This window comes from Eleutherodactylus coqui, chromosome 6 (genome assembly GCF_035609145.1).
Source record: "Eleutherodactylus coqui strain aEleCoq1 chromosome 6, aEleCoq1.hap1, whole genome shotgun sequence".
NCBI classification, from domain to species: Eukaryota; Metazoa; Chordata; class Amphibia; order Anura; family Eleutherodactylidae; genus Eleutherodactylus; species Eleutherodactylus coqui.
Genome location: NC_089842.1, coordinates 89,715,012 through 89,787,100, shown reverse-complemented (window position 1 = coordinate 89,787,100; position 72,089 = coordinate 89,715,012). Strand labels below are relative to the sequence as shown.

The 72,089-nt window shown below is 44.1% G+C and overlaps 1 protein-coding gene across 1 annotated transcript; it reads left to right on the top strand.

Annotated features, from left to right (window-relative positions):
* Positions 1 to 12,249: 12,249 nt before the first annotated feature.
* On the top strand, positions 12,250 to 42,447 carry LOC136633641 (carcinoembryonic antigen-related cell adhesion molecule 5-like). The gene is made up of 9 exons (XM_066609399.1): positions 12,250 to 12,301; positions 12,393 to 12,716; positions 18,614 to 18,886; positions 20,256 to 20,534; positions 24,437 to 24,730; positions 26,340 to 26,585; positions 28,129 to 28,434; positions 29,009 to 29,119; positions 42,275 to 42,447. The coding sequence occupies exons 1-9, from the start codon at positions 12,250 to 12,252 to the stop codon at positions 42,445 to 42,447; spliced, it is 2,058 nt and encodes a 685-aa protein (XP_066465496.1).
* The last annotated feature ends 29,642 nt before the right edge of the window (positions 42,448 to 72,089 follow it).

Here is a 72,089-nt window from a genome sequence, read left to right as displayed (position 1 = left end):
TTCTATAATAACAGAAGAACATTTTGAAATACCCCAAAATATGTCTAAATTAACATATAATGCATTTGGGTAGCTGATATGGGGACTATGGCAACAGTAAGGGTGATATATAGATATATATAAAAATGTATTAAGTTTTACACACATTTATATATATATATATATATATATATATATATATATATATATATATATATATATATACATATATAGATAGATAAATATAGATATAGATAGATAGATATAGGTATATATATAGATATTCATATGTAATGTCTAAATTAAACTTCATACATTATATATATATATATATATATATATATATATATATATATATATATATATATATATATATATATATTTAACCCTTACTGTTGCCATAGTCCCCAATATTAGCTACATAATTGCATTATATGTTATTTTAGACATCTAGTAAACCACAGAACCCCTTTTGGGGTATTCCACAATGCTCTGCTGTTATAATATAAACCAACAAAGCAATTATCTCCTGAATTTACAACATATAATTAAAAAAGGCGATAGTTACTGACACAATGTTAAAACACCAGGCTGCAATGTAATATCTGTACCTGACGCCCCCAGAAGTATGATGAGTGGCAGAATGAATGGATGCTTCAGGGGTATCTCCATGATTAGTGCCTGGAAGCTGTGTGTCTGCATGAGGTCTCAGCTAAAAGATTGTCTTTTTGGATTTTGTGTAGCCTGAGGATTACGTTATAGAATTAATTTTGACATTAGATTGAGACTTCCGCGTGATCTCTGCCAAAAACACACCTAGGTAGGAATTATTTAAAGAGCATGTGTACCTAAAAGTATCCAATCCAAGTGAATATAAAACCTTCAGTCATACTCTAATGTCACGTTGCTGAAAATGATCTGCAGCCATGTCTCATATCCGTGCATGTGAGAAAGCTCAGCCACTATGACATTACAGCTCCAATAAGGGTTGCCACACAGCTTTTTCAGGCTCCTCAATGGCAACTAGGGCACTTATGCAGCACTGCAGGTGTAGAAGCATTGTCATATAACATTAGGATTTCCCACTCATGCAATGGTGTGGGGTTCACAAAAAGTCAGACAGAACTGTGTAAAAGTTTTAGGCAGGTGTGTAAAAAATGCTGCAAATTAAGAATTTTTTTGTGTCTAACTAACTCCAAATTTATTCAGTAGCAGGACAACAACCCCAAATATACAGCCAATGTATCTTACAAGTGAAAAAGAACAGGGCGTCCTGGAAAATGATGGTATGGCTCCCACAGAGCCCTAATCTCATCATCATCATCATCATCATCCAGTCTGTCTGGGATTACATGAAGAGACAGAAGGATTTGAGCAAGCCTGCATCCACAGATCTGTGCTTAGTTCTAAAAGATGTTTAAAACAACCTTCCTGCTGAGTTCCTTCAAAAACGGCGTGCAAGTGTATCTAGAAGAATTAATGCTGCTTTGAACGCAAAGGAGGAGTCGCATCAAAAATTGATTTGATTTAGATTTCTCTTTTGTTCATTCACTTGCATTTTGTTAATTGACAAAAAAAGTATTAAGGCCACTCTCACATGGGCACTTGAAAAACGCAGCATTTTTAATGCAGCGTTTACAGTTGCGTTGACATGCGTTTTTGACAGCTTTTGACTGCGTTTTCAGCACAGTTATAAACGCAGCCAAGCAAGCTGATAATACCAGAACTGAAAAACGCAGTCAAAAACGCTGCTGAAATGCGGTAACCACATTCGACCATTTATTTCAATGGCCAAAGCGTTTTAATTAGAGATGAGCGAACGCGTTCGTCCGAGCTTGATATTCGTGCGAATATTAGGGTGTTCGGGATGTTCGTTATTCGTAACGAACACCATGCGGTGTTCTGGTTACTTTCACTTCCTTCCCTGAGACGTTAGCGCGCTTTTCTGGCCAATTGAAAGACAGGGAAGGCATTACAACTTCCCCCTGTGACGTTCAAGCCCTATACCACCCCCCTGCTGTGAGTGGCTGGGAAGATCAGGTGTCACCCGAACATAAAAGTCGGCCCCTCCCGCGGTTCGCCTCAGATGCGGTGTGAGTTAGATGAGGGACAGTGCTGTTTGTACCGGAGCTGCTGTAGGGAAAGAATTGGTAGTTAGTGTAGGCTTCAAGACCCCCCAAAGGTCCTTATTAGGGCCACTGATAGGTGTGTGTTGGCTGCTGTTAGCAGTGGCATTTTTTTTTTTCTCAAAATCGGCTCTGCAGAGCGCTGCACCCGGCATTAGGGACAGAAGTGCTGCATAGGCAGGGAGAGTGTTAGGAGTGAGTGTAGCCTTCAAGAACCTCAACGGTCCTTTCTAGGGCCATATTTAACCGTGTGCAGTACTGTCCAGGCTGCTGTTAGCTGTGCTGCATTTTTTTTTGCTTCTCAAAATCGCCTCTGCAGAGCATTGCACCCTCCATTGATACTGCAGGGAAAGAATTGTATAGGCAGGGCCACAACACAGTTATTATTCATAGAATATACGCAGTGCTGCCTTTTGGTGCAAAAAAACGGAAAATAATTCTATTTGTCCTGCCTCTGTCCGTCCTAACGCCGGTGGACACGTGTCGGCTGCGTGTGCAACCTGTAAAAATCAGACGCACCCAGCTACGTTTTACTCCTGGCTTTGCCATTTGCTTTCCTTAATTGGGAAAAAAAATACCTGCTCTGCCACAGTTAATAACTCTGCTACCCTCACGTTCTGTGACACATTAGCAGGAAAACAGCACAGTTATTAAACTTCTCATGTTCATAGAATATACGCAGTGCTGCCTTTTGGTGCAAAAAAACGGAAAATAATTCTATTTGTCCTGCCTCTGTCCGTCCTAACGCCGGTGGACACGTGTCGGCTGCGTGTGCAACCTGTAAAAATCAGACGCACCCAGCTACGTTTTACTCCTGGCTTTGCCATTTGCTTTCCTTAATTGGAAAAAAAATACCTGCTCTGCCACAGTTAATAACTCTGCTACCCTCACGTTCTGTGACACATTAGCAGGAAAACAGCACAGTTATTAAACTTAGATTATACATTCACTAGAGGCAGTGGGGCCTTTCGTTTTCAAAAAAGGGAAAAAATTATATTTGGCCTGCAGTCTTGCGCCAATTTATTAGCTGCCTGTGAAATCAAATCACTGGTAATACAGCATGCTGAGGGGTAGGGGTAGGCCTAGAGGACGTGGACGCGGCCGAGGACGCGGAGGGCCAAGTCAGGGTGTGGGCACAGGCCGAGCTCCTGATCCAGGTGTGTCGCAGCCGACTGCTGCGCGATTAGGAGAGAGGCACGTTTCTGGCGTCCCCACATTCATCGCCCAATTAATGAGTCCACGCGGGAGACGGTTATTAGAAAATGAGCAGTGTGAGCAGGTCCTGTCCTGGATGGCAGAAAGTGCTTCGAGCAACCTATCGTCTATCCGCAGTTCTGCGCCGTCCACTGCTGCAAATCCGAATCCTCTGTCTGCTGCTCCTCCTTCCTCCCAGCCTCCTCACTCCACTACAATGACACCTGCTCAGGAGCGGGAACACTCCCAGGAACTGTTCTCGGGCCCCTGCTTAGATTGGGCAGCAGCGGTTCCTCTCCCACCAGAGGAGTTTATCGTCACTGATGCCCAACCATTCGAAAGTTCCCGGGGTCCGGGGGAAGAGGCTGGGGACTTCCGCCAACTGTCGCAACAACTTTCTGTGGGTGAGGAGGACGATGACGATCAGACACAGTTGTCTTGCAGTGAGGTAGTAGTAAGGGCAGTAAGTCCGAGGGAGCAGCGCACAGAGGATTCGGAGGAAGAGCAGCAGGACGATGAGGTGACTGACCCCACCTGGTGTGCAACGCTTACTCAGGAGGACAGGTCTTCAGAGGGGGAGTCAAGGGCATCAGCAGGGCAGGTTGCAAGAGGCAGTGCGGTGGCCAGGGGTAGAGGCAGGGCCAGACCGAATAATCCACCAAGTGTTTCCCAAAGCGCCCCCTCGCGCCATGCCACCCTGCAGAGGCCGAGGTGCTCTAAGGTCTGGCAGTTTTTCACAGAGATGCCTGACGACCGACGAACAGTGGTGTGCAACCTTTGTCGCGCAAAGCTCAGCCGGGGAGCCAACACCAACAGCCTCACCACCACCACCATGCGCAGACATATGATGGCCAAGCACCCCGCAAGGTGGGACGAAGGCCGTTCAGCGCCTCCGGTTTGCACCCCTGCCTCTCCCCCTGTGCCCCAACCTGCCACTGAGATGCAACCCCCCTCTCAGGACACAGGCACTACTGTCTCCTGGCCTGCACCCACACCCTCACCTCCGCTGTCCTCGGCCCCATCCAGCAGTGTAGTTCAGCGCACCGTCCAGCCGTCGCTTGCGCAACTGTTGGAGCGCAAGCGCAAGTACGCCGCCACGCACCCGCACGCTCAAACGTTAACCGTCCGCATAGCAAAATTCATCAGCCTTGAGATGCTGCCGTATAGGGTTGTGGAAACGGAGTCCTTCAAAAGTATCATGGAGGCCGCGGCCCCGCGCTACTCAGTTCCCAGTCGCCACTACTTTTCCCGATGTGCCGTCCCAGCCCTGCACGACCACGTCTCCCGCAACATTGTACGCGCCCTCACCAACGCGGTTACTGCCACGGTCCACTTAACTACGGACACGTGGACAAGCACAGGCGGGCAGGGCCACTACATCTCCCTGACGGCACATTGGGTGAATTTAGTGGAGGCTGGGACAGAGTCAGAGCCTGGGACCGCTCATGTCCTACCCACCCCCAGAATTGCGGGCCCCAGCTCGGTGGTGGTATCTGCGGAGGTGTATGCTTCCTCCACTAAAGCACCCTCCTCCTCCTCCTCCTCTGTCTCGCAATCAAGATGTGTTAGCAGCAGCATGTCGCCAGCAGTCGGTGTCGCACGGTGTGGCAGCACAGCGGTGGGCAAGCGTCAGCAGGCCGTGCTGAAACTACTCAGCTTAGGCGATAAGAGGCACACGGCCCACGAACTGCTGCAGGGTCTGACAGAGCAGACCGACCGCTGGCTTGCGCCGCTGAGCCTCCAACCGGGCATGGTCGTGTGTGACAACGGCCGTAACCTGGTGGCGGCTCTGCAGCTCGGCAGCCTCACGCACGTGCCATGCCTGGCCCACGTCTTTAATTTGGTGGTTCAGCGCTTTCTGAAAAGCTACCCACGCTTGTCAGACCTGCTCGTAAAGGCGCGCCATCTCTGCGCACATTTCCGCAAGTCCCACACGGACGCTGCCACCCTGCGCACCCTGCAACATCACTTTAAGCTGCCAGTGCACCGACTGCTGTGCGACGTGCCCACACGGTGGAACTCTACGCTCCACATGTTGGCCAGGCTCTATGAACAACGTAGAGCTATAGTCGAATACCAACTCCAACATGGGCGGCGCAGTGGGAGTCAGCCTCCTCAATTCCTTTCAGAAGAGTGGGCCTGGTTGGCAGACATCTGCCATGTCCTTGGTAATTTTGAGGAGTCTACCCAGGTGGTGAGCGGCGATGCTACAATCATTAGCGTCACCATTCCTCTGCTATGCATCTTGAGAAATTCCCTGCAAACCATAAAGGCAGCTGCTTTGCGCTCGGAAACGGGGGCGGGGGAAGACAGTATGCCGCTGGATAGTCAGGGCACCCTCCTGTCTATTTCTCAGCGCGTACAGGAGGAGAAGGAGGAGCATGAGGAGGATGAGGAGGAGGGGGAAAAGACAGCTTGGCCGCTGCTGATGGTACACCGGCTGATTGCCTGTCATCCTTTCAGCGTGTATGGCCTGAGGAGGAGGAGGAGGAGGAGGAGGATCCTGAAAGTGATCTTCCTAGTGAGGACAGCCATGTGTTGCGTACAGGTACCCTGGCACACATGGCTGACTTCATGTTAGGATGCCTTTCTCGTGACCCTCGCGTTGCATGCATTCTGGCCACGACGGATTACTGGGTGTACACACTGCTCGATCCACGGTATAAGGAGAACCTGCCCACTCTGATTCCCGAAGAGGAAAGGGGTTCGAGAGTGTTGCTATACCACAGGACCCTTGCGGACAAGCTGATGGTAAAATTCCCAGCCGACAGCGCTAGTGGCAGAAGGCGCAGTACCGAGGGCAAGGTAGCAGGGGATGTGCGTAGATCGAGCAGCATGTACATCCCAGGCAGTGCAACAGTCTTTAAGGGCCTGGCCAGCTTTATGGCTCCCCACCAAGACTGTGTCACCGCTCCCCAGTCACGGCTGAGTCGGCGGGAGCACTGTAAAAGGATGGTGAGGGAGTATGTAGCGGATCGCACGACCATCCTTGGTGACGCCTCTGCCCCCTACAACTACTGGGTGTCGAAGCTGGACACGTGGCCTGAACTAGCGCTGTATGCCCTGGAGGTGCTTGCTTGTCCTGCGGCTAGCGTCTTGTCGGAGAGGGTGTTTAGTGCGGCTGGGGGAATCATCACAGATAAGCATAGCCGCTTGTCAACCGACAGTGCCGACAGGCTAACACTCATCAAGATGAACAAAGGCTGGATTTCCCCAGACTTCTGTTCTCCACCAGCGGACAGCAGCGATACGTAAGCAATACGTAGGCTGCACCCGCGGATGGAAGCTACGTTCTTTCTCACCATCCAAAACGGGGACATTTCTGCTTCATCAATCTGTGTCTAATATTCCTCCTCCTCCTCCTGCTCCTCCTCCTGAAACCTCACGTAATCACGCTGAACGGGCAATTTTTCTTAGGGCCACAAGGCTCACTCAAATAATTTTTCTGAACAATTTTTATAAGTTTCAATGCGCTTAAAAGCGTTGGAACTTTAACTTGAACCAATTTTTCGTTACACTGGGCTGCCTCCAGGCCTAGTTACCACTTAAGCCACATTAACCAAAGCGATTAATGGGTTTCACCTGCCCTCTTGGCTGGCCATGGCCAATTTTTGGGATGTACATTAGTACTGTTGATACAGCAATTTTTGTGGGCCCTCGCCTACAGTGTAATCAAATTAATTTTTAGCCCACCTGCATTACAGCTGACGTTACCTCAGCTGTGTTGGGCAATGCAATGGGATATTTCTATGTACCGCCGGTGGCTTCCTGGCACCCACCCAGGCAGTGGGTCCACAGGGAGTTTAACCTACATGTGTCCACTTCTAAAGAACCCCAGTCTGACTGGGGCATGCAGTGTGGGCCGAAGCCCACCTGCATTATGCACGACATTACTACCTCAGCTGTGTTGGGCAATGCAATGGGATATTTTTGTGTACCGCCGGTGGGTTCCAGGGAGCCACCCATGCTGTAGGTGCACACGGAGTTTTTAATACATCTGTACACTTCTAAAGAACCCCAGTCTGACTGGGGCATGCAGTGTGGGCCGAAGCCCACCTGTATTACGCACGACATTACTACCTCAGCTGTGTTGGGCAATGCAATGGGATATTTCTATGTACCGCCGGTGGCTTCCTGGCACCCACCCAGGCAGTGGGTCCACAGGGAGTTTAACCTACATGTGTCCACTTCTAAAGAACCCCAGTCTGACTGGGGCATGCAGTGTGGGCCGATGCCCACCTGCATTATGCACGACATTACTACCTCAGCTGTGTTGGGCAATGCAATGGGATATTTTTGTGTACCGCCGGTGGGTTCCAGGGAGCCACCCATGCTGTAGGTGCACACGGAGTTTTTAATACATCTGTACACTTCTAAAGAACCCCAGTCTGACTGGGGCATGCAGTGTGGGCCGAAGCCCACCTGTATTACGCACGACATTACTACCTCAGCTGTGTTGGGCAATGCAATGGGATATTTCTATGTACCGCCGGTGGCTTCCTGGCACCCACCCAGGCAGTGGGTCCACAGTGAGTTTAACCTACATGTGTCCACTTCTAAAGAACCCCAGTCTGACTGGGGCATGCAGTGTGGGCCGAAGCCCACCTGCATTATGCACGACATTACTACCTCAGCTGTGTTGGGCAATGCAATGGGATATTTTTGTGTACCGCCGGTGGGTTCCAGGGAGCCACCCATGCTGTAGGTGCACACGGAGTTTTTAATACATCTGTACACTTCTAAAGAACCCCAGTCTGACTGGGGCATGCAGTGTGGGCCGAAGCCCACCTGTATTACGCACGACATTACTACCTCAGCTGTGTTGGGCAATGCAATGGGATATTTCTATGTACCGCCGGTGGCTTCCTGGCACCCACCCAGGCAGTGGGTCCACAGGGAGTTTAACCTACATGTGTCCACTTCTAAAGAACCCCAGTCTGACTGGGGCATGCAGTGTGGGCCGAAGCCCACCTGCATTATGCACGACATTACTACCTCAGCTGTGTTGGGCAATGCAATGGGATATTTTTGTGTACCGCCGGTGGGTTCCAGGGAGCCACCCATGCTGTAGGTGCACACGGAGTTTTTAATACATCTGTACACTTCTAAAGAACCCCAGTCTGACTGGGGCATGCAGTGTGGGCCGAAGCCCACCTGTATTACGCACGACATTACTACCTCAGCTGTGTTGGGCAATGCAATGGGATATTTCTATGTACCGCCGGTGGCTTCCTGGCACCCACCCATGCTGTCGGTCCACAGGGACTTCACAATAGGGAGTTGTACCTGCCTGTGTCTATGAATTAAAAAGCCCGGTCTAACTGGGGCATGCAGACACCTTGACAGAATGAATAGTGTGTGGCACATAGGTTCCCCATTGCTATGCCTACGTGTGCAGCTCCTGATGGCGGTGGCACAGGATTCTATTTCTCATTGCTTCTGTACAGCATTGTGGGCTATCGCCCCGCCCCTTTTAAAGAGGGTCGCTGTCTAGCCGTGCCAACCCTCTGCAGTGTGTGCCTGCGGTTCCTCCTCATGGCAGACGCACTTCTAAATAGACATGAGTGTGGCGTGGCATGAGGGCAGCTAAAGGCTGCGCAGGGACACTTTGGTGTGCGCTGTGGGGGGGAGGGGGGGCGGTTGGTCAGCATGTAACCCAAGAGAAGTGGCAGCGGAGTGTCATCCAGGCAGTGATTGTGCTTTGTTGTAGCTAGTGTGGTGCTTAGCTAAGGTATCCATTGCTAATGAGGGCTTTTCAGAAGTAAAAGTTGTTGGGAGGGGGGGGGGGCCCACTCTTGCCGGTATTGTGGCTTAATAGTGGGACCTGTGAACTTGAGATGCAGCCCAACATGTAGCCCCTCGCCTGCCCTATCCGTTTCTGTGTCATTCCCATCACTTTCTTGAATTGCCCAGATTTTCACACATGAAAACCTTAGCGAGCATCGGCGAAATACAAAAATGCTCTGGTCGCCCATTGACTTCAATGGGGTTCGTTGTTCGAAACGAACCCTTGAACATCGCGGGAAGTTCGTTCCGAATAACGAACACCCGAACATTTTGGTGTTCGCTCATCTCTAGTTTTAATGCTTTTCTGTGAAGCCCCATTGAAATCAAGGGTAGTGATTGACAGCCCTTGCGCTGTGCTGGAAACACAGGAAAAAACGTCTGTGTGAGGGGGGCCTAACACTTCTATTTTTGAAAGCATTCTTACTTTGCAGCACGTGTTCCACACCTGCCTAAAACTTTTGCACAGTACTATATATGCATGCTTGCAGACAGAAAAAAAATCACTAACTTGACGGTCACACCAATGCCAACATACCAGCTGTGGAAAAACGTCTTAAAGTAATCCTCCCGTCTTAGGACAAAATTCTTTCTGGGGGAGGAGGTATATTACCTGCAGTTGTTCTGCAGCCAGCCATCTGATTAGCTGGCTAGTGCTCCCTTTTACGGCATCCAAGAAGACTACTGTAATTTTCTAATTACCTAATGCACACTGTGTGCTGTTCTTTGATTGGCCAGTACTGATCGCATGAGCAACACTTGGCTAATCAGAGAACAGGCTTAGTGCATTAGTAGTGTAACATGCCAAATGCACTCTGGTGATTGGCAAGGGCTAAAACAGACTGGCGCATGCACAAATACCCTCGCCGCTATATGCGCATGAATCAGGCTTTTTTTTACTGTTCAAACACCGCACTATGGCGCGAGAGTATAATAAAGAAGCCAAAGTATAGGGCAGGACCTATCATTTCCCGTATGAAACATAAATGCTGAAAGATAGGGCAAGGCCTCAAGAAACACGACCGTGAGAACGAAGCCATTGAAATAAATGGTTTTGTTTCCGCCCATTTTGCAAGCGTGATTTTCAAAATCACAGTCGTCTGTTTAAGCCCTTACATAGTAACATAGTAGGTTAGGCTGAATGAAGACAATGTCCATCTAGTTCAGCTTGTTCAACCCCTTCCTTGTTAGTCCAGGGAAAGGCAATTCCTTCCTGACTCCATAATGGCAGCCAGAGTAATCCCTGGATCAACATTTAAGATCATTAACCCCGCTGGTCACCTAATGTCTATATCCTGTAATATCATAGCGCTCTAGAAAGACATCTAGTCCCCTCTTAAACTCCTCTACCGATTTTGCCATCACCACGTCCTCAGGCAGAGAGTTCCACAGTCTCACTGCTCTTACAGTAAAGAACCCCCTTCTATGTTGGTGATGAAACCTGCTTTCCCTTAGATGTAGATGATGCCCTCGCTTTACTGTCGCAGTCCTGGGTATGAACAGATCATGGGAGAGATCCTTGTATTGTCCCTTCATGTATTTATACATAGTTATTTGATTACCCCTTAGCCTTCTTTTTTCTAGGGTGAATAATCCCAATTTTGATGCCTCTCTGGGTACTCTAGTCATCCCATTCCATTTATTAATTTAGTTGCCCTTAGTCTGAAGATTGTGTTGGCCATCTTGACTTGAACCAAAAAGAACAGAAATGTCTAGAAAAGAGTAGAGAAAAGTGGGCAAATTTGTCGAACCATAAAATGTGCCAAATTGAGTATCATGATGTAGCAGATATTTGGTGCCCAAAGCTGGTCTAAAGTATACCACTCAAGAAAGAACCATCCAAATTGCACTAACAGTGGATCAACATGCCACACTGATAGATTTTACACATCTTTGGAATCACTAAATTTAGGCCTCATGCCCAAAGATGGAGCGGGATACGCCACGGGAATACCGCATTTAAAAAACGCGAGTGCCCGCAAGCAATCGCGTAATTCCGCCGCAGGAATCCCAAGGTCTCCATTAATACTATAATAATGGAGACCTACTGCAGCAAAAAAAACGCAGTGAATTAGAGCATGCTGCGATTTTTTTTCCCGCGGCAGAATCACGCATGTGAGTACTGAGCTAATAGGTTCAATAAAACGTAATAGCAGTGGAATACCGCCGCGGATTTATGCTGCGGGAACCGCGGTGAAAATCTATTCGTGGGCAGTACACTATCTAGATATTAGACTTAGTAAGTCTAACCCATTGTGCCCAGTTAGTGCCATACAATGACTAAGTACTTCAAGTGGTATTCCAGGACTTTTTTTTATATTCTTCAATTGATGAACGACAGGTCATCAATAGATGATTAGCAGGAACCTGCCGATCGGATCCCCTCTGATCAGCTGATTCCCAAGACCGCTGTCACTGCGGTAAGCGCAGGAAGCAGAAAGAGATGACTATAGTGTAGCGGTATTGCAGGCGCAGCTCCTACTGAGTTCAACGAGAGTTGCGCTGCAGTGCAAAACCATGCCTTTGCACTATGGTCAGCGTTTCTGCTTCTTTCGTTGACCGCATTGACAGCGGTCCCGGGAATCAGCTGATCCAAGCAGCAGTTTTCTGCTGATCATTTTTTGATGACTGGTCATCAATAGAAAAAGATGTAAAAAGTTGCAAAATACCCCTTTATTTGTTATTTGTATAGCGCCAACGTATTTCACAGCACTTTCAATTAATTTTAATTTATTACCCCCCACCTAGCTGGGTACTCATTTTACCAACCTCGGACGGATGGAAGCCTGAGTCAACCTACATTACCCAAAATGCCATACTGTGCTTGCTTTACTGTACAACATAAAGCTAACTATTACCTACACACTTCTATACAGGAGATAAAAAATACCCCCCAAAGTGCAATATTTCGCCAATTACAGCCTTAAGCTTCTCATATGCTACTATTTCAAGAAGAAGGAGCGTAAATGAAGCAAAGCAGGCTGTAATAACTTATTTGTTGTTGTTCGACATTTGACCAGCAGGGGCATCTGGAGCCAAGATTGAACTATGGTAATACTACAGAAGTAATAAATGAACAGTGCTCAGGTATATAGCACTCAGTGTGTGCACAACTACCTAGTGCATATAATCTCCAAGAGACACGGAGCTGAAACATTACAAACAAATGGACATCAGCCAGTTTTCTCCGTGCTGTCTGCTGTTCTTCCTCGGTCTGGGTAAGACAACGCTTTATAATGGAATGATTATTATAATGATGTTATTATAAATGATGTGACATTCTCTTTTTATTACTTTCACAACTTTCAGTGTACACCGGTTTGGCGTTACCTACCCAAATAGTGAATGGGACTTTTGGAGGATCGATAAATTTTAATGTGTCTGTCCCCTCCTCTGCATATTACCGCGTACAATGGCTCTTTGGAGAGACTGGAGATGTCCCTTTAATTGTTGAGCGCAACTATGGTCGTCTTCAGTACCCCCCGCAGTACAAGGGCAGATGTGAGCTATTTGAAAATGACACTCTGAGACTGGACAACCTGACGCATGCAGATGAAGGGCATTATAGCTTCTATGCTTATGAACATGGTGTATTCCAGAAGGATATTGTACTCTATGAGCTCAAACTCTTTCGTAAGTAATGGCTTCTTACAGTTGTGCACATTGTAATTTAGAACATGGTTCCCCAAATAGTGACCCCCTAAGAAAAAATTAGCCTTTTTAGATCTGTTCTATGTCATGGGCAGCTGTAGATATGTTGTGGTTCAATGATGATAGTAATGTGGTGAGCTGCAATACCAGATACAACCTGTGAACATGTGGGGCACTGTTTCTTGGGGATTAAAAGCAAAGCATTCTTTTTAATCTCCTATGACCCCTTTAAACTTGGCACGAGGGTTGTATGTATGTGCAACCTGGAAATTGTACAAGGACCCACTGTCACCCTAAAAACAGCCCGCAGCTTCCTACTGTCTGTTAGATTGCATGTAAGGGACTGGGATAATAAATTCTATGACTTCTATGATTACTGGTGCATTGATAGAGACATTTTTCCATCTCATAAAGTGATGACATATGGCTAGGATGCACCATCACTGCATGATCTGTTAGGCTAGTTCCAAACGGGCGATTGCGTTCTTGTTGCGAGAAAATTGCGGCAAAATCGCGTCTTTGATCCCACAATTTTTGAGCGGCAGTGATGGGTTTTTTCAGAATAATCCCGCATTGCATCACTGCCTCCCACGATAAAATCGTGGGATTTTCTATGGTGAAAGTCAATAGGACTTTCTAATAGTAAAAACGCAACGCAAGTTTCTGCATTGCAATGTAATAAAAAGGAGGATCCATAGGGAAACATGGGAGATAAACAAAATCGCACATCGCAGAACGATAGAACATGCCACGATTTTTTGTTCTCAACATCGCATCAATGAAAACATCGCTAATGGGAAGAAAACCATTGAAAATCATTGGTTTCATAAATCTGCTTTCTACTGAATCTCGCATTGCGCAAAAATTGCATAATTTTATCGCCGGTCTGAAAGTGGCCTTCCGGTGGTTTCACACGGGCGATAAAAATCGCACGATTCTCACGTGATGCGAGAGTCTGTAAAAAAGCTGATTTATGAAACCAATGATTTTCAACGGTTTCCTTACCATTAGCGATGTTTTCACTGATGCGATTTTGAGAGAACACAAAAATCGTGGCATGCTCTATTGTTCTGCAATGTGCGATTTTTTTTATCTCCCATGTCTCCTTATGGAGCCTCCTTTGAATCCCATCGCAACGCGCAAACTTGCGTTGCAATATGATTTTTAACATTAGATAGTACTATTGCCTTCCGAGATAAAAAGTCACGCAATTTTATCAGGAGAGGCAGTGATAAAATGCGAGATTATTCTAAAAAATAAAGCATCGCTGCTGCTCAAAAATCGTGGGAACAAAGATGCGATTTTCATGATCGCCCGTGTGGAACTAGCCTTAGGATCTGATCTCTAGGACCCCTGCTGATCCTGAGAATGAAGGGGTTGTAGTGCTGATCTAGCACTGCGTTCCCTTCAATGATCTCTGCCACAGTTCCTGGCAACCTGCATCCTATTGTCTGATTTTTCCATAGTTTTAAGATATAGTAGTTTGTTACATTATCATATTGGTCAATTATGATATATGATTTTGGTATAGTATAGCAGAATTATTTGGGCACTGTGAGGTGTTACCACATTATTTGAATACGCTTTGGCCCTGGTAAGTGGACTTCATACAACTTACCAGAGTCCAGCGTAGTGCAACATTTAAGTACTATATACTGCAGTAATTTTACTGGCATATTACTTGAGGACAGTATGGTTTACGACATGTACAACATGTCAAATTATTTGGGCACGGTTTTGTATCTTTTCGGTATAGTATAGAGTATAAATTGGGCATTGAATGCCATATTATTTGGTCACTGATTGGCATTTTATTTGGGTACAGTATGATATATCCCCTGGGCACCGTATACCATATTATTTGGCACTGTACTGTATATTTTTGGGTATAGGGTATTGTTCCAGCACTGTATGATGACATAATTTGTTATTAAAGGCAATGTATCACCAATATTTATATTTTTACTAATTAAACCCGGATAGGGATATTATTATATTATTTTTTTCTAATCTGTTTTTATTTTCTGAATGAAGATTTTTAAATATTGTATTTTCTACATGATTATGGGGGCTGCCATTCTGCCTAAGCTGCAGTTAATGGCATTCAGAGATGTACTTTACAGTAGCCACTATAGGACTATAGGAACCTGTAGTCTAGAGATGCTCATTATCTCCTATGGCATGCTGTGGGCATGCTTTGGGATCAGTGTAGAGTTAATTGTACAGAGAGGTAAAGGAGGTAAGCCGTGGCCATCATCTATTGTGAATGGTGGATCCTACACCATAGTTAACTATACTATTCCATCCAGTAGTGTCAGGGAAGAAAATTGTATTTGTTACATAGATTACCATATTATTAGGGATAGCACTGGAATCTGTTGACAGAGGACTTGTCATGAGAATTCGGGGGGCTGGCTGTGGGGCTCTGCAACTGCAGCAATCAACTCTGATGTAACCCATTGAGAGTGAGCAGTAGGGATTGCCAACTTGACACATTGGAGGTATACTGATAGATCACAGGCTGAACATGGGTCAACAGTGTGATACAGCAGCAAAAAAGGCAAACACAATTGTTGAATGTATTAAGAGAAACTTAGAGTCTAGATCGTGTGAGGTAATTATCCCCCTTAATTATCCTTCCTTGGTCAGACCTCATCCAGAGTAATACTGTGTCCAGTTCTGGGCACCACAATTTAAAAAAAAAACATAGGCAAACTGGAGCAAGTTCAGACAAGAGCAACCAGGATGATGAATGGTCTGCAAACCATGTCCTATGAGAAACGGTTAAAGGATCTGGGAATGTTTAGCTTGCAAAAAAGAGGGCTGAGAGGAGACTTAATAGCTGTCTGCAAATATCTGAAGGGCTGTCACAGTGCAGAGGGATCAGCCCTATTCTCATTTGCACAAGGAAAGACCAGAATCAATGGAATGAAACTGAAAGGGAGGAGACACAAATTAGATATTAGAAAACACTTTCTGACAGTGAGGGTGATCAATGAGTAGAACAGATTGCCACGGGAGGTCGTGAGTTCTCCTTCAATGGAAGTGTTCAAACAAAGGCTGGACAGACATTGTTTGAAGAACAGATCATCACTGTCTGTGATGATTTAGTAAATCCTGCACTGAGCAGGGGGTTGGATGCGATGACCCTGGAGGTCCCTTCCAACTCTACCATTCTAGGATTCTATAAGGAAATATACTAAACCCCACATTTCCTGGCCTATTAAGATTTCCCCCAATACGCACATTGCGCTAAATACATGAAGAGGTGCATGCCTTTTTATGTATTAAAGGGGTTGTCCCGCGCCGAAACAGGTTTTTTTTTTTTTCAATAGCCCCCCCGTTCGGTGCGAGACAAACCTGATGCATGTGTTGAAAAAAAAAAAACGGATAGTATTTACCCGAATCCCCGCGCTCCGGTGACTTCTTACTTACCTTGCGAAGATGGCCGCCGGGATCTTCACCCTCGGTGGACCGCAGGTCTTCTGTGCGGTCCATTGCCGATTCCAGCCTCCTGATTGGCTGGAATCGGCACATGTGACGGGGTGGAGCTACGAGGAGCAGCTCTCCAGCACGAGCAACCCCATTCAACACGGAGAAGACCGGACTGCGCAAGCGCGTCTAATCGGGCGATTAGACGCTGAAAATTAGACGGCACCATGGAGACGGGGACGCTAGCAACGGAGCAGGTAAGTGAATAACTTCTGTATGGCTCATAATTAATGTACAATGTACATTACAAAGTGCATTAATATGGCCATACAGAAGTGTATACCCCAACTTTGTTTCGCGGGACAACCCCTTTAAGTGCAGCTCCGTGTACCTTTACAGAAATATACGCCTGATCCCAACCAGGTGTACATTTCTGGCATAATTTATGCCAGTTTGTGGAGTAAATTACACATAAATTTGTCGCTCTGGGCCATCATGTCAATACCATGACGAAACTTCTCGCCTATGGGTCTCCCAAGGTAGCCCGCTATGCAGCATCTCCATAGGCCCTTATTTCTCACTCCTGCCTTCAGCCCACTGATACTCCCCTAATGAGAGATCAGCGCCGACTTTCAGCTCACTAAGAAATTCAGGTCTATCACTTTGCATTGGCCAATTATGGGTCCTTCAGGCACCTGACATGGACGATCTGCACTCTGTCCCTTGGCACCAAACCACTCCCTTTTATCAGTTCCTCTCCACTCCTTTCATCAGCATTGTGGTGCAGTGTTTCACCATCAGAACTTAAACACCCCTGTTAGCAGTAGGCTGTTCCTTGACCAAAACTGACCTTGACACCTCTTATTAGCTATCAGCCAAGGAACTAACCTCCCTGCTGCAAGCCACTGTAAGAGTGTTTTACGGCACCATAGAATACTGTGGCCCGTCAGTCTGAACAACCCAAGAGACCCAAAAGTGCACAGATGTTGAATAAGAGAAGAATTGGGCAGTTGAATTTCAACATGTTTGATCCGTTTGTTCTTAGAGGAGATAAGTCAGCATAAGTATCTGGCAGCAACTTATTCCTCTCCCCTGTCTGTATGGGGAGTTGGACAGAAAAGCTTTTTTGTTGAATCAGTGGTCGGCCAACAGCTATCTAATAACTAATGTACATGATGAGCCTAACACAGTACTATATGAAAAAGTAAAGCTAATTTGTAGTTTGCAACAAGGAGACATATACAGTTTGTAGGTCAGTGTAGAAGCTGTATTTATGTAGCAACCACTGTAGAGGGGATTCTCATGGCAACAATCTCTGTCCATATGCATTATTAGGGCACATGGATGTCAGACGGAGTTTTACGAATAAGGCCCCCTCCATGAGCCAAAAAGGAGTGCCTCCCATTTGGCAGACCCACCACATCCATATATTGCATGGACAGCCATTCATTTTACAGGCATCATGAACTGCTGCAATGTCACTGCAGAGGTTGCAGCAGGGGAAATGTATAGCCAGAAATTGCTTCAGTTAGAGAAGTTGGATCCGCCATGATCAGCTATAACAAAGTTATGCAATTCGCTAATATATGTAGCGTTTCATTCCCTCGCCACTTTCAATTTCCCTGCATGGCTTGTAAAAGGGGTATGGTGGGCCCTGCAATTTTGTTCAACAAAGGACTTTAGTCGTTATTTTGTACATGTTGCAATGAAATTTTAATTGTAGCTTTAGAAAAATGTTTTTGGATTCTGTTCATTACATAACCGTGACTTTAATAGTAACTGTTGCATTAATAAACTTCCAAGGAGAGTAGAAGTCAGTGTTAATGATACAGCAAAAGCTGGTTGGGCAGAAGGGAGAACGACATTCCCAAAAACTGTATCAAGGTAAAGTGGCCACTCAACCAACTTGTTACCGACTGAGATACATTTGAGTGCTTAGGTTCATGAAGTGCAAGTTACATAGAAAATTCTCTCTATGTGGTCTGTATCGGTAGTCTGCATTGTCCAGCCAGTTCCGGGAGAACTTGGTACCAAAAATCTGCTAACAGTACTGCTAGTGCCAAATTCCAAGTTCTACATTGAGAAAGACACTGAGACATGTGGCTCTGCTGTCCAGAGGTGCCCATATATTGTGAGATTCCAGGTCAGACCTGTGATTGCACATTTGCTCAGCATTTTCCATGGTGATTCAAAGGTGTGAGGTGAAGTTGTCAAGCCCCGTGGTCTGTCCCATGGCTAGAATATTGAAACATTGGCCAGATTACCCCTACGCCAGGGAGTCCTTTCAGGGGTCAATGAAGAGGACCATTCTAGTTTAAACCCAATGTTTGAACACTCATAAAGGCCTAATCCTTCTCACTAAAAGTCTATTATTTGTGGGCAATATTTTTCCCAAAATACTGTAACATATGTAATTGGTAATCCATCTTTCTGTTTTCTGCATTTAGCCGAGCTATATACACCATCTCTAAGTATAATCACTGATCGAATTGTTGATGGAACCAACGTGACCCTCCTGTGTGATAGCAGGAATCAGAATGTGACTACTTACACTTTCTACCGTGATCAGAAACCTATCTGCTCTGAACCCCATGTGACTTGTAGTGGATCATCCCTGGTCTTCACACCAATAACAGAGAATGACAATGGATCCTACACCTGCGCCATCCAGAACCCTGCCAGCGCCAGCACCAGCAACTCCATAACTGTAACTGTATCAGGTGAGCATGTTCTTTACCGTGTGACTGAGGTGAGCATGATCTTCAGTTAGAGGCGTAGGGTACAGGGCTTGAGTTCTGTTGAATCATAAAACTGACTAATTATGAGTACACTTTGTATTTGTAAGCCCTAAAGCCTGGTCCATGCCCACATATTATTTTCATCAGTACTATATGAACTACAGTATACCAGCTTATCTCAATGTCCCTAAGCTAGATAGCCCCTAGTCAAAAAATGACATCAAATTACCCCTAAAGCTATGGTCACACACTTGACTACAGCATACACTATTGCACGCGTAAAAAAAAAGCATAAAGATAGTTCTTGCCCTATCTTTTCTTGTACATAGAAAAAATTATGTACGAAAAAGATAGGGTGAGGCCTATTTTTTCTTGCAAGTAGTAATATCCTAGTGAAAAGGAAACCACTGGAATCGATGGCTTTGTTTCATCACATATGCGCCTGCAAAACGATCAGGAAACATGTTTGTCTGTTTAAGCAACGTATTTGCGCTATGAATGAGGTTGATTTTTGCATGTGTCTGCGCATAGTACTGTTCTTTTTACGCACACAGGGCCAGTTCACACATGTGACTCATGCCGTGGATTAAAAGGCTATTTAGCCTCATGAGATCCAGATGTGTACTTTTCCCCGCAGTGTTCCAAGCATCTTCTTGCGTATTTGCGCACCTCTCATAACTTAAATGGGCGACTTTGCTACGCAATACGCAGAAACATAGATCATGTGCTATTTTTTTCAATGCGCGAAAAATGCGCATGCAAAACACGGGAACCAATCCATTGACATCAATGGGTTGTATTCTCAGCACATTGTGTGTGTATCTTTTACGCTTACAAAACATGTGCAAATACGGTCATCTGAAGAAGCCTTTAAAGGGAACCTATCATAAACTATGTTATAGTACTTATAGCATAGGTGACGAGGAGCCTGTTTTCATATTCACCCAGTCCCTCATTCTTGCAGCGTTGCCTGGCAAAGTCAGTGCGTGCGCAGACAGCTTGACTCTTTTCGGAAGGCTGTGCCTGCATTTCTATAGGAATGAATGGGAGAGTGCTTGCAGAGCCTTTTGAGGCAAGCTGGCCATGCACACACTGACTTTCCTGGGCAACAGTGAAGGAATGGAGTATGAGACTCCACGTCACCTAACCTATAAGAACCATAACTTAGTTAATGATGCTTATAGATGGTGGCAGCTTCCCTCTAACTCTCAGTTAAAATACACAGCTTATCACTATTACACTATAAATATTGGACTGCAGATTTGGGGATTTAGTGTAAAATGTTGACAAGGAACGGGGATTAGTAGGATGACCTCTATGTTTAATGTTATCTGATGTCTTCTATTGGCAGTACCTGTATCAGAAGTAACCCTGACAAGTAACACATCTGACCTGTTACTGTGGCCGGGAAGGGATTCGGTGTCTTTACGATGCTCCTCTAAGGGTACAAATGTCAGTTACTCCTGGAGTGTGGATGGAGCACCATTGCAGACGGACCCCCAGTTCACCCTAAATAACTCCATCCTTGTTATAAGCCCTGTGCTTTCCAAGGATATTGGATATTTTATGTGTACCGCTAGAAGCTCAATAAATAGTGAAAACAGCACTAGATTGTACCTCAACCTGGCCGGTGAGTATGTGCCATGACATGGATATCTACATGAATAGTATCAATAATAGTGATAGTAATGCTACTAACGAGCCACCTAATCCCCCCAGAAAAGCAGTTTTATAGGGGAGAATACCTCCTAAAATACATGACCTACAGTAGTTGAAAGTGTCCACTTTGTAACACTACAATGGTCTGTACAAGTGATCCCTCAAGTTACAACGGCCTCAGGATACAATATTTTGAAGAGACAATGGTATTTCCTGGGCCATTGTGATGGGAAACCACATTCACTATCCAATACTGTGGACAGTCGGGATCCACCGCATGCAGTTGCCTGGAAGATCCAACCAGTCACCATGGATATTTTACTGGTATAAAAACCCCTGCATTACTTAAAGGGACTATATCACCAGAACATTCTTTTTTTTAATGAATTAAAACCAGATAGAGAAATATATTCCATTTTTCTAATCAGTTTTTATTTTCTGATTGTTGAATTTTTTTATTCTGTTGTCTGTACGTCACTATTGAGGCAGCCATCTTTCCTGAGCTATATTTAAAGGGGATGTGTCATCAGAAAATGATATATATATTAATCATATTTTTGTGTTAAAACAAATTTTTAAAGAATTTTTGGGAGATCTTTTAAAAACTTTTTGGTTATAATCCGTATTAAAGAATAATACTAAAATCCTGCATTTTTCCCACTGACCACAGAGCTTAACACTAGTCCGTCACTTCCTGATCTGTAGAGAAAACTTTGCAACAATCATCTAACTAACAGCAGAAGCAGAATACGGATCCCTTGCTTACACAGGAGCAATAGTCATTCAAGTGAATGGAGGCATAGCAGGCCAGGATCATTCTGGCCCAGTAGCCTCCATTCACAGTAAACAGGAGTTGCTTAAATAGTGAATGGCTCTTGTTTATACCGGCCCATAGTCACTTGGTTTTTAGCTTTGCTGAAAACCAAGTGACTCCAGCAGGTGAGCAATTTCTCATTCAGTGTCCTGTTGGCGGCCAAAGTCAATGGGTCCCCTTCTGTCCATTGTGTGAATGGCCGATGAGAATGCTGTAAAGCATATCTTCTAAATGCTGTTATATGTAGCCCAGGAAAGATGGCCGCCCCCATAGTCATGTAGAAACAACAGAATAAAAAAAAGCTACAATAAGAAAATAAAAAACAGATTTGAAAAATGGAAAATGTTTCTCTATCTGGTTTTAATCAATAAAAAAATGGTGATATAGTCCTTTTAACAGCATTTAAAGAGATGCCTTTACACAATGAAGAGGAGGGGACCCACTGACTTGCATGGAGACCGGTCTAGACATGTTCTGTGATCTGCGCAGAGGTTGTTTAGCAGGGAGAGAGAGTAGATAATAGTTTATACCTCTTGTGAATGGTGGATCCTGTGTTATCCACATATAGGTGTTACTTTTCAGTGTAATCCTGCCAGTAATGTTAGTGAGCTGACTGCTGAAAAGTTTTCTCTACAGAACAGCAAGTGCCGTACTAGTATTAGACTCTGTGGTCAGTGGGAAAAATGCAGGAATTTTGAACACAGATTGTGATTAAAAATTAAAATATCACCCACAATTCATTAAGAATATGTTTATCACAAAAATGAGATCTATATAGTAGGTCAGTTTCTGATAACACATTCCCTCTATGTACGTGCACTGATTGACTGTCTAGTAGTACTATACAGTACAGTACTACATGTCCTGCCCTGCTCTTTACCTCTGGCAGGATGAGCTGCTCTTTTGTTCACTAGGTGAAGGCGATTCCATTTATTTTTTATTTTTTGTACTCTGTGTGCTTCAAGACCCTTGAGAAGCTACTGTCCTCCACTAAAAAAAGTGATTCACAGCTTCTAGCAGCTATTTATGACTTTTGTATGTAATTTTGACTGTTTTTGTCTTATTTTTTGTTAGGCAGAATTTAGATGGCTGTATGCAAGTTGTGCTTGGGTGAAACTCACAACGGACAGCACGCAGCCACCCATCCATGTGCAATCCGATTTGCGGGGATAGTGGATGTTGCATATTTTAAAATACGAAAGAGAATAGAGCACACAGCGATTTTTTTGCCAACTCGTGTGTATGCTCTCATAGGCTCTAATGCAGTGATGGCGAACCTTTTAGAGACCGAGTGCCCAAACAGCAACCCAGAACCCACTTATTCATCGCAAAGTGCCTACACGGCCATTTACACAGGACGATTATCGCTTTAGACCTCCCTCACACAGGGCGTTTTATACAGCGTTTAGCACTGCCTTTTCAGCCCAGCGCAAAACGCTGTACAACACTCTCATTCATTTCAATGGGGCTGCTCACACAGGGCTGAAAACGCAGCGTCTCCCGACGCTGCGCTTTGACAGCGATGCATGTTATATTTTTGGGCGTTTTTAGCCCTGCGTCGCCCATTAAAATGAATGGGCAGCGGTTTTAGCACTGCTGAAAACGCGGCAACACTTGGTGCTGCGTTTTTAGCAGCGTTAACCGCTCGCCGATTTTCGGGGTGAGGGCTTGCAATAGAAGCCCTACCCCGAAAATCAGGTAGGCTAGGTAGGCTAGGTAGAAAAAAAGAAAGTAATACTCACCTAGCCGCTGCAGTCCGGGTCGCGGCCGCTGGTCTCTGCCGCTGATCCGGGCTTCCCCTGTATTCACAAGTCTATTGCCGGAGGCCAGGTTTGAGAACCCCACCTCCGGCAATAGAGTGCTGTGATTGGTTGTCGGCATGCTCGATGCCCAATCAAAGCCCTTCACTGACTGTCTAAGCCAATCAGCGCCGGCAAGCTCTGATTGGCTGATGCAGTCAATGAAGGGCTGTGATTGGGCATCGAGCAAGCACCGACAACCAATCACAGCACTCTATTCCCGTAGGCGGGGTTCTCAAACCTAGCCTCCGGCAATAGACTTGGGAGTGCCGAGGAAGCCCGGATCAGCGGCAGAGACCAGCGGCCGCGACCCGGACTGCAGCGGCTAGGTGAGTATTGCTTTTTTTTTTTCTTTGCAGCATTCTTGGCTGTGTTTTCAGCCGAGCTGAAAATGCAGCCAAAACGCTGGCATAAAGTATGCCAGCGCTGCTGAAATGGGGCGGAATCTGCAGTAACGCAGCGTTGAAAAACGCTGCGTTTCTGCAAACGCCATGTGTGAGGGAGGCCTTACTGTGACATCAGCACTCGTGCAGTTGTTTACACAACTGTTGTCTGTGCTGGGGTGACGGGCCACATGCCCACAGAGAAGGCTTTGAGTGCTGCCTCTGACATGCATGCCATAGGTTCATCACAATGGCCATAATAGGTCCGAATGAGGCCTAAATGTTCATTTTTTTCTGTAATTTCAATTGACAATTGGAATGTTCTGAACAAATTACTAGTTTTCCCAAGAGTTATGTGTCAAGTTACCATATTTCCAACTTACAATGGTCACCATGGTACACAATGACATTGCAATATAACCTTACTACTTTACTGTTATGCACTGAACCAAAAACAACAGTATACAGTAAGCTCCAAAGTTCACCCTAGCCATAGATGCCTACAGCAATAATATTATCAGGCAAGTTACATTTTTGTAAAGCTGCTTAAAATGTTGTACATTCATTAAAAGAGTCTTACTCACTTCACACAACATCTGCCATTCCTATTTTGCTGATACCCGGTGCCTCATTGCTTTCCACCTTCTGCTGCAGTGATGACGTCACTGACACCAAGGGAATGCGTGAGTAGAGAATGACGTTTTATATTTGTACAGCATTGTGAGTAGCTTTACAAAAAATTGCCTGGATAACTCCTTTAACCGTATGTCTATATCCTGAATTTGGGGCTCTGGGTCAGAAAAATTGAGCTCCAACCTCTATACATATTACACTTTATGATGATTTTACCAACAGCAGCTTATGTTCTGGTTTACAGCTCCAGTCTCGGCAGTGGCTCTGACCAGAAGCACATCAGGAGCACTCTGGGCAGGACGGGACTCGGTGTCTCTTTATTGCTCAGCTCAGGGTTCAGCCATCACCTTCTCTTGGAGCCTGAATGGAAAACCAATATCCCCAAAACCACCATATTACATCCGTCAGAGTGATTCTCCTCCAAACTCCAATCTCACCATCACTCCTGTCTCCAGGAAGGACACCGGACCATTCATCTGTACAGCCACCAACTTGGCAAACAGTGAGACTACCAATCCACTTAACTTGGCATTGGAATGTATGTATTACAGTATATAGTATTTTGACCATAGTTTTTGTAGAAGTTTTTTCCTAAATTTCCTTTGAAATTGACCCAAAAAAATTGAGCTCCACAAGTCTACAGCAGAATTATGATAATAACGTTTACAATCCAACCAGTGTCCTATTTTGAGAATGTAGCTGGCGGATTTACTCTAAGTCAACCCTTATGTTTGCTTTGCTATTTACACAGTATGAGCTGTATCTTATGAAGACAATGAACAGTAGTATCACTCCCTATGCACACCCTAATGTTTTGACCTTAAGGGATGAAATTGTTTCATACAAGAATAAGACAATAATCTTACGATTCATTGGAGCAGTGCAATAACAACATATTTTGTGCATCAGTTGGTAAAATTGATAGCACTAGTGGTATACTTTACCTTCATTACAATAAGCCTCTGGTTTCAGGAGAAAATTCTGTCCAGAGACAGGGGGGGGGGGGTGAGGAGGTATATTACCGGCAGTTGTTCTTCTCTCCAGTTCCTCTGATCTGCCAGTTTCGGGCCCTGTTTTCCTTCGTCCAAGATGGCTGTGGCAATTTTCTAACTGCGTAAAGCACACTGTGCACTGCTCTCTGATTGGCCAGCACTGATAACATAAGTAGCTCTAGCCAATCAGAGAGAAGATATGGTGCATTAGTATCATTTTGCACAAAGTACTAAATGCACTAATTGCTATTAGTACTTTATCAGCTTCATTTGCATACGAATTAGCTTCTGGGAGCTGTTGCAGAACTCAGCAGAAGGTCTGAGCTCTGTAATTAGCTCCATTGTTCAGCCATGGGCTTCTAAGAGAAAACAATGTAATCTCTAATTCCCTGTTGAGAATTCAGCACCATGGACAGCAGACACAGTGCTCGGTCCTGCTTATTAGCTGTTCTGCTGGGGCTGAAAGCTGAGAACAGCTATGACAAAGCAATCAGCTGTTGTCAGCTCTCCCCCGGCAGAGTACAGCATACGGTCCTACCTATCAGCTGTTCTGCCAAATGATGTTTTTCAAGCAGAACTGAAAACAGTCGTTCGGCAGAAAACTGAAAGATGGGCATGTTTAGACCCAATGATTATCGCTCAAGAGCTGGCTTTTGAGCATATTTTGACCGATAATCGTTGTGTCTAAATGAGCCTTAACTCACAGATTGCAAGCCAAGGCAGCTGCTTCCAGGAAGAGACCGAATGGAGAGATGTCCAACCTTGTTCAGCTGTTTGTCAATTCCATAGACAAGAAGAGAATAGAAAACCACTGTGCTTGCAGAACAAGGTCTTAGGATTTTGTTCTACTAATAGTCGGAGATCCCAGTGGTATGACGTACACCTGTCAGACATTTATGGTTGTTCTTGAGTATATATATATCTAAGGTCAGTACTCATGTGTGATAATCGCCCATACTAGGTAAATTGAACTGGAATATCGCATGCAATATTGTTATGGGTTTGTATACCATTGTATATGTACATGTAATGCTATATGTCTGCAATTCCACAATTATCCCAGTGCAGCTTGGGAAATCTGTGGGACTGATCTTCAATCTTCCCATTTGTCTGAATTCAGTTCAATCAATAACTTTAGCATTCTAAATTTGACAGGGGAACCAGAAGGAAATGTCGTATGCCTAGCCAAGTCTGATCGTGATGAGCACGTGATGCTGGGCTGTTCCTGGCCAGGCGGGAACCCTCCTGCTAATGTGACCATGATGTTCAATGACACATTAAAGTCAGGATGGACCAATGTGACCAAGATTGTATCCAGCGGTAGTATTATTCTTGAAGGCTCAAATCTCACCTGTCTTGGAGAGCAAATGGGAAGAAAATCTTTATGTACAGAGGTTTTTGGTGAGTTTCAACTCTATTGCTTTAAAGATCTATCACTATAAGTGTACAAAATGAAATCAAATGTTGGAACCAAAAGAGGCTTTCGGGCTCTCAATGCAGTCAGTCATCTTCTGTCCGCAGATTGCACAGTAGTATGAAAAACCCAGCAAATGGGCTACTCATAGCATTGTAGAGTTAGAAGGGACCTCCAGAGTCATACGGTCCAACTCCCTGCTCAATGATGGGATCTTAGTTGATTTAGTTGCACCCATATCCAAAGCAGGTGTTGCAAAAGTTCAGAATGTTAGAAAAACGTGACTGCTTTCTTCCAGAAACAGCATCATGCTTGTCCACAGGCTATGGCTTGAAAAATGAAGTGAATGGGACTGAACTGCAATACTAGACTCAATCTCTGTACTAGGGTTGTGTTTTTCCTGGAAGAAAACATCTATTTCTTTCAATTTTCATGCAAACTATTTAATTCTGTCATTTAGTCTTAATGGGACTTGGCCATGTATGAGGTCATATGTATGTAGATAGCATGAATAACTTGACATGTGAATTATTGAGTTTAAACCATCATAATTTTAAATGTCCCCACTGTGTAAAAAAGAATTCATGACATAGTAAACAAGTAACGAACTTTATTCCACTCCATGCATAAAGGAAACTGAAATGATAGGCCCAATGTCCACTTGTGCGCACAGATTCTACGTGCTTAATTCCACAGCGGAATCCAGCCGTGGATTAAAAAAAAGACGTTTTATCTGTCCAGGTCCAGCACAGGTCTCCTCTGTCACGGCCAAATCTTCTTTTTTCTGCACGGCGGATGCGTCCGGGCACGCTGGCCGACGCGCCCGCTGCGCATGCGCAGTGCGATTTTTTTCAAAATGGCCTGCTTTCCCGCGGATCTATGGCACATCCACAATGACAGCTGTGGTTGTGCCGCACATCGGATGACTTCCATTGACTTCAAGGGAAGCCGTCCGTGTGGAATCAGCAGAAAATGGAGCATGCTACGATTTTCTCCCACGCGTGCGGTTCGCACGCCAGGGGAAAAAGAAATCCCATCTGCATGCTTTAAATTGTTTTGCAGATGCAAAACAAATCCACCCATGGACATTGGGCCTTAGTGAGATCTATCCAATCAATAAATCAGGGTATTGTGGTTTTTACTTATTTCCGGTATACAGATACACAAAGCTACAAATGAATTTTCCTGAAGTTTTGTGCCTAAAGGGGTATTCCAGTGAATTACCTTTTTTTCTGGTTTCTACCTATCCAGTGCATGGGTGAAAACTCATGCATTGGTGGGGGCCTGACTGCTGGGACCTCCACTGATGACGAGAACAGGGAGTACCATTTGGGCCACTTCCGCTCACCTCTGTAGCACCGCTCCAACAGGGATCCTATCAGTTGCCAGCTGGCCGCTCCATTCATTTCAATGGGCTGATGGAAATAGCCGAAAGTTATGCTTGGCTATTTTTGTTATGAATTGCATACGCCTGTATGCGTGAGCCACCATATTATGGTAACAGTTTATCTTTTCCTTGTCTTCTGTCAGACCCTCCTCAGTCCCAAGAACACAATAGCAGTGCCATTATTAACCAAAAAGAAGGGGAAACAGTAGTCATGACAGTAACTCTTAAACATGGACTTCCTGCTCAGTTCACCTGGTTCCATCCAAATCCATATCGAGTCCAAGTACCTATCCAGGCCAGTGGGAAGTTCAGAGTGGAGTCCAATAGTTCTAAATCTAGTCTTCTGGTTTCTCAAGCGACTGTAAGCGACTCTGGAATATATAGTTGCAGAGCAATGAATATGATTGGGAGCGAAACCTTCAACTTCAACCTCAATGTAACAGCACAAGGTAACGGTTTATCGATATTATGCTCTGAAACACCATCATAAAAAAAAGCAGCACGAACATCTCCACCTAAAATTAGGAGATTACCCTTAAATCATTGATTTCCATTCTTTCTACATAAGATACTATAGAGTAGTCTGCATACTTTATTGTCAGTGCTTATTATTGTTCCTGCTAAGACTTTAAGGGCATCTTCAACTTTTAAAAAACGTTATAATATATACAGAAATTGGATCGATCTAGCAAATTGAGTAATGCTGCATTTAGAATTCTGCTATTGACTGCTATTACTGTCAGACACATCCCTAACAGCTTAGCGGAGCTTCTAGGATGTAGTGGACAGTTAGATTTTACAATATGAGATGAGTGTACAATGCCTGAGGAAAGAGTGTAAATCACCAAAACAAAAAGTCTATACAGACTTTCCAGCCAAAAAGAAATACTGGGAGATTTCAGCTCTGAAGCTTGTAGAACAGTAAATGCAGCTCTGGAGTATAATTCAGGCTGCCACGGACAGGTGGGATTAGAGCTATTTGTTCATTTCTTATTCACACATACAAGTTTCCTTGATCTGCAGAATCTGTTTCGCCTGGAATGAGTAAACGTACAATAGCTGGGATTGTAATTGGAGTACTGCTAGCCCTGATCATCATTGCAATTGTTATCCTCATCATCATCAAGAAACGTGGTATGTTTTTAATATAATTTATATATGTATTTTATTTTCTATTATTATTATTAGCCATTTAGGCGTTCACGACCCTCGGCAACCCTAAAGGCGAGCTCCCTCTATGTTTTTCGGTTTTGCATCTTTCAGTTGGTTGATATTATGCCAGTATCAGCTCTAACCGTATCCGCCATCATGTTCTTTGGTGGCCGGGTCTTCTTTCCTCTCTGATCTGTCTAAGCATTATAGATTTTTCAAGTGGCTCTGTTTGCATTACATGGCCAAAATACATGAGTCCGGTCATCTTGCCCTCCCGTGATGTATGGGGTCTTATACAATTCAGGACTTCTGTTTGTTACTTTAGCCATCCAGGATATACGCAGCAGCTTTCGCCAGAACCACAGCTCAAACGTATCAATCCTCCTATCGACTTTTTTCACAGTCCAGCTTTCACATTCATACATGGCTATGGGGAAAACAGTGGTTTGCACTATCCTAAGTTTAGTTGCTGTGGCGATATCCCTACTTTTCCAGATTTTGTCCATGTTTAGCATCGCGCTTCGTCCCAATACCATCCTACGTTTTATCTCTGGCATAGATTCTCCAGCCTGGTCAATTTTGGAGCCAAGGAAGATGAAGTCTCACACACATTCTATGCCTCATTGTCGATTTTGATTTGAATTTGGCTATTTTTTGCAGTTGTCATAACTTTAGTCTTCTTTAAATTCAGGTAGAGGCCCGTTTTTTCACTTTCAGTTTTAATCTTATATCAGTTGCTTCAGACTGGCAAGCAGAGTTGTGTCATCTGCATAACGGAGATTGTTGATGTTTCTTACACCTATTTTCACCCCGATTTCCAATTTGTCTAGGTCCATTTTACGCATGATTACTTCGGAATATAGGTTAAACAAGAAGGATGAGAGGATGCAACCCTGTCAGGCGCCTTTGTCGATCCCAAACCAACCTGTGTCCCCATACTGTGTTATAAAGTGGTATAAAGTGATTTTATTAGCTTGACTAGATGTGCTAATGTGGCCAACTCTTGTAATGCATGCCATAGCTTGTCATGGTTGATGCAGTCAAAGGCCTTGATGTAGTCGATGATGCACATGTAGATATTTTTTGCATTCTCAAGCTTTTTCCTTGGACCATCACAGGTTTGTAATATGGTCGCAGGTACCACATCCTTGCCAGAATCCTGCCTGCGCATCAGGGAGCGTCGCTTCCACTACTGATCTCAGTCTTTCCTGTAAAATTTTGAAAAGGATCTGGCTTGCATGCGGAATGGGGGCTATTGTTCGCTAGTTGGAGCGATTCTGGGAGTCGCCTTTCCTTAGTAGAGGGATAAAGACATATGTTTTTCCAGTCCTGTGGCCATAGTGTGGATGCCCATACTATGCGCTGTAATGGTTTTCACTGGTACTGGCAGCAATAGCTCTGCCAGTGTGTTATCTATGCCTGGTGCTTTATTTTTGGCTAGTTGTTTCATTGCCATATCCACTTCTGACTCCATAATGCAGGGCTCCAAGTCCACAGGCTCCACCTCATGCAATAGTCCAGGTATGTGGTTGCAGGCATATAGTTTCCCTGAGTATTCCCTCAACCTATCCTTGATACTCTGTTGATCATTCAGTACCTTCCCATTTTTGCCTTTGATTGTGCCGTTGTGCGCCAAGAAAGGTTTTCGGGCCATCTTAGCCTGTAAGACTAGGCCTTGCATATGGCCTTTCATGGCTTCTGCTTTGAGTTGTTTGCAAAACCCATTCTAGTCCAATTCCTTATCTTTCCTTGCAGCTCACTAAAAATCGGTATTTAGTTGCCGAACTTCGTCTTTGTTGCCAGCTGTCTTTGCTGCTCTTTTTTTATCAGCTATTCTGAGGGTTTACTCGGACAACCAATAGCATCGTTTTTCCTGCTTCTTATAAGTGAAATGCTTACTGTCTGTTTCCATAACTGTGGACTGTATATCGTGCCATAGTTCCTCTGGATGTTTTTTGGATGTGTTAAGCAGTTCAAATCTGTTTTCCACCTCAACAGTGTATGATTGGGGGATTTTAGAGGTGTCGAATTTTTTCAACGGAGCACCTTTCTTAATGCTATGGAATTTGATCTTGATCTTAGCTGCAAGGAGTTCATGATCAGTGCTGCAGTCGGCGCCAGGAAAGGTTTTTATTGCAACGACTAAACTTCGCCAACAATGATTACACAGGATGTAATCAATCTGATTTCGATGGGGGCCATTGTGAGATGTCCATGTGTACGGTGTTTGGATTGCATAACCCATGTGTTTGCTATCCTGAGCCAATTTTCTTGGCATAACTGTACCAGGCGATCACCGGCTTCATTTCTTTCACCAAGCCCAAAACTTTCTGTGATGGTTACTTTAGGCTGGCCACTGGCTTTGGAATTGAAGTCGCCTATAATGTAAATGATGTCCTTCTTTGACACTTTGTTTAGAGTTTTCTGGATGTTGGCATAATACTCTTCAATGGTTTCCTCATCAGCATCAGTCATTTGGGCATTGACTTGTAAGACTGAGATGTTCACTGGCTTACAACGTATCCAGGGGTAATGATACAGTCGCTGATTGTTCCAAAACTTTCTACTGCCTTTGAGATCTGCTTATTTGTAATAAAGGCTACTCCATTCCTCTTGATTTCCTCGTGTCCAGCATAGTGCAATGCGAAGTCATCGGACTGAAAATATCCATTACCTGTCCCATGCAATTCGCTAATTCCAAGAATATCAATGTTGAGTCTTGTCATTTCGCATTTCGCGTTTCACAATGTCCAATTTCCCTAGGCTCATGCCACGCACATTCCATGTTGCTAGTATGTGAGCTTTAGTACAGCGCAGTCCTTTCCCTTCATCATGAGGTGCATCAGCAGCTGGGCTTCCCGAGGGTTTTCCCCCAGTTGCGTCATGAGGAAATCCAGACTACTTGTACTCAAACCTTGCTCTTCCCCAGTAACATTTAGAGAATCCTTTGGCTTGGGGGGCCTGCCATCGGATACCATATCTGAATCATTCGAGGGCTCTTTCATAGCGTTTCCAAGGCAAAGTTTTTACACAGTATGTCGCCAGGTCTTTTCCTAACCCTCCCTATTTAACCCAGGCTTGGGACCAGCTAATATGGATGACTCCTACATGGCTGGGTAATGTATATTCTGAGTATATACACATTAATATTCCTCTACAAGTTTTAAGAGGACCTGTCATACATGGTTGTCTTGTGTCCTATGTATTGAAAAATAAATCCTAAATACCTTTACAAAATGAGGGACAAGTGTCAATTAAAGCTAATGTGATGGACGTGCCATGGGTCTATTGACTAGTGCAGTACTACGTTTATGTCTGTTGACTGGGGCAGCTCAGTCTTTTTAGGTGATCAAGTGGAACCTACCAAAGTGTGCCCCATGCTTCATACCTTATTTGTCATCATACCATAATCCATAGCACACATTTAAATAGTAACAACCACAGCGCCACTATGAGGACCAGCCACCTCTCCATGGGAACTGCAATATTACTAAAGATAGGGGAAGAACCAGACAGGGCATCATGCTGCCCTTTTTTTCTACAAGAAAGGGCGGCAAACAAGCATCAGGTCCCTCAATCTTCTAATAGAGTTTGTGGGGTGGTGCTCCCAAGAGAGGCCCATTAAGATATTAGTTAGGTGGCTGCCTCTATTGTGTGTATGCCTCCATACATTGTCCCTCTTTCTATAAGCAATAATAACTTTATCTAGCATTACAACAACAGTCCATAACCTAAAATATAGACAGATCCCACCTCCACTGTCAATTTGGTATATGTTGCCCCAGACGGGATACATCTTCCATATCTTTACATTTACTGTGGGATAAACCAAATTAACACAGTGTTTTAGCATAGGTTGCCATGAAGAAATGAACCTATCTACTAGCCATTGATTAGATGGGACCATCTAGCAAAAAAGGACTTTCCAACAAAGATAACCCCTTTTAAGGTACAAATACACAACAATTACAAGCTACAATAGGAGAGAGCCATGGCCATAAATTTTCAGCCTAGGTTGGTTGCACAAGCTGTATACAGGTATATATACCAGCTCTACACAGTGAAAATTGATAACAGTACAATTACATCCGGTGACCCAGATAACATCTTCTCTGATTGGAGACATTATCTTCCCCTTTTTGTCTCTATTTGGACGCAGACCACCATGTAGATTTCTTCCAGCTACAACTCATCTCTGAACACTCTCTCCATCTTGCTGCTACTGTCACTATCACTAATTCACGATGTGCCCCATACTATATTTATGCCCTTTGTGCCCCACAAAGTAATAATGCCCACACACAATAATACATGTCTAGCAGAAGAAATAATGCTTCATTCGTGCCTCACAGTAATACTATCCTTTTTTGTTTTCTCACACAGTAGTATTTCCCATTTGTGCCCCTCCCACAAGTTAATAAAGCCTACTTTGCGTCCCTAAAAGTAATACTCCTAAATTGAAAAAATAATAGCACCCCTCTGTGCTGCCATAAAGTAATAGTGACCCTTTTAGCCCCCACAAAGTAACAGTGCTCTTCTGTGCCCCCACAAAGTAAAAGTGCTCTTCTGAACCCCCAGAAAGCAATAGCATTCCCTATGTACCCACACAAAGTAATAGTGCTCCTTTCTGCTACCACAAAGTAATAATGCCCCGTGCAATCAATACCCTCTCTGCCCTCCCAAAATTCCAGCCCACAGGGATACATTTTATTACTCACGCTGCCGTATGACACCATGTGGCAGTATGAATAACTTGGCTCTTCCCTCCGACTACTACTCTCAGAGTACAGTCTATACCAAACAGCAAGAGACTGATTGAAGATTCAGACTATATACGCTGCCTCACTATGTCAGCCGTCAGGTTGCAGCACGAGTAATGATACCGTTGATGATCAAAGAATAGAGAGAAGCTGTAGCTCTCAGGAAGTGCATTTGATCTGATCGAACACTGCTACACCATTCTTCTTATCTCTGTTTTGGAGGCCTACACTCCCTACATAAACCTACATTAAAAGTTAAAGGGGTTGTCCCGCGAAACAAAGTGGGGGTATACACTTCTGTATGGCCATATTAATGCACTTTGTAATGTACATTGTGCATTAATTATGAGCCATACAGAAGTTATTCACTTACCTGTTCCGTTGCTAGCGTCCCCGTCTCCATGGTGCCGTCTAATTTTCAGCGTCTAATCGCCCGATTAGACGCGCTTGCGCAGTCCGGTCTTCTTCCTTTCTGAATGGGGCCGCTCGTGCCGGAGAGCGGCTCCTCGTAGCTCCGCCCCGTCACGTGTGCCGATTCCAGCCAATCAGGAGGCTCGAATCGGCAATGGACCGCACGGTGCACCGCATGGTGCACCGTGGGTGAAGATCCCGGCGGCCATCTTACTTAGGTAAGTAAGAAGTCGCCGGAGCGCGGGGATTCGGGTAAGTACTGGCCGTTTTTTTTTTTTATTCCTGCATCGGGTTTGTCTCGCGCCGAACGGGGGGCTATTGAAAAAAAAAAAAACCCTTTGGGGTTGTCCCGCGCCGAAACGGGTTCTTTTTTTTTTCAATAGCCCCCCTGTTCAGCGCGAGACAAACCCGATGCAGGAATAAAAAAAAAAAAACGGCCAGTACTTACCCGAATCCCCGCGCTCCGGCGACTTCTTACTTACCTACGGTAAGTAAGATGGCCACCGGGATCTTCACCCACGGTGCACCATGTGGTGCACCGTGCGGTCCATTGCCGATTCCAGCCTCCTGATTGGCTGGAATCGGCACACGTGACGGGGCGGAGCTACGAGGAGCCGCTCTCCGGCACGAGCGGCCCCATTCAGAAAGGAAGAAGACCAGACTGCGCAAGCGCGTCTAATCGGGCGCTTAGACGCTGAAAATTAGACGGCACCATGGAGACGGGGACGCTAGCAACGGAACAGGTAAGTGAATAACTTCTGTATGGCTCATAATTAATGCACAATGTACATTACAAAGTGCATTAATATGGCCATACAGAAGTGTATAGACCCACTTTGTTTCGCGGGACAACCCCTTTAAGTAACTTTGTAAATACCTGTGCTTATGTAAATGTGTATCTCATGTTTTCTTCTCTATTCACATTTAAAGGTAGACGAAAAGTTTAGAACATTGGCGAAGGAAACAGTACAACCTATATCTATACTCCTAAGACAGCCATGTGACTCTACGGTCAATTCTGGGTCTTACTATATGATGGTGAAACACAAATGTATTTAAATGGTATTTACTAGGAATATATTTTGTATTTTAAATTGGATGTGAAATGAACTGTAATCTGCAATCTCTGTAAGCATGGTTTTACATGGCCGTAATATATGTCCGCATATTAGGGTCCCCCATGGTTCTGCTGAAATTAGATCATCAAAGAACCCTATGCACACCTTCTGTACTTCAATCACCATTTGAATCGCAATTTTGAATTCCGCCTAAAGGGGTTATCCCAAGATAACTGTGACTGCTCTTCCATTTATTTGGGTAACACAAAACCTAGCTTTAACCTGGACCATTAGTCTAAAGGCCCATTTAGACACAATGATTATCGCTCAAAATTCGGTCACAAGCCATCTTTTGAGCAATAATCGTTGTGTGTAACTGCACTGACATCATGCAGTTTTTGTTATGCCGTCGCTCATCGTTGTCTTTTAGCGTGCTGAAAGACAACGATGAGCCTTATTAGGGATTCAAAGCAGGATACAGCTGATACTATTGTTTCAGCTGTATCCCGCTCTCTGATAACAGACTGGGTATGAAGAACAGAGCAGTCCAGCTCTGTTCTCCATACACCGCACAAAGCGCTGTCACATTCAGGGGCTTCACCCAGCGGCGGCCCCATTGACATAAAGAGAACATCGTGGAGTCCCCTTGTCACTGAACATATATATCCTTGTCACTGAAATATATACTCACCTTTCCACAGCTGCCGAGGCTCAGGCATGTCCAGCCGGGTCTTCTCCTGCACTGTGCTGATGTGCTTTCAGCAGGTGGGGATTTAAAATCCCCGCCTGCTGAAAGGGCTGCCTCTGATTGGCTGAGCACTGTGACCAATCAGAGGCAGCCCAGAAGAAATTAGAATAAGTGGCAGCATAGTCAGGAGTAAGCTTGATAAAGGCTCACTATGGGCCAAAACGTAGCCTACCATTTTTAAGAAAGACTGTGGAGAAATAAAAAGGTGGCTTTTTTAATTTAATCCTGACTATGCTGCCACTTATTTTAATTTCTTCTGGACTGCCTGGGGTCTTTTGGCTCTGACCTATTACAGTAGCGTGCATCTTCTTTCCACCTCATATTTTCTGAGTGCTGCTGTATACCTGAGAGCTGCCTGTGATTGGTCCCTTCGCTCAGCCAATCAGAGGCAGCACTCATCCATTCAATAAATTTAATCAATGGCTGAAGAGGTTTCACATTCAAAAAATTAGTTACCTGCGTTTTTAAAAACAGTGACCTATAATTTTCGCCGCAGACATTTTTTGCGCATGTAAAATTCACACATGTGACAGCTACCATTGGAAAGCATTGGTTCTTTATTGTGCGATCTTTTTTAACGCGCGAATAATCGGACGTTAAAACACCTGTGTAAATGAGCCCTTATACAGTTTTTTTAGGTTTTGCTATTTTTGTACCCAAAAACGCTTTTTTTTAAAAAAAGATTTGCTTTTGTATTTTTTTCATGACGCGTGCTGTGTGGATTAAATAATGGACTTACTTTTTTCTCTGATTTTTCTGGTATTTTGCAGGAATGCCACGTGTGATTTCTTAATTTTTTCTACATAGTTGGGCTGTTCTCACACAGCCCACTTTTTATAAAGTTCAGTGCAGCATTTCAAACGCCGTGCAAAATGCTGTACAATGCGATTTTCAAGAGCTGTCTATATTCATGCATTTTAGCACTTTTTAACGCACCTCTTCACCTATTGTAGTGATGGGGTGTGTTAAAAAACAAACGCTGCACAATGTGTTTGAAAATGCTGCACAAAATCCTAGTAAAACTCCAAGGGTTATAAATGCGGCATTTTGCTAACGCATGTGAGAGAGCGGCCTAAAGGGTGAAAGGTGAGGTTTTGACATTTTCATTTTTTATTATTTTTTTACATTATTTTTATACTCGTTATTTTTGTCCCATTAAGGGACTTGATTAACACCATATTTTATCATTCTTCTAATGCACTACTATACTTCAGTATTGCAGTGTATTACAAAGCCTATGACGCTCAGCCAGAGCTGAGGCATATTGCGGATTGTTAACACTCTTTGTTAAAAAAAAAAAAAAAGGACGTTGGAGTTTTTGCTTTGCTGCAGTTACATCTAAGAGCTCTTTCACACTGGTGATCGCGATATCAGAGTATGAAAATCGTGACTGTTTTCCTGCGAGTTTTGAGCGCCAGAGCTGCTTTTTCTTGCATAAACATTGCTACCACTTGTGATTTTTCTCATGCGATTTTATTTTTTAGTGCGAAAGTCAATAGGAATTTCTAATGTTAAAAACGCATCGCATCAAAAACACAAGTTTGTGCTTTGCAATGCGATAAAAAGGAGGATCCATAGGGAAACATGGGAGATAAAAAAGTGCAAAAGCAGAAAGATAGAGCATGCCGCAATTTTTTTTCTTACAACATTGCATGAGTGAAAACAGCGCAAATGTGAATGAAACCATTGAAAGTCATTGGATTCATAATCCTGCATTTTCACTCACTCTTGCATTGTGCGAAATTCGCGCAATTTTATCGCCAGTGTGAAGGCGCCCTCAGGCACATACGAGTTGTGGCGTGATTAGTTAAATTGTCTTACCGCCTGAGGCCATAAAAGTGGTTCTACCCTTGGACTATAAAAAGGCTTTCAAAGGCTACTTGTGTGTAGTGGATCACGAGACACCTCTATAATGTAATCAAAGAGATTTTGCCCCGTTATCTCTTTGAGTCATTGCTATTGGAAAAAATAATTAATAGACCAGGAGGTATTTGTAAAATGAATAGTCCAAAAGTAAAGTAAGCTAGACCTTATCATTATAAATTGGTAATTTGGGGATTTTTTTTATAGCAAGATTATTAACAAAAATTTGGAAAACCAAAAATCTCCAGGCATTGAGGCTGGGGTTTATCAAGCTAAATTTACTGATGCTGTAAGAAAAATTGCATTAAGAAAATAGAAGTAATAATCAAAATTTATTGTTTATTCAGATGACCGTATATCAGCTGCGTGTTCACGCTGAGCCGATATACGGTGTCCTTGTCTGCAGGGAGGGGGGGAGAGGATGGGAGAGCCAGGAGCAGGAACTGAGCTCTCGCCCCTTTCCCGCCCCTCGCCACTATTTGCAATGGGAGGGGTGGGACGGGGGCGGAGCTAAGTGCCGTTACTTAGCTCCGCTCGTCCCGCGCCCTCCTATTGCAAATAGTGGCAAGGGGTGGAGAAGGGGCAGGCGTTCAGTTCCTGCTCCTGGCTCTTCCATCCTCTCCCCCCCCTCCCTGCAGACAAGGACACCGTATATCGGCTCGGCGTGAAAACCCAGTCGATATACGGTCGTCTGAATAAGCCCTTAAGCTGTAACGGTCTCAATGCATTAAATCAGCTGTACTACTGTTCGTTTTCACAATACAGTTTTTTGGTGTTCTTGCCTCTCTACCTCCTTTTATTGTTTTGACAAGAAACAGAATTGTATGTTCTGTATCTAGAATGATATGTTATGGTCTTCTGTTGATATGTAAATAAAAAGTATTTATTAAATAAAAGAACATTGTCAAAGTTTTGTTATTTCTAGTTGCCACTCTTAAATTAGTTTGTAAGCAACAGTAACTTCCTCAGCATATAGATTCAAAACAACTTCTATAAAGACATACAATCATAATCCATCAGAAAATGTAGAATTAATGAGTACAGGGGTCCCTGAAGTTACAATGTTCTCAGGAGGATACAAACTTTTGAGTATACAATGGTCTTTCCTGGGCTGCAGTAACTTGAAACCAGATCCAACATACCATGCCACAGGCAGTCCAGATCTGCAGGGTGCGCTTTGATGGAAAATCCAGGCCAATCAGCATGGGCATTTTACTGGTAAAACTTCTGTATTACTGAACTGTGGGAACTGATTGGCTGTCGGACGTCTCTCTACGGTGCAGTGCGGTACTACATGTCCTGTGTTGCTTTACCCATATATGACGTACTCCTCTGGACACCAGGGGAGGGCAGCTCTGTTTTATATTTCTGGCTCACTATATGTATTGTATAAAACCTGCAACACCCTGGAGAAGCTCCTTATAAAATGTGATTTACATCCTTCAGAAGCTATTTCTGACATTTATATTAAAGTGTGATTGTTCCCAGCAAGAGAAACCAAGTAATCTTGTAGATATAATTCCTTTTAATGGCTAACAAAAATACATGATGTTACTGCAAGCTTTCAGGATATCGCCCCCTTCATCAGGCTATTGAATGAAAAGTCATGCTTTTTTGTTAGCCATTAAAACGTATCATATCTACAAGATTACTTGGTTTCTCTTGTTCGGAACAATCACACTTTACTCTACTGGCTAACACGGAACCAAACCTTTTTTGACTGGAAAAAAATAGCGTCATTAGGCTATAGCCCTTTCACTTTAAACCACACCCTTTATATCCCCTTACATTACTAGTGTCTGTTGTTAGAAATCGGCTTTACACAGTGATAGTGATTACAGTGCAATTACCTTCGGTGATCACAGGTGACATATATCTGGGTGCAGACCACCATGAAGACTTTCAGCCAAGACTGCCCACACTCTCTCCATCCTGACGCTACCTTCAATTAACCTCTTAGTACTGCCCCCCTAGGATTAGTGCCACTTACGTAGCTGCACTCACTTGTAGTGTTCTTTCTGTGATCCCAATTAGTTATAGTGCCCTCTCAGGGTCTCCACTAAGTGATAGTGCCTCCTCTATGACTGTACTTGGTTTTACTACTTTATCTGTAGCCCTTCTTTTCCTGCTCCGGTGACTCCGGTGGTCTGAGTCTAGCAGCAGCAGTACAAGACTAGCATCTTAATTAGACACACTACTAGTTTTGGATGCTGTGATTGCTGACTCCTCCTATTCTACTTCACTCAGGGGGGAGAGCAAGAGATGGGGAAGAGTCAGGAAGCGCAGTGTCCAGTACTACTTGTGTGTACTAAAGATGTTTTTTGCTGCTGCTGGGCCCAGGGAATCAGGACACACCGCATGTGTTCTGGGATGGTAGGACAGATTTGCACAACATTAAGGAGGATTTTTGGACTAGTCCTCCCTGCAAATGTGTTTCATTTCATCAATATTCCTGGGCTGACTTGCATGTACAGCCCACTTCAGGTCATGCACAGTATTTAGATGCAGTTAAACAGGGTTTCCACCACTTTCAAAACTTGCCCCAGGGTAAGTAAAAAAAAAAAAAAATTACCATCTCATGGTGTCTCTGGTTCAGTGCTGCTGACACAGTCATGTGATAAGACCATGGAGGCATGTTGGCTGCAGCAGTCATGTGAGCGATGAATAGGACTGTCGCTTTCTGTTTCAGCGGGAAACTAGTCAAGAGAACATGGTGTGCTTTGTGTGAATTAGTAATGTAATTGCTGTTGGTTTGCAGCAAATTTCAACCTATGTACTGCAAAAAGTGAAATCCGCAGTACAAATTAACATACTGGGTATATAAAATCTACACTGCAGGTCAACTTCTGCACATATTTTGTGTGGAATTCTTTAATAGTATCTGGATGATATTTGCTTGATCCTCATCTACTTTGCTGCTACTGTAAACGCTGCAGATGTTCTAAACCTGAGAACATAGAAGTACAATTTTCTATTCTGCAGTTTCCCTGTATCTGGCACCCCTGACCACCTGCTGTGCACAGAATAGCAACACAGCTCCATTCCCAGATATTTAACCTCTTAGATGCCAAGGTCAGTAGCGACCACAACATCTAAGCAATTTAGAGGGAGGAGGCTCCCTCTGTAACCCATCATCTTACCCCATCACTCAATTGTGCTGTGCGATATGTTGCCACTGCAGTCCAGTAGTAAATCCTGGGGCTGAATATTCCGCAGGAGATCATATTTCATAACGCTGTTGCAGAATATTCTGTCCTGTGTGAAAGGTCCTTATATGGCTCAGTAGAAAACTTTGTATAGCATATATAATCCTGAGAAAGTACAGGCTCATAATATGGAAGAATCTGTCTCAAAATGGCCGCTAGATACAAAATGGAGCATTATAAGATGTAAATAAGCTTGTGTGTAGTGAAACAATAATTAAAGCAGAAATAACTTTACAGCAGGGTATTCGGTGCAATGTCTAATGATTTTTTTTTTTTTTTCCCTTTCTATTCATCCGAGAACATTTGCCTGGTACAGCCGCTATCAGAAAAGACTCCCCCATGTCCTGAGCTTTGGGAAAAGAGCAAATTGTGCTGATAAGACGCTGCGATCATCCAAACTCCCAAGGGAGAATAATCATTTGAAGGACATTTCACATATTTATTCTCACTGCGCTGATTGTTCAACAAAGCACAATTCTTGATGTTTTTCTAACCCAATAAGATTAACCTCGTGACTAATGACGTATTCCTTTCCTGTATTAGAACTATGCTCAGTCAATAAACGCTCAGAGTACGTACGCCTTAAGCAGAGTGAGCTATATACTTGCCGTGGCTCTCTCTCCGTATCTGAGGAGAACTAGAAACCGACTCTTTGTGTGGTTTTTGGCCTCCGTGGTGCACCGGATACTAATTGATTTGGAACCCAAGGCTTGAAAGGTTAATGTGACCTAGCGGTCCTTAACAACTGGCGTAGTCGGCAGGATTATTGATTGACGCTGATGATAACCATTGGACTACGACACAGACCTGGATTGATGATATCAGCCGTGCCAAAGTCCGGGGACTGATCAACCCCATACAGCGCGGTAAGTCACATATATACATATATATGATGTCTGCCGTTGGTCTGTTTTGGTACGTTTGATTGTAGTCTGTCCTGCGGTCAGTCGTTATTTCAATGTACAATTGTTAAGCTGTCATCAATAGACATTGTTACCTCAGGTCTTGGGTAATCTTAAGTGACACCAAGGGACAGAATCGATAGATATAGGTACCTAAGTTGTTGTTGCAAATTTATTGTGTATTTAAAGATATCCATGAGTATAGGTTCCAGGGGGTGACTGAGCATAGGGCATCAGACGTGAAAGTCTTTGAACATCACGTGATTGAGCATAGGGCGTCAGACCTCCAGTGGAAAAAGGGCTCGGATATTAGAAACATGTTGAAGTTCTTTAAGAAGAAGTCCAGTGTGGGCGTGGCTTGACGAGGCACCGGAACGGCAGCTAATTCCTAGGCTCCGTTCGGTAGAAGCACTAAAAAGCGACTCCAAACCACTCACCGGAGGGTGCACAACACTTTTAAAGCGGTGTGAAAGCCTCAGGAATCCGGAGATGTCACGAAGGAGAGCATCTAAACAAGCCCCGAGGAAACTAGAGTCCTTCTTCACAGCGCGCGGCTCTGCTCCAACAATGGCCGCCGGAGAGACACCCTCTCCCGCTCCTACAAGTCCGGAGCATAGTGAAAGCAGCAGGACCGCTGCAGAAGGAGAGATGGAGGAAGGAGCTCTGCAGAACGCTGATACAACAAGCGAAAACCCTCAGAAGGGCGGCAGACCATCGGATAGCATAAGGTCAGTGCATAAAAACAAAAATGTCTCTGTACCCACTCTATCTAAAATGGCGCCGGCCACGCTGCAGCTTAACAGTAGCTCTCCCACTAACAGCCCTGCTAAGCAAAAACAAAAACTGCAAACAGAAGAAGATTTAGAGGGAGATACGTATTGTACTAATGAGAGCATGGATGAAGGAGGTTTGAGTAATCTCTCTGCTACAAACAGACCTGTTACCGAAATCTACATTAAGGAAGCAGTGATGGCCCTCAGGGATACCATACAAGCCGACATTCTCGTATTAACTTCAAAGGTTAACTCCTCAGTGCTGGACATTAACAGCAAAATTGAAAAAAGCGAAAAAAAGATGGAGGAGATAGTTGTATCACATAACTCTTTAATTGATGCGCACTACGAGTTGGAAGAGAAAGTAACGAAACTGCAACTCAAATTAACAGACCTAGAGGATAGAAATAGGCGCAACAATGTCAAGATAAGAGGCATCCCAGAAAAGATACCGAATGCAGAGATCGCCAACTATATCACATGCTTTATGCAAGCTCTTCTCCCCAATATGCCAGATCAAGATCTGAGGATTGATAGAGCACATAGATTGCCACGTCCGAAATTTCTCGGCGAAGAAATTCCTAGAGACGTAATAGCCCGCATTCATTACTTTAAAACAAAAGAACTGCTTATGTATGCTGCGAGAAAAACCCAACCATTTCCGCAACCTTACACAGATCTGCGATTATTCGTTGATTTATCGCAAGCAACGTTGGAAGCGAGGAAAAATTTTGCAGAAATAACATATGCATTGCGAAGCGCAAACATACCCTATAAATGGGGCTTTCCTACCAAGATTATAGTAACTAAAGATGGCAGACACCACATCTTCTTAAACCCCAAATCCGCCGCCGAAACGCTGAAGTCTTGGGGAATAACCCTTCAAGTATCACATAACTCGCAAGCTAAACGTGACTCAAGTACCCGACAACAAACCATCAAATAACAAATTTGTACACCATAAAGAACACTTTTTCTCTCTGGTGACTAAGTTTTACTACTAAAAATAGTGCCTTCTCTTCGTAGCTGGACTTTCACCCCCACGAAACAATGCAAGTCCAACCTTGCCGCAGTTTGGTTAAACTGCCCTACTTTTTCCTCCTCTCTATAATGATACATTGTCACAATTTGTGGCGGCTCAATAGAGCATCGAACAAGGAGGACTGTGTTTGTTCTTTCTGTTTTATGTTTATAGGCATCATCTGGCTCTGGGATCTCTCGCGTCTCTACGTTCATCATCGGACCTCAACACTATGGCTGTGAAGCTCCTGTCATTAAATGTCAACGGCCTGAACTCGCCCTTCAAAAGAAGATGTGCATGGAAAGAAGCAACATCTCAAAAAGCAGAAATTGTATGTATGCAGGAGACTCATTTGTTGGATAGCGACTGTAACAAAATGTCACACAGATCTTACCCGCAGATTGTTTTTGCATGTGCGAAAAAAAAACACGCTGGTGTCATGATTGCTTTCAAAGAAGGCACAATGTTTGCCGTGGAAAAACAAATCTGTGACCCGAGGGGGCGGTATATAATTTTAGTTGGGTCTTTAAAAGACCAAAAAATAACCCTGGTCAACACATATGTGCCCAACACTAGACAAATAATTTTCCTTAATAAGTTAAAAAAAATAATAAACAAAAATGCACAGGGACCAACACTAATGCTGGGAGATTTTAATATAATCCCGGATAGTACCATGGACACCACTAGCCCTACTACTAAAAGAAATGCTACACTTAACGTATGGCTACATAGCAATGCTCTCTATGATTCGTTCAGGTGTATCAATGCTTCTACAAAAGAATATACACATTATTCGTCGAGACATAGAACTTTTGCAAGGATTGACTTGTGTCTGGCAGACAAACCACTTCTTGCATCGATCACAAAGGTGGACATCGGCACCGCCTCCTGGTCGGACCACGCCCCGCTGACTGTACACCTAAACACAAATAACTCTTATAAAATTAACAAAACATGGAGAAACAACACATATTTAATGAATATCCCAAAATATAAAAAAGAAATTCAAGAAGCCCTCATTGAGTTCTTTAAATTTAATGACACTCCACAAATAAACTCAACGACCCTATGGAATGCCCACAAGGCATTTATAAGAGGCATTTTGATTAAACTAGGGTCAAGATATAAAAAGAAAAAGACAAAGAAAATAGACGACTTGCTCACAAAACTACATGCTATGGAAGTGGAGCTCCAAAAAAATCCCTCCACAAGGGCACATAACGATATACATAAAATAAGACTTGACCTCCGCAAGAACCTGTTAGGGGACTTCGAAAAGGAGGTCAATGCCAAAAGAGCTAATATATATACATCAATAAATAGACCATCTAAATGGATGGCTAATCTATTAAAAAAGAAAACTATAAAAGCCAACATTCCCTATATACGGAGCCACTAAGATAGCAAAATTAAATTAACGCATCCAAAACAAATAGCTAACACCTTTTCAGCTTATTACAGCAAACTATATAACTTAAAAAATGACACACAAACAGAACAACCGAACAGTTTATCTATTCAAAAATTTCTCAAATTGGTTAATTTACCTTCCTTGAGCACTTCTCAAGCTGAACTCATAGAAGAACCATTTTCACCTTCTGAAATATCTAAAACCTTAGATTCACTCAAAAATAGCAAAGCTCCGGGTCCGGATGGCTATTCCGCGGAGTATTACAAACAATTTGCGGTAACGTTAATGCCATACATGACAAAGGTGTTTAACTCTGCGATGCAATTAGGTAACTTCCCCCAGGAGATGTTACAAGCAACAATTGTAGTCCTGCCTAAACCAGGGAAGGAACCAAATTCTCCAGCGAACTTTAGACCTATATCCCTTCTAAATACGGATATTAAAATCTACGCCAAGACGCTTGCCCAACGTATTCTTAAAATTCTCCCAAAGATAATACATTCAGACCAGATGGGGTTCGTGCAGGGGAGGCAGGCCTCGGACAGCACTAGAAAAATACTGAACCTCTTACACACAATTGAGAAAACGCAAACTTCTACTATTATGCTTACATTAGATGCCGAAAAGGCGTTTGATAGAATCCATTGGGATTATGTATTCAAAACGTTAGAAAAATTTGGGTTCGGGGAAAAGTCCATACGTGCTGTGCGGGCCCTGTACTCTTTTCCAACTGCTAGAGTTTTGGTCGATGGAGTATTGTCAGACTCTCTGTCTATATCTAACGGTACAAGACAGGGGTGTCCGCTGTCCCCGTTGTTGTATGTGATGGCTATTGAACCATTGGCGGAGCTGATCCGCACAGACCCAAATGTAAGGGGTGTTCCGGTGAACCACAGGCAATATAAACTGGGACTTTTTGCAGATGATGTAATCCTTACACTAACCCATCCATTAGAGTCCCTAAGATCTGCATGTGCAATACTGGAACACTTTAGCAAAGTATCAATGTACAAACTGAATGTGGACAAATCACTTATTCTTGGAATCAACATAACAAAAAAATTGAGAGATGAAATCCACACGGAATTCCCCTTTGCATAGAAAGAGAGGAGTGTCCCTTACTTGGGAATAGCCCTGACACCACAAATTAGAGACCTGGAAAGCGTAAATTATACTAAATTATTGAACACTACGCAGAAAGAATTAGACCACTTAGATACGCTAAATCTAACATGGTTTGGAAAAATTATGGCCTACAAGATGAAAATCTTGCCATTGATCCTATATTATTTCAGGGTTTTGCCGATTCATGTATCCAGCACTACTCTAAATAAACTGCAGAAACAATTAAGCGTATTTATATGGGGCGGTAAGAGACCTCGACTGACTCTATCTATACTCGCATTGCATAGAAGGAATGGAGGAGCGGATGTCCCCAATTTAACTGCTTATCATAAAGCTATTATACTTAACCAATCTAAACAACTATTGCCCAATGACAGCACTCTGGGATGGCCCACTATGGAAAGAAGCTTCTTGAGGAATGTCTCAGGTCAAGCTATAATATATGCAAGTTTGGTTGAAAAACATCTGCACCCAAAAAAGGCAAAAATACAAATACCCGACTTACCAGCAACACTGCGAGCCTTAATAGATGCATGGAGGGACCTTTCGGAAAAAGCAAATACCTTAGACAATATGCGAAGAACCCCATTACCCTTAGAGCTACTCTATCTGTATATACCAGATATAGATATGAGACCTTGGACGACTAGGGGAGTAAAATGGATAGACGATCTTATAGAATCAAAAAAAATTAAAGAATTCCAAGATTTACAGCTCAAATACTACCTTCCCCTAAAGGAAAAATTTATCTACTTTAAAATTCAATCCTTTCTGAAGGAAACATCTATCCATAAAATTAAGCTCCCAGCACTACTCATAAACAAAATGAACCAACCAGATAAAAAAATAAAATCTGATACAAGATCCTTTTATGACATAGTGACTAATAATACAACATTAGGAAAAAAAGCTTATATGCTGAGTTGGGAGAAGGAACTAAAGAATATGATCTCGGAACTATCATGGTCCAGGGCTTTTACATTAACCGCCAAATCTACCAAAGGCTTGGGTATACTGGAAACCCAGACAAAAATATATATGAGATGGTACTATTCCCCATCCCTGATATACAGTAGATCTAAAACAGGTGATGGTCTGTGCTGGAGGGAGTGTGGAGGTAGGGGAACGCTTTCCCATATCTTTTGGTTTTGTCCCAAGTTGAAACCATACTGGGATAAGGTACTCAAATTTATAGAGGACATAATACATATCAAAGTACCCAGGGAGGCACCGTTGATATTGCTATTGGTGGGTACTGAAGAGTTACCAAAACCAATTAGACCTTTACTGGCACACTCAATCATGACAGCCAAGACCATAGTAGCAAAACATTGGAGGAAAATTGACCCCCTGGGGATAGAAGAGTTCAGGAACCGTATGGCAGATCAATATGTAAACGAAAAATGGCTTGCTCTTCGCAGCAACTCATCTAAACAATTTGATGCTCAGTGGGAGATGTGGAGACCCCAAAAATAAATGTTGCTAAATGCTAAATATTAATTGATGCCAGGTTATATTGTTATAAAGTTTTGTTAAGTGTTTTCAGTACAGTAGATATATCCAAGGAGAACCTATCAAGGAAACACTTCGTAATTACAATACTAGAAACTTCGTGTTTTACTTGTATAAATATGACTTTTCCATTAACAAAGCTAGTAAACATTGGTTGTACATGTATTACTTATGATATATTATGCATAACATGTTCACGATGTATTGATATGTTCTTCATACCTCTTTTTAATGATCTACTTTCCGAATCTGTTAATATTACTTGAAAATTTAATAAAAAATGAATATTCAAAAAAAAAAAAAAAAGAAGAAGTCCAGTGTTACTGGTCTCCTGGATCCTGTGCACTTGGTGTCATGTAGAGGAGGGAAGGAGTATGTGAAGAAGGTTAAGAAGTTATGTGAGATAGTGGGTATGCCGTCTGGTGGCAGGCTACAACCTGGATTGTGGTCAGAAATGTTGATTAAGTGTAGAGGGTCACTGAATGATGCTGGTTTATTGAAAGACGCTGAAATGTGGCATAAGGTTTCTGTACAGTTGAAAGATGAAGGTTATGAGGAAGTTGAATGGATTGAAGAACATGCAAAGTCTTACAAGTACCGTAAGCCTGTCAGACCGCCTCCATATGAGGGCTCTGATAAGACTGATGATGTTTCACATTGGACATGCACAAGGTGTGGAATTCAAAACCCAAAACAAAGGGACACTTGTTTTAACTGTGGCTCCCCCAGACCCCGCGCCACTAATACTGTCCCGAGTTTTCCGGTCCTGACTGCGTCCGGATCATATTTTGTCCCACCTAGTGCCCTTAAGGCACCAGTACTGGATGATCCCACACCAGAACCACAGGGTCTGTATCCTAGCCTACAGCCCCTAAAGGCTGGACAAGACAACGTTAACTTAATAGATGATAGTCCCCGTACACCTCCAAAGGACCCGCCCCCACCTCCTAAGTCCACTTCCTATACGTCCGCTGCACGCACTGAAGACTCCTTTGCCTCTACAAATGACTCTTGGTCGCCCCCCCAAATCATATACGAACAAATGTACGGTGATGTGGGCAATGAGGTCCTTCTGAAAGTCATGCGCCACAATATCGCAAAGTTATCTGTGGGCGCAATGGTTAACCCAGCTAATAGTTCTCTACGTCATGACGGGGGTTTGGCCAAAACTATAGTCCTGGCCGGTGGCCCAGACATACAGGTTGACTCTGATAATTATATTCTGAAGTATGGTAAGGTTGCAGTGGGTGGAATAGGGGTCACTGAGGGAGGTCTGTTGGACTGCACTGTCTTGATACATGCTGTGGGTCCCATCTACCGTGAATCCGAGCCACTTACGGCTGCTGAGAGACTGACACAATGCATAACTGCATGTATAAATTATGCCTCCTCCCTATCAGCCTCATATATGCCTAAGAGGTCAGTTGCAATACCTGCCATCTCTTCAGGCATTTTTGGGTATCCCATCCGTGACTGTACAGCAGTCATAGCCCAGGCAGTTGTTACACTGCTGACCACCACCTTTGTTGACCTGCATGAGATTATTCTGGTGGCTCATGATTCCCAAACTGCTGAATGTTTCAAAGAAGGCTGCATTACAGCTACTAGCCGTGTACGCCCAAAGGCCCCCCCGTCTCGCCCCTCTAAGTCTGAGCCTCCACAGCCGGAATCTCCTCAAGAGGTTAAAGTGTGTCCAGCAGTACAAGAAGATAGTGAGGGGGAGGAGGAGGGCTGTAAATACGTGAAATTCACTCCACGGGAATGTAGCTCGTTGCTTAAAACTTTACCCAGTCCTGAAGACAGACCCATGCCTTTTCTACGGCGTATTATCCAGATACAACAATCCTACTCTGCCACATGGGAGGACCTTAATAGCCTCACTCAGCTGGCTGCCGGGGACTCCTACTGGCCCATTATTGAAAAACACCTCAGTGATGCCCGTCTACCATCCAAATCCACATTCCACTCTGGAGTGGAATTCTGCTCCCAGCTGAAGGAGTGGGCAACAGAATGTCTCACCGATCAATCAGTGTCCCTTAAAGATGTAGTACAAGAGAAGGATGAGTCCTCAGAGAAATTTGCTGCGTGCCTCCGCCAGTTGTATAGTGACATGGGTCTCACCACTCAGAATAAGATCCAGAGTGGCATGCTTGTCTCTGCCCTAATTGACGGGTTGAAACCTGACTTGAAGGCATCTGTCCTCAAAACCCAACCAGAGGTGTACAATGCTTCTTGGGGCGATGCTTTAGCCATAATCAAAGCATATAACAAGACTTTAGCCGCTCAGCCCGCTGTTACCACCCTTCTTACTGACGTGTGTGCGCCATCACCATCAGAGACACCATCCCAGACCACCGCTGTCATGTACACGGCACCGGTTGCAGCACCAATGGCCCCCCTGCCGCCTCCAGCCCATATGACCCCGTCTGTCGCGAGCGCGCCTCCCGTCTACTACCCACAACAAGTCTATCAGCCTCACCAAGTATACCCCTAGCTCAGCAACCGTTCCCGTGTTGGCTGCTGTTACTACTGTGGACAGAGGGGCCATATTGCCAGAAATTGTGAAGAAAAGAGACGTGATTTCCGCAGACAGGACCGTGACCAGAGAGGCACACGCCAAAGAGACAACTGCCCCAGGCAACAGGAGCAACGTTATGACACTCGCTGCTACCAGGATATCCCTCCCCTCCCACCTCCGCCTGCGGACCAACCACAGCAGTCTCAATACCGCCAGTGAAGTTCAGGCCAACCCGTTCCCACCATGGCGGCGGTGCACAGGAAGCCCGGATCCATAGTCTCTCTAAAGGTTGACGGCACTGAACTTCCTTTCATGGTGGATACGGGGGCGGTCCGTACAGTCATATCTGCCTCTTCCCTACCCCCTACAGTCACAGTGACCTCTGACTTTCTCTCATGCATAGGTGTCACAGGCCAACCTGTCCGAGTTCCCTTGTCAGTCCCTGTCCCAGTGGGACCATTCCCTGACGTCATGGTCCGCCTCTTGGTGTCCCCTACTTGCCCAGTTAATCAATCTGTTAGGTGCAGACCTCCTGTCACATCTACGGACCACCCTTGAGTACACTGAAGTTGGTCTGACAGTCCAGGTACATGATCCCAAAGCACCACAAGACCCTCAGGCCTCCTGCTGCCTTGCTGCGCTGCCCATCCTCCTTAATCACCTTGTGCAGGATGAGCCTGAATACGGCCTGCCTCCCGAAGTAAGGGCTCAAATTCCTGACTCTTTGTGGTCAAAAGGCCCAGATGGTATTGGACGCTGGCCAGTTCGTGCAGTTCATGTCTATCTTAAACCTGGAGTCCAACTTCCACGGGTCCCACAGTGTCCTCTCAAGTCAGCGCCAGAAGCCGCAATTGAACCTCAAATAGAGGCTCTTAAAGCAAGTGGAGCCCTCATTCCTTGTATCTCCCCTTGCAACACTCCACTGTTCCCAGTCAAGAAGAAAACCGCCAAAGGAGAACCTCCCAAGTACAGGCTTGTTCAGGACTTACGGGCTGTTAATGCTGCAACCATCCTCGAGACCCCCAATGTCCCGAACCCCTACACTCTTCTGGCTCAGATCCCACCCACTGCAACAGTTTTCACAGTTCTGGATTTGCCCAACGCTTTTTTCTCAATTCCGTTACATCCGGACTCCAGATACCTGTTTGCATTCACCTACAGAGGCCGCCAATACACCTGGACTGTCACACCTCAAGGGGCACAGAACAGTCCCAATCAGTTTGCACAAGCCATCCTCTACTGCCTGGACCCCTGGATGTAGACTCACCAGAATGTTGCCCTCCTCATCTACGTGGATGATCTCCTCCTCTGTGCTGATAACATGCAAGATGCTATCTCTGCCTCCATCTCTCTCATGCTCTACCTGTCCTCCATTCAGGCGAAGGTATCTCTACAGAAGGTCCAATTTTGCAAAGATCATGTCCTGTTCCTTGGCCACTGCATTACACCTGGTAAACGCCACCTCACCCAAGCACGCATCCAAACCATCAAGGACACGCCTTTTCCACGCACCATCAAGCAACTCCAGAGTTTTCTTGGATTGATCACCTACTGCAGAAAATGGATCCCAGATGCTTCACGCCACATGGCTCCTCTCTATGAACTCCTCCACCACCCAGACTCTGACATTTTTGCTCACGTCTCCAGCCCACACACACAGGCAGGCCAGGCCTTTGTGACCCTCAAAGACGCCATCACCTCTGCCCCAGCTTTGGGCCTTCCAGACTACAACCTCCCCTTCACCTTATATGTCAGCAATCAGGACTCTTTTGCTTCAGGCGTTCTGTGTCAGCAGCACGCCTCCAAGGATCGTCCTTTGGGATACTACTCCGCAAAACTCGACCCAGTTGCAAGTTCCATCCCCATCTGTTTCCAAGCAGTCCAAGCAGCCTATGTTATTCTCATTGAGGTGGAAGATATTGTTCTAGGCCATCCGCTCACCATCCAGTCCCCACATGATATCACCGCCATTCTTACGCTCCACCACTCCAAGGCTATTACTGCCCAACGTCTCCTCCGTCTGCAACACGCCCTTTTGGTCCCTGACCACGTCACCCTCAAGAGGTGTACCACCTTAACCCAGCGTCTCTGCTGCCAATTTCTAGGGGGGGAGGTGAAGATGAAGAGGACAAGTCGCAAGAAGAGCAAAGGACGCATGATTGTGTTGAAGAAATCAAGTCACAGGCCATGGAAGGCCTCTTACTGTCACAGACCCCACTACGCAGCCCGGAACTGAACTTATACACCGACGGATCCCGGTATATGGGTCCGGATGGACAGTTTCACACAGGGTATGCAGTGGTCAGTGATGAAGAAACCATACAATCCGGAGCCCTACCCCCTCTATGTCAGTGCAGGCGGCAGAACTGGTGGCTCTTGAAGTGGCATGCACAATAGCGAGTGGACTGAGGGCAAACATTTACACAGACTCCAGGTATGCCTTTGGAGTGGCACATGACTTCGGGCGGATTTGGCAACAACGTGGCTTTATTACTTCTGCTGGAACACCAGTAAAGCATGCTGACAGAATAAAAGGACTTATGCTGGCTCTGAAGCTTCCTGCTCAACTGGCAGTCATCAAAGTCAAGGCACACGGCAAACTGGATACACAAGAAGCGCAAGGAAATGATAGAGCTGACAGGGAACCAAAAGCAGCAGCCCTGAGACCCATGGGGAGAGTCCCGGAGAAATTGGCATCAGAGCAGCTGGTTACAATGCCAGTGGTCACCAGACAGATGAAGAAGGAAAGCAAGGAAGAAGAGGAACTTACCCCTGGCCTGAAGAAACTACGAGAGCAACAAGAGCAAGTACAAGAAGAAGTGAAGGAAATCTGGAGAAGGGGAGGGGCTGTCAAGTCCAAACAAGATGGCCTCTGGAAAATGAATGGCCTCCTATGTCTACCCCTATCAATGTATACTGCTGTAGCAGCATGGGCGCATGGCCCAACGCACAGAGGACACAATCAAGCTTGGGCAGTGATCCAGAAGGTGTACTACGCTCCGGGCATTAGGAAAACCCTGAAGGCCATGAATAAGGCTTGTGATGTCTGTCAACGCTGCAATCCGGGAAAGCCAGTACACGTTCCAGCCAAGCATCTGGCAAAACCTGAATACCTGTTCCAGAGACTTGAAATTGATCACATACAGTTGCCCAAATCAGGCAAATACGAATATGTGCTGGTGGTGGTGGACATGTTCACGTCTTGGCCGGAAGCTTATCCAGTTTCAAGTATCACGGCCACTGTAACGGCCAAGAAATTAATAACAGAGGTTGTATGCCGATATGGAATCCCGGAAGTGATTGAAAGCGACCAAGGACCTGCATTTACAGCACAAATCTTTGGAGATCTTCTCAAGATGTTGGGGGCTGGACAGGGTCTACACACTCCGTACCATCCACAAAGCAGTGGCAAAGTGGAGAGAATGAACTGCACATTAAAAAACAAATTGACAAAACTAATGCAAGAAAATTCCCTGCCATGGACTGAACTCTTACCAATAGCCCTGTACCACGTCAGACACACCCACCTCACTCACTCAGAGTTGACCCCATATGAGATACTGTTTGGGGTAGGGGCAAGGGCCAATTTCATTGACTTTGAACACAACAAGCAAGAACTGTCAAAAATGCATGATAGAAATGTGCAGTATGTGATTACTCTGGCTAAGGAGATGTCTAACCTGCATGCTACAGTGTCCTCTTTCATTCCAGATCCTTCCACAGATGAGACCACCCACTCCATCCAACCAGGGGATTGGGTATATGTAAAGAAGCACATCAGGAAAGGAGCCCTAGACGTGAGATACGAGGGGCCGTTCCAGGTGGTCCTGATCACGCCCACTGCGGTCAAGGTAGCAGGGAAAGGTTCCTGGATACACGCCTCACACTGTAAGAAAGCCTACAATCATAATGATGATGATTAAGGCCTTGGTCTTACCTGTTTTCCTATTACTAAGCAGCTTGGTACAAAGGGGCGCGTACTCCTCAAGGGAAAGGAATACTGTAAGAGGTTCAGGGTCACAAGTAGCTATAACCCAGGAAAAAGGGGGGATGATCACATTCTGGTACAACTCATCCAACGCCCACGTAGTGACATACACCTTTGACTACTGTGTAGTAGTAAGAGTCTGCCCTAACGCCAAATGGCAATGTAACATGTACAGGAATACACCAGAATCCAGAAGTACATACATATGTGTGACAGATAACTACTGGGGACAGGACTGTGGATATTGGGGAGCTGTGGGGTGGAACACGGGCAATGATTGGGGGTACAGACCAAAAAGTGCTTTAGATAGAAAGGATAAGAACGGGAAATCCCTCATCAGCCGCATGACTCTGACCAAGATAGGTACCTGTATAAATGATGCACCTACTATGTCATTCGCTCTGACCATTGAGAACCCTGGCCCACAGGACCAAGGGACGTATATAATAGGGACCTGGATGGCAGGCTTTAAAACGTGCACTCTTGGCAAATTTAAAATTGCAGACATGTACAATAACACCAGGTGGAAAGTGTCACCAACGCCTACGCCACCCAATCCCCTCACACCCAAGTTAAAACGAATAGATCAAGTATGGGCGATAGCTAACCCCACATTTGAAGACACAATGGCAATAGAGGCAGGCTTTTCTGACCACAATTTGTGGTTAGAATGGATGAAGTATAATGCTGAAGCACACAATCAAAGTAACTGCTTTGTCTGTGGGAGTGCTAGGCCCCATTTGGGCACGGTCCCTCTGAATATCCCTGAGGATGACTGGGATTGTTTCCTCAGTCTATACACCAACACCACAACCAATGCTACTGCATGTGAGAAGTGGAAAACGGAATACCCCTTGATGGCTGGTAAAGCCAAGTGTTCTGCTCTGATTACAATTTATCCTGGCAACTATACATGTTTCACTAATTACGGGTCGGACAGGTTCCTGGGGAACTTCACTGACGGATATTGTGGTAGTAGAAAGGACGGCTCACCAGCCCGGGGACAGGTACAGTCCTTGGGAGACATCTACTGGATATGTGGGGACGGGAAAATCCGAACCAGATTAATGGGAAGCTGGACAGGAGAATGCGCCCTAGCCAAAGCCCTGATGCCTCTGCACATTCTACATATTAATCATTCTGTCACCGAAGCTCCCCCAGTCCATCGTAGGAAGAGAGAGGTTACTAACCCCAGGGGCAGTTTTGACCCACATATATATATATAGATGCGATAGGAGTGCCAAGGGGGGTGCCAGATGAGTTTAAAGCCAGGGATCAAGTTAAGGCCGGATTTGAGTCCCTGTTTGGAATAGTAACCATCAATAAGAATGTTGACTGGATTAACTATATATATTACAACCAACAAAGGTTCGTGAACTATACAAGAGATGCACTTCAAGGGCTTGCTGATCAATTAGGCCCCACAGCCACCATGACTTTCCAGAACCGAATGGCTCTGGATATGATGCTAGCCAAGAAAGGTTGTGTTTGTAAAATGATTGGTGAAACTTGCTGTACATATATTCCAGATAACACAGGGCCCTCAGGTAAAGTGACTATCGCAATAAAGAAATTGGCCACATTGTCAGAAGAGCTGAAGCATAATTCTGGGATAACTAACCCCTGGGATGAGTGGTTTGCATGGACTGGACAATGGAAACAATTCTTAATGCAGATAGGAATAGGGATTCTGGTTACTCTTATCATACTCCTGCTACTTTCTGTCTGTATTGTGCCCTGCATAAGACGCTCTTGTGCTAAGCTTACAGATCAGATGGTGCCTGTTGCTCCCGTGTATGTTGATGCGGAAACCCCAGGCTTGGCTATATGCCTATAATACAACAGAGCGATTTGTCCCCTTATGGATCTGTCTCAGCAGAAAAAGGGGTGACCACTCTAGTCTCCCAGCCATTAGAGTAGAGTAGCATGTGTGTTGTAGATCCCTTCTGTGTCTATTAGGTCTTCGCGTTTAGTTAGCTGAGATTAGTTGTCGGGGAAGGGATTAGCCCTTGGACAGCTGACCAACAATGATAGGTAGGGCATAGATCATAAACTAGAGATAGGGAAAGCAAACCTTACCCCGCCCAGTAGAAGTTATAAGGTATTGTTTATTTTGAGACAGTTTCTAGGGGGATTTGAGAAAGTACAGGCTCATAATATGGAAGAATCTGTCTCAAAATGGCCGCTAGATACAAAATGGAGCATTATAAGATGTAAATAAGCTTGTGTGTAGTGAAACAATAATTAAAGCAGAAATAACTTTACAGCAATGTATTCGGTGCAATGTCTAATGATTTTTTATTTTTTTTCCTTTCTATTCATCCGAGAACATTTGCCTGGTACAGCCGCTATCAAAAAAGACTCCCCCATGTCCTGAGCTTTGGGAAAAGAGCAAATTGTGCTGATAAGACGCTGCGATCATCCAAACTCCCAAGAGAGAATAATCATTTGAAGGACATTTCACATATTTATTCTCACTGCGCTGATTGTTCAACAAAGCACAATTCTTGATGTTTTTCTAACCCAATAAGATTAACCTCGTGACTAATGACGTATTCCTTTCCTGTATTAGAACTATGCTCAGTCAATAAACGCTCAGAGTACGTACGCCTTAAGCAGAGTGAGCTATATACTTGCCGTGGCTCTCTCTCCGTATCTGAGGAGAACTAGAAACCGACTCTTTGTGTGGTTCTTGGCCTCCGTGGTGCATCAGATACTAATTGATTTGGAACCCAAGGCTTGAAAGGTTAATGTGACCTAGCGGTCCTTAACAATCCTAATAATATAATCATAATAAAACTACCTACAATAGACAAGAATATAACTTTTACACTTATAAACCCTCTAAACAAGTATATGGATTGGGATGAATTTTTTTCTAAGTATTTAAGAGCTAAATAAGAGCCCTTTCTATTTGGTTTCCATTTTTTTCATGCAGGCAGCATTATTTTTTTATGTTAAAAATACTGAACCCAAACAGAACGTAACTAAACAAAGCATAACTGAAGCTCAGAAGTCAAATAGAACATTTTTTTTCACTTTAGCTGCTTGAGACGGAACAGCAAAACGGAAAACAATAACGCTGATATGAACTAGCCCTGAGGCCTTATGTTCACGTGCAGGTCACATTCTGCATGCAGCAGCCCACAGCGGAATCCAACCCTGCCATGTGTACCTATCCGGACCTTCTATTTTCTGTTCTGCGGACGTGTGCGGAGGTGTTGGCCAGTGCGCCGACGCACATGTACAGTACAGTTTCGTTTTTTTTAAACTCCTGCTTTCCCGCGGAATCCGTAGCTCGTCTGCAATGTCAATTGCGGATGGGATGTGAATCAGACAGCTTCCATTGACTTCACGGAATCCGCGCAATTTGTTTTTGGATGCGGAATCCGGAAAACAAATCTGCATGTTTTAATTGAGGTAAGGACGCCCATGCTTCCTTATGGGTGGCTTGAATTGCGGATCTTCTGCAAATCAAATCCGCCCATGGACATTAGGCCTCAGGGTGGTTTCACATCTGCGCTGGAACCTCTGGTCGGAAGGTTCCATTGTGGATTTGGCACAAAATACTGGAAGAAAAAGGGCTGCATGCAGCGCTTTCTCTTCCAGGAAAATTCTGGTCAGCTGAGCGGGAACCGAAGGACTCCATTATAGTCGATGGGGTCCATTTGGTTCTATAAGACGGAACTGTTCGGCCAGACGATTTTCCTTTCTTGCTCCTTGAACTGAGCAGATGTGAAACTACCCTAAGGGCGCCTGCAGACGGGCGGGTCGGATCCGGCGGCGAGGATTCTCACCGCGAGACCCGACCCGAGCGCCTGCAGGGACCAGTGCGTACTTACCCGCGCCCGCGGCTCTGGCTATTTGATGTGCCGGCTTGCCGGGCAGCCGGCGCAAACCGGAGCCGGCGGCGGGTGGGTGACGTTTCTGTGCGGGGCTCCGCGAGCCCCGCACAGAAATAGAACATGCCGCGGTTTGTTTGCCGCGCGAGATTTCGCGCGGCCAAACCGCGCCCGTCTTGGCTTGCAGCAGTGGAAATCCCACGGGAAATCCCGCCGCAGAATTTCCGCTCGTGTGCAGGCGCCCTAACTCAGACAGTGCAGTGCTGCTTTAAAATGCCACATAAATGAGTGTGGTTGCCATGCAGTGCTTCCCTAGCAACCAGCCTGTCTCACATAACGAAGCTGTTCAGCTTAAAGCTAATTTGTGCCGGTGATTATAAAGATAGAAGTACAAAACCCATCCTAGGATGGTGACTGCTGAATGATATATATATTATCCATGCAAGAAAATATTCAGGAATTAAGAGCAATAGTTATAATGCAAAGTCATTAAGAAAAACTCTGGGCTTGTTTTCCTTTTATATTAATGTAGGGAACTTTTATTTTCCAAAAATCACAAGCCCAAAGTGCCTGCCTTCGCCCTCCTCCCCACCTCCCTGCCTGGTCTTCAAGCAACCAGAGAGGTATCTGCCTACAAATCTGCAATGCATTCGCAATTGAAAGCGGATGCATTGCGGATCGCTCGCTTCCATAGAGATCTATGGAGCCCATTGGCGTGCAATCCGCAGTAAAATGGAGCATACTGCGATTTCTTTTTTGCACGTGGCATCCGCAATTCAAGTCCATGGACATTGGGCGTTACTGAGTAGTGCAGCTTTAGAGGCTCAGCTCTCCTCAGAGTCATTAATCTAAGCTCTGCTACGTCTATGTGTTGGTTGTGTAGTACTATTGAGTTATTGTGAGCATGACCTACTGTTACATTACAAGCAGCTTATACAAGTTGTGCAATCCTTATTGTTAGCATCCTAGTAGGGATCAGTGTATAATTAGGGAAGTGGTAGTTTAGGTGACCGCTGGTATATAGGGAGTTAGTGGTCGGATTGTAGTGCTTAGCTGTAGACTAGTTAGCTGTAAAGGACCTTGTGTTACAGTAGTTAGGCCTGCATGATCCTCATCATCTGCATCCCTGTCTGCTGAGCTCAAGTTGGAGGAGTTCCCCGTCGTTATCACCATTATCTTCCATCGTCCACAGGGGGCCTTGCATCAGGATTATCTCCTGATCTGGAGGTATTGTGTATCGGACTCTCAAATAAAGACAGGAAGTGAATATATATGGGTATATAAGTGCAGTATATTCGATGACTTTATTGTAATATTAAACATAATATGTGTATATACTGCTATTAACATATATATTCATATAAAGTTAGTGTTATCTCAGCATATTTACTGTAATTCTTGGGAAGAGATCCTTTCTTGACACTAAGGCTCTATCCTGGAGGCACTGGTGAAACTAATTCACATGCCCAAACTTCCATTCAATGAAGCTTCTAGGTCTCCTTGCCCCATACAGGATAGCACCAACGTCTCTTGAGGGAGGGATAGTGTTCATAAGCCCCTAAACAGGGCTACATTATAAGAAAAACTAAAATAAGCCGCAATCCCTGGGAGGCACGATATGTGAGAAAAGAAGGTCACAGGGTATAGCTCGTATTGTTGTGAGCTGTCCCTGTTTGGCGCAGCGTAATTGAATTTCCCAAAACCCACTGCTAGCTGCATAGGGTCTGCAAATAATCTATAGTGGCCGGACTGTCAATTTTGAACGGCGTCTGTGTATTTGCTGTTTCCTTGTTCGGTTTTCTTTTTGTTTTATAATAAAAAGCAATGTACTGTCAAATAAATAAGCCGCAATACTTTTGAGGCACGATATGTGAGAACAGAGGGCTACACAGTACAGCTTGAATTTTTGTGCAGTGTCCACAAGCAACAAGCTTGCACTACAGCAGCAGTAGATCCTCTGTAGAATATCTGTGCCTACCGCGCTTCCTCGAAAATAGGTCCTACCCCGATAGTAAGACCTATGAGGTTTTCAGGGGAGGCTTGAAATATAGGGCCTCCCCTGAAAATAGGAGCTAGCTAAAGTCTCCACCCCTCCCCCAGGAAAAAACAATACTCACCTGATCCACGGCGTCCTGATGCCTCCCGATGGTCTTTGGCTGCGGCGCTGCGGTAAACTTCGTCCTCCTCTTCTCACAGCTGAGCTTGTGCTGGTGACGGGACTTTGAATACCCCGCCTCCAGCAAAGCAAGCGCTAGCAGCCAATCACAGCCGGCGCTCAATGAGCCAATCGCAACCATTCAGTAAGAACATCGGGAGGCGTCGGCACTCTGCGGACCAGGTGAGTATAAGGCCCCCTCAAAAATAAGACACTGCGCTCTTTTAGGGGCAAATATTAATATAAGGCAGTGTCGGGAACACATGGTATTAACAACAGACCACGTGTTACATAGGCATATAAACATAATGCAGTTTCTCTGTGCTTAACTGTAAAATGGCCGCTCATTACACTGTGCCTATGTTATATATGTCTAGGTCATGTGATGCAGGCGTCCAATGAAACTGCTGCACATATGCAAGATGTAAGACACATTTGGTGACATAAGCAAAATACCCTATCTACTGATTAGCTGAACGTTTACCTCTGCAGTAGGAATTATGGGAGATTCGATTTCTCCACAATTCTCAATAAAAATTGATTCAGATTTACCAAATTGAATTTTACAAAAATCGGGAGGATATTTTCGATTGTCGATCAAAACAAGTATCACTGGTGATGAGTGAGTGTGAGGCATAGTGTGTAGTTACATAATGCCTTTGGGGGTCCTAAAGGTCTCTCTTCCACCTATAAGGTGCTCCTGTGGAGACATAGAAGGTTTCATACATAAGAAAGACCCTGTCTTTCCCCGTTCTTTACGGGATTAAACTACCTGCCTGGCAAACAGCTTGCTGCTGATTGGCTGCTTGTCATTCTATCCCTAATTGGTAGAGGGGGCAAGGTGAGATTCAAGAGGGGGAAAATAAGCAGGGTGAGGCAGGATGTGGGGAGGGGTTTGGAGAGAAAGTGCAGGAGTTAAGACAGGAAGTGAAGGAGGAGTTAGAGGGAGTTGTAAGGAGGTTGTTGTCATCGGAGGTCGTGAGAGGAGGTGTACAGCATTGCTGCAGAGGATTAATGGTTAACAAGTTGGAAGCAAATGTTTACAAGCTCCAAAACAAGTGCAATGTGGAAGAAAAAAATTGGGACCCATCTACACAACGGCGAGTCGCACGAGCCCCTGTTAAAAGTAAAGCCAGAGAAAGTGATAGAGGCCCACTTCTAAGATAACTTCACCAACTGCATAGAAATCTTCTGGAAATCAATCCTCAAACAACTAGGACTGTGGGAATTCTTACTGAGTAACCTTTAAATGCAAAGAGAGAGAGCGTTAACGATAAAACTGTGTTGCGTTAAACTGAAACTTCGAGCAACATTATTTTCGATGCAAAGCAATACCTCTGCATTACTCATGAACTGTACATGTTGCTTTTGAGCGTTACACAAAGCTGAAGTAAACTGTGTACCTCCGGTTTGCAAGTACAGCTAAAAGGAATAGTGCTATTTATTTCTCACTTAACTACTGGAGCCCACTAAGGAAGAGGTACTGGCGTCACGTGACAAACTACCGTTGATAATTGCTACCCATAGTAAACCCTTTGCCACTGCACGCAACCAAGCCAGGCCCTTTGTCACCATTGCAGGGAGAGATCGCAGAGCCACCCATGAAGTCCATGTTGTTTATCCATGGTCTCCCCATCTTGGCTCACGTCTGCTTGGCCGCTGCAATGCTGTGGCTTTGAATTTCTTGAGGCATGTCAGTTTCAGCACAGCTTGGCCGCAGTGGACTGTCTGCAGCGTGTTGACAAGATTTTTGCAAATCTTGTCCACTTTGCTGTTTAGTCTCAGGCTTGAGATTGCCGGCAGCAATTCCGCCCCGTGTGAACCCAACCTAATAATTGGAAGGACCCATTACAGATTTTGCATGAGGGCGCAGCAGCTTCAAGTTACGCCTCTGATTGTAAGTCAGGGCATTATAAACGACTGGCAATAAATAGATAAACTCGTTCCTACAATAATATCATGAACTCAATTTCTTATCAAGTTATGTTCACTACTAAAACAAGCAAGTACTTCCTTATTGCTATGAGAAAGATGACACATTTCTGCCTGCAAGCAATCAGTAAAAAACCCTCAGTACTTCACTGAGTCGAAAGACAAAATGATGTCGCTGGGACCAGGACGAATTCGGCAACTTTACCAAAACCTACTGCTTTTTCTGCTATGGAGTATCCCTCTGTCCATCATTGGTAAGAAGAAATATACTTTTACTATTGGAGGCTGTGACACTGTGCGGTATCCTTATGCAGAAGGGCAAAGGGGGAAGAGAGTTTTTTTTTTTAAAGCGCACCCTTGTCATATATCCTATTAGATTCAGAAGGTAGAAGGGAATCGCTACTTGGAGCCCTTACTCTGTAAGCATGAGCACTTAGCTATGTTTTAGTAGCAGTGCTGAGTGTAAATATGGGGTGTACATAGGATTAGCTACTGTCAATTTCACAGGTATTCACTTGACAGCTGCCTAAGGTGTATGGACTCCGCAAAGCCTGGGTCACAGCTGTCAACCTATATCCGATGACATCTACAAATACTGATTTAAGGTAATAACTCACAGTATCATTTACGTTTTAAATCATAGTTAGTTAGGATTTATGTGTAAGAGCATAACGAAAAGGCAGACAGTGCAGTTACTATGGGGCCCTGGGAGAGAGGGGCCAGCCTTGGTTGGCTCTAACCCCTTTGCTCCATGCAGCGCTTTTTCTTCCGTCCAAAAGCCAGACAGCTGTGTGTAGAATGAACGGACCCCATTATAATCAATGGGGTCCATTCAGCACTGTTCAGTTTCATCTTCCAAAGGGAGCAGAAAAGGGGAACCAAAGAACCAACCACAACTGGTAGATTTGTAAATATTTAAAACAAAGTCCACTTTTGGAGGAATGGTCCCTATTTTTAACCAAAGTCCTTCTTTGGTCCTTAAATGTCCCTTTTTTGACCTTGGAAACAGATTTGCATTAATGAATTTACCATATTGCTCCATAAACGATCTGTACAGTTCCTAAATGTACCCAAGACCCCAATTTTCATATTATACCATCATACGGAAATAAAAGCATTCAAGTGATAGATATGGATGGAAAACTGAGTCACACAATAAACCACAAGAGCTCATTTACACTGGCATATGCAGTTTACAATCTCGTAAATACGCAGCATTTTTACGCATTTTTTACACGTAAATATGCAGTGATTACTATGTATTTATGTGTGCAATCAAAACGCAATAAGATCCTGTAGATTTCTCCTTCCTTCTTGCATATGTACAAAATGACTATGCATGTGTCATGCGTATTGACTGTGTATTTAGACAATCCCATTGATTTCAAAAATAAACATGTGAATAACCGCACTGAAATCAATGTGTCTTATTCACTATGTAAAAAATACGTTCACAGTATGTTGTGTATTTATGCCCTAAGTGTCCCTGCTTGACTGTCCAGAAAGGTGACAGCTTTGATATAATAGTGGCCACAGACATTTTAAACTAACATCGGGAATAGGACAACTACAATAGGGCAACCACTTTTATAATTTGAATTGTTTATTTCACTTTTTGCCACATTTCAGTTCTATGCAGAAGCCTTTCAGACATATAGGGCTGAAACATTGCAAATGAGGAAATAAAATCAAGTGCTTCCTCATTCTTACCTTTGTATTTTCGAATGGCATATTGAAGGAATGCACCACCATTTACTGCTGCTTTCCACTGTACTATATATGATGTAAGAGGAGACATGGGAGCAAAGAGTCACACCAAGAAGCTCCTGGTCCTGAAATGTAAAATCTGTAACAGGGTCTCCATCTAACCATGTGACACTTATGGAACTGGTGACTTTTTGGACAGCAGAGGGGTCTATGAGCCCCACTTGCACCAGACAAGACTGATGCCACTGTACACCATAGCTAGCCCCTTGGCTAGAACTTAAAGTAGCCTCGGTCATTGACTGATTCACTTGGAGTTTTTATTTTGCTGCCATTTTTAGTTTGCTAATCATATATATTATGTTCTCTCTAGGCATGCTGTACATCATGAAAGAATTCAATGCCCCTGTTGGGGGAACAGCATTCTTGTTCGGAGCTACACCCGTCAGTCCAGATCAGCAGATAGAATGGAACTTAGATGCTGCAGGAAGTCTTATTGCAAGACGTCTTCCTGGCCTTAATGCAACATATTCTGGAAGATGTCTTAGAGACAAATGTATACTTTTTGCAAATGGAACTCTTCGAATGGACCAGCTCCTCAGCACTGATAACAGATCTTACACAGTGACGCTTAGGGCTGGATCGGTGGAGATCAAAGAACAAGTCCTGCTTAATGTATACAGTAAGTTCTAGAGTACAATTTTGAAGAGCTAATGGTGAAGAGGATAACTGAGGTATTCAATGGGTAAACTTTTAAGATCCACTGTAGAGGGGGAAGAGAAAGCTACCTGGTCCCCAACATAAAACATGAGCCAAGCCATGCATGAAATGTTGTAATAGATGGGTGGATGGCATCAATAGCTGGTGAGACCATACCTCCCACCAGTCCCACCCCAGCACTGTAGAGCGAATGATATAAAGTGGGGCTTGGGAATATAAGTGTTTATATGCTGTATGGGCATGGCTTTAAATGCCCCATCATTTGGGATTGAAATGTTTGAAGTTATGGGTAAGTCATGAGCCTGTTCTTAGACTTTCCTCTATGTGTTACTAATGTAACAATCGTTTCCTTTTGTTTAAGAAGTGAAGGAACGGTTTTCACCACATCCTACTTTTAGAAGAAGCAGTCTAACATATAAGATACAATTCTAGCTAGACCCTTCACTGTATTGTCTTCTCACATCATTACAATACTATGCAACGCCCTTTTGGTGATGTTCAGTTGTTAAGGATTTGGTTTGTCTTTTCTGGTTTAAGAAAGCCAGAAGTAATCAAAAGTTGTACATTTTTCTGTACAGAGTTCCAAATCCTTGCACTTACAGATAGAAAGGGCGCATTATTTGCAATTAATATATCAAATAATGTATACATATCAGTCAAAATTTGAACCAATATAGATGAAAAAATACATCTGTCCTGTAGCTGGAGATGCATAGTTGGCAATTGGAAAAATGGGAATAGTTTGAATGCCTCCACTCATTATGCCAGAACTCCACAATTAGCATTGATTCCTTCTTTTTTGGATATATGATAAGCTTTTTGTGTCAAGATGGCCACAGTGCATTGGCGAAACTATAGGGGATGCAGGGAATGTGGTTTCACCCCAGGCCCAGGAAACTTAGGGGGTCCATAAGGCCCCTCTTCCCCATATAGGGAGCCCAGTACTATGAATAAACCATTATAGTTGGGGGCCCTGTTACAGGTTTTGCATTGGGGCCCAGAGGCTTCAAGTTACGCCTCTGCTACAGTGTAAAACAGAATAACAGGATAATGAATTGAACTTTATGGACTTTTTACAACCTTACTGCCTAACAGAAGTTACAGTAATTATCAGGGATCAGACTCTACTTAAAGGCTCTGTGCCAAGTTATAAAGTTATCACCTATAAATAGGATAAAGGGTAATTTTATGTGCGACCTCCACTCTATTCACTCAAGGACCAACCGGACTCCAGCTTTCGGGATCAGTGGGGATCCCAGTGGTCAGGGGATAATTTTATAACTTGGCACAACCTCTTTAATGAGGAAATCAATTATTTTTATGTTTTCTCTTCTTCAGATAATTTTTTATTCATTAAAACCTTCTAAGTACATTTGGAATTTGAACTTTCGATTTTTGACCAGATCTAACCTCCTTGATTGTAGAGCTGGTTGTTGTGTAGAACAGGGAATAGTGTAATCAACATCAACGTCTTAAAGAACTCTCCCACTTTTAATTGAATTGACATCAAATAGTTTCCATTTCTTTGCTGTGAGCTAAGTCATATGTTAGGTTTGAGCTAAACTGCTCATCTTCATATGCGCAACTACGCTCAGTGCTATGAAGAGTAGTTACGCATGAACCAGGGCTTTTATTCTTTTCTTTGGGGTATTCAAACTCCGTGCTATATCGCGTTTGAATAAAAAAGTGGGGAGATAGGTACTGCCCTATCTTTCTCACCTGTAGGAAAACTGTGTGTGAGAAAGATAGGGCAAGTCATATCTTTTCTTGTGCATAGTATTAACACCCGAGAATCAAGCTAGTGGAAACTAAACCCATTAAATCAATGGTTATGTTTCGCCTCGTTACGCATCCGTGATTTAACCCTTTCCAATCCAATTTGTATCCTGGTTTTCCTAGGGGGCTTACTCTTTTTCTGCAGTTATGAAACAGTGCTATCTGCTGGCTAAAGCCAGTACTGCATAAAGTGACACGTTGGATAGGCTCTGACAGCAGAGAGGCTGGCAATATACAGTAAGAGAACCCCGATGGATGCCTTCCAACATCGGAGCTGTACAGCCTTAAATCACAATGTCTTCAGATGTCAGACAGTGGGTTGGAAAAGGTTAAGCCCTAAGAGTCTGGTTGCTTGGGATATATTACTACAACATTGGTAGATTGTTAGATAGCATGCATGATGATTTGCTACATATAGTAACATGCCAAATACATATGGAAAAAAAGAAAGCACCAAATATCTATCAGCTTTTTATCTTTATGACTGCTGGGAACAAACAGTTCAAATGTCCTTCTATATTTCCAAGTACTTCCTTTTAGATAGTTCCCATGCAGAAACTCCCTTGACAATTGGAGTTTGCACTCTTAGGACTCATGCACACGGGCATATGAGTCTTGTGCATTATGTACATATATGTAACGTGTGTAAAATACGCAGCACACAGCATTTCCATGGGTATTTGCTGCATATGATAAAATCCCATAGCCTATATTGATGCATAATATGCGCAGGAAAAATGCAGGAGCGAGTGGCCCAATAAAAATCAATGGGCTCCTGACACGCGCGAAATAAGTGGGTGACATACGCCATGTGAGTGAGCCCGGAAACTCAACCTCAAAGTTTTTAAATTGAATGCTAAAGGATTTATTGGAAACAGAATCATTTTTTCAAAGCAGGTCACAAACATAAAAGACAACGGCCTTATTTATGAATGTGTTTACCAAAGATTCATGTCTAAAACGGCGCCAGAATTAGGGTGCATGGAGTGTTGGACAAATTTACAGTTTAATAGTTTGCGCCAAAAAGAAAAAAAAGATCGACAAGTTCTTCAATTTTTTTTCCTCGGAAGTGGGTGTGGCTAGCTTCTAACTTTCCGCGACACTTATGTAGCATTGTTACAATAAATTATTGATAAAAATGGCGTCAACAATACCTAATGAAAGTTAGTGTTAATGAAGAGGCACTTGGCACAAATGTTTGGCGCACGCTCGTTTTGGAGCATTTTTTGGTGCAAATCCAACTACATGGATAGTTTTTATTTTTTATTAATTTTGCCCCAATTTGTTATTTTGACTGTTGACTATATATCTATATTAGTAGAGGATGCAGAATAAAATTTTTGAAATAAAGCATATTTCCAGAAGCAAACTTGGGCAATTTTGGTGTACGTAGTAGTTTTATGCGGATATTGGCGCCATTTTGTGGCACAAAATAAACCTCATGGATAGGATGGGTTTTTCATGTTTTTCCTCCATTTTATGTATTGAAAGCAGTAATTAGACTGCTGACTATTTTTTTTATATCAGTACATAAAGCAGAATTTAATTTATGGTGCAAAACATATTTCAGAATACAAATTGGCACATTTTTGGCACATCTTTCCTATTTTTAGTACAGCATTGTGCCAAAAGTCAGTGCGACACTTTTGTAAATGTAGCGCAGTTTAGACTGTCAAGTTCTAAAAACAATTGGCAGAATATATGCCAATATTCATAAATAAGGGCCAATATACTTCACCTGATTCCCCATTGGTCCCATTCTATCGGTTCCCTGTTGCTGTCTATTCCCCACTGCAGCAACTGACACTAGGAACATATGACCGCTGCAGTCAAATGCTAACTTTGGCACTCAGGGCCTTATTGGGTCTGGGAGTCAGTGATACATGTTCATGCATGGCTTTGCTTAAGGAAACATTCACAAGGCCAAGTGTGATATCGGGCCAAAATACCTGACCGAATGGAATCTGAATGGCGCCAAACAGGCCCCATTAACTTTAATGGTGTCCGTTCGGTCTCCTTTCAGCTATCCAGCATTTTACCAGCCGAAAAAGTCCTGCATGCAGGACTTCTTCTTCCTGCATTCTGTGCCAGAGCCTCCGAACTGAAGTTCCTAAGGCAGATGTGAAAGCAGCTATGCCAGCCCCAGCTTTGCTGTATCTTTGTCCAAAACCCTACATAATATTCCATTTGCGGTGTGATTTATTTTGAGCTCAGCTATGTTCTCATTGTGTACATCTGTGCCCATTCTAATGCATGCCATAGTCCTATATAGCCTTGTCAGCTGCTGCCTGGCACTGGTTGCTAATGTTCACTCAACTTGTGTTTTTGCATTTAATACATGCAGCATATAATTCTCTTTCTTAATTAATTCTCAGACACTCTTACTCCGCCATTTCTGACCTCATCCTCCAGCATTCGCCCAGTGAATGGCACCAGCCTTACTTTGACGTGTAACGCTGGAGCCCAGACTGTCCACAGTTACTACTTCTACAAGAATGACCGGTTACTGATTTGCAGTTCACCCCATCTGTCATGTACCATCTCTGATCCACGCCTGCGCTTCAATCCTATCCTGGACAGCGATACTGCAGTTTACACTTGTGTCATCCAAAATCTTGTAAGCAGCAACACGAGTGCCGGTTTGTACGTGAATGTTGCAGGTAAGAGCCATGGGCGAAAAGTAAGTGCAATACAGTTTATTGCAACAGTACTGATGTTATGATACAAAGTATACTGCTGAAGCAAAACAAGTAATCACTGAATGGATTCAGTACTTGAAGTCTTTGGACAAGTGCAACCCAATTTCTATCGCAATCTGAAAGTGTGTAAGGGGGTCATCTGGTCAGACAATCCATTCTGACAAGTCCATAAATGAAGGGGTCTGAATAAAGGACTCTTACTCTAGATTCAGATCCCATAAAGACCTATTTTTTCCGGCCAGCGTAAAAGTGTCCGGCCGGAATTAGCACCATATGTACTGATTTTACACACCGGAAAATCGCCCATCTGAACAAATGCATTGGAATGCCGCAACAAAACGCTCGTGTGAAACTAGCCTCAAAGTAGCTTTTTTCCCTGTGCTCGCTATCTCCACCTGCTGGTGAAGAAGGAAAGTGACAGCTACACTGCGAATTACAGGCTCAGAAATGTGGTTACTAGAGATGAGCGAGCACCAAAATGCTCGGGTGCTCGTTACTCGGGACGAACTTTTCGCGATGCTCGAGGGTTCGTTTCGAGTAACGAACCCCATTGAAGTCAATGGGCGACCCGAGCATTTTTGTATTTCGCCGATGCTCACTAAGGTTTTCGTTTGTGAAAATCTGGGCAATTCAAGAAAGTGATGGGAACGACACAGCAACGGATAGGGCAGGCGAGGGGCTACATGTTGGGCTGCATCTCAAGTTCACAGGTCCCACTATTAAGCCACAATAGCGGCAAGAGTGCCCCCCCGCACTGTCAGTATAAAGATCGTTCTCCTCTGCCATAGCTGTAACAGCTGTGGCAGAGAAGAACGATGTTTGCCCATTGAATTCAATGGAGCCGGCAATACAGCAGGTTCCACTGAAAGCAATGGGCTGCCGGCGATCGCAGGATGAATTGTCGGGAAGGGCTTAAATATATAAGCCCTTCCCTGCAATTCATCCAGAAATGTGTTACAATAAAAATATATACCGGCGTATAAGGCGACGGGGCGTATAAGACGACCCCCCAACTGTCACCTTATACGCCGGCAATACAGTGGAGCAAAGAATAAAAATCATTACTTACTTCTCCTGGCGTTCTGCGGTGCTCCTGCAGGCTGTCGCTCCCTCCTGGTCCCCGGCAGAGCATTGCTTTCTGGACACAGTGGTTGAAATCCCCGCCTCCAGAAACACACGTGCCTTCAGCGAATCACAGCCATTCAATGACATCATTGTCATTGGCTGTGATTGGCTGAAGGCACGTGTGTTTCTGGAGGCGGGGATTTAAAGCCCTGCGTCCAGAAAGCAATGCTCTGCCGGGGACCAGGAGGGAGCGACAGCCTGCAGGAGCACCGCAGAACGCCAGGAGAAGTGAGTAATGATTTTTATTCTTTGCTCCACTGTATTGCCGGCGTATAAGGTGACAGTTGGGGGGTCGTCTTATACACCCCGTCACCTTATACGCCGGTATATATTTTTATTGTAACACATTTCTGGATGAATTGCAGGGAAGGGCTTATATATTTAAGCCCTTCCCGACAATTCATCCCGCGATCGCCGGCAGCCCATTGCTTTCAGTGGAACCTGCTGTATTGCCGGCTCCATTGAATTCAATGGGCAAACATCGTTCTTCTCTGCCACAGCTGTTACAGCTGTGGCAGAGAAGAATGATTTGTCTTCTATATGTTCTCAATGGGGTCGGCGCTGCTGCCGCCGGCCCCATTGAGCGCATATAGAGAAGGGCAGATTTTAATACTCGGGTGACACCTGATCTCGCCAGCCACTCACAGCAGGGGGGTGGTATAGGGCTTGAACGTTGCAGGGGGAAGTTGTAATGCCTTCCCTGTCTTTCTATTGGCCAAAAAAAACGCGCACATTTCTCAGGGAAGAAAATGAAAGTAACCCGAACATCGCGTGGTACTCGTCACGAGTAACTAGCATCTCGAACACCCTAATACTCGAACGAGTATCAAGCTCGGACGAGTATGCTCGCTCATCTCTAGTGGTTACCCTTTAGGACATTGAAACAAATCACTGCACAATCCATTAAGTCATTGGCTGAAGTAGGGGGTCTGAATCTAGAGGAAGACAAACTACAAAGAACAGTTTTAGTCTGAAGGGCCATACACATCGATGCAAAGCTGATAATTCACTTTCTCTCCTTATTTACCTTCAAACCCACTTATGTGTACTGTGAAAGAAATCGCATATCTCTACTTCTCAATATCCGCTGATAATATAATCCTTGCATAAATTCTTACTAACTGGGAACTGTACGTTGGCTCAAGCGAAGTTGCAAAGTCACAAAAGGAAAAAGTCTCAATTTGTCAGTAAAATCCACTTCATTATAAATCCAAATAAATAAAATCACATGAAAAATTGCCCAACAGATTCCAAGTCCGGTTTGGAAATCTCCAACATGTTTCGGATCTCTACGGTTCTTACGCATGGACAACTGAGAATGAATCTCGAAAATGTAAAAGCAAACAGGAATTTTGGAAAATTGTAATTAACCCCTCAATAACCATGGCATTAAGTGTTCAAGTGTTTGAATTTTCCATGATTTCTTTATATATTATTCTTATTATTTTACTGAAAGAGTAGTAGATGCTTGGAACAAACTTCCAGCAGATGTTGTTGGAAAATCGACCATAAATTAATTCAAGCTGCCTGGGATAAGCCTAGATTTTTATCCTAAGGGCTCTTTCACACGAGCGTAGGCGATTTTCGGTCATCCGTGTCACCGCCACAGCGTGACCAAAAATTGTGTCAACGAAAGGCAATTGTGACTAAGTCACGGCTGCATCTCCCATTTCTGTGCCCATTCAGATGGCCGGGGTCCA

Coding starts and splice junctions, on each gene's coding strand:
- LOC136633641 (XM_066609399.1), top strand. CDS start 12,250: ATGGACATCAGCCAGTTTTCTCCGTGCTGTCTGCTGTTCTTCCTCGGT. Junction 20,535..24,436: donor ATTGTACCTCAACCTGGCCG/GTGAGTATGTGC, acceptor TCTGGTTTACAG/CTCCAGTCTCGGCAGTGGCT. Junction 28,435..29,008: donor CCTCAATGTAACAGCACAAG/GTAACGGTTTAT, acceptor CTTGATCTGCAG/AATCTGTTTCGCCTGGAATG.